At 50.3% G+C, this 57,001-nt stretch overlaps 1 protein-coding gene across 1 annotated transcript; it reads right to left on the reverse strand.

Moving 5' to 3' along the window:
* Positions 1-22,154: 22,154 nt before the first annotated feature.
* Positions 22,155-25,845, reverse strand: LOC130465176 (probable E3 ubiquitin ligase complex SCF subunit sconB). The gene is given in 7 exon segments (XM_056834119.1): positions 22,155-22,411; positions 24,562-24,643; positions 24,732-24,929; positions 25,014-25,065; positions 25,067-25,362; positions 25,531-25,638; positions 25,735-25,845. Coding segments are annotated over 7 exon segments (948 nt in total). The 3' UTR covers positions 22,155-22,310.
* Between the last annotated feature and the right edge of the window lie 31,156 nt (positions 25,846-57,001).

Below are 57,001 nucleotides of genomic sequence, written 5' to 3' on the forward strand. Positions count from 1 at the left end.
TGGCCCAAGCAAGGCAAGGCATGACCCAAGAAAGGTAAGCAAGGGCACGTCATGGCCCAAGCAAGGCAAGGCATGACCCAAGAAAGGTAAGCAAGGGTACGACATGGCCAAGCAAGGTAAGCATGACTCAAGAAAGGTAAGCAAGGGCACGACATGGCCCAAGCAAGGCAAACATGACCCAAGAAAGGTAAGCAAGGGCACGACATGCCCAAGCAAGACAAGCATGACCCAAGAAAGGTAAGCAGGCACGACATGGCCCAAGCACCGGCAAGGCATGACCAAGAAGGTAAGCAAGGGCACGACATGGCCCAAACAAGGTAAGCATGACCCAAGAAAGGTACAAGCAGGGCACGACATGGCCCAAGCAAGGCAAGGCATGACCCAAGAAAGGTAAGCAAGGGCACGACATGGCCCAAGCAAGGCAAGCGCATGACCCAAGAAAGGTAAGCAAGGGCACGACATGGCCCAAGCAAGGCAAGGCATGCCCCAAGAAAGGTAAGCAAGGGCACGACATGGCCCAAGCAAGGTAAGGCATGACCCAAGCAAGGTAAGGCATGACCCAAGCAAGGTAAGCATGACCCAAGCAAGGTAAGCATGACCCAAGAAAGGTAAGCAAGGGCACGACATGGCCCAAGCAAGGTAAGCATGACCCAAGAAAGGTAAGCAAGGGCACGACATGGCCCAAACAAGGTAAGCAAGACCCAAGAAAGGTAAGCAAGGGCAGGACATGGCCCAAGCAAGGCAAGGCATGACCCAAGAAAGGTAAGCAAGGCACGACATGGCCCAAGCAAGGTAAGCAAGGGCACGACATGGCCCAAGCAAGGCAAGGCATGACCCAAGAAAGGTAAGCACAAGGGCACGACATTCCCAAGCAAGGCAAGCATGACCCAAGAAAGGTAAGCAAGGGCACGACATGGCCCAAGCAAGGCAAGGCATGACCCAAGAAAGGTAAGCAAGGGCACGACATGGCCCAAGCAAGGCAAGGCATGACCCAAGAAAGGTAAGCAAGGGCACGACATGGCCCAAGCAAGGGAAGCATGACCCAGAAAGGTAAGCAAGGGCACGGACATGGCCCAAGCAAGGCAAGGCATGACCCAAGAAAGTTAAGCAAGGGCACGACATGGCCCAAGCAAGGTAAGCATGACCCAAGAAAGTTAAGCAAGGGCACGACATGGCCCAAGCAAGGCAAGGCATGACCCAAGAAAGGTAAGCAAGGGCACGACATGGCCCAAGCAAGGTAAGCATGACCCAAGAAAGGCAAGCAAGGGCACGACTTGGCCCAAGCAAGGCAAGGCATGACCCAAGAAAGGTAAGCAAGGGCACGACATGGCCCAAGCAAGGGAAGGCATGACCCAAGAAAGGTAAGCAAGGGCACGACATGGCCCCAAGCAAGGCAAGGCATGACCCAAGAAAGGTAAGCAAGGGCACGACATGGCCCAAGCAAGGTAGGCATACCCAAGCAAGGTAAGGCATGACCCAAGCAAGGTAAGCATGACCCAAGCAAGGTAGGCAGGCATGACCCAAGAAAGGTAAGCAAGGGCACGACATGGCCCAAGCAAGGTAAGCATGACCCAAGAAAGGTAAGCAAGGGCACGACATGGCCCAAACAAGGTAAGCAAGACCCAAGAAAGGTAAGCAAGGGCAGGACATGGCCCAAGCAAGGCAAGGCATGACCCAAGAAAGGTAAGCAAGGGCACGACATGGCCCAAGCAAGGTAAGCAAGGGCACGACATGGCCCAAGCAAGGCAAGGCATGACCCAAGAAAGGTAAGCAAGGGCACGACATGTCCCAAGCAAGGCAAGGCATGACCCAAGAAAGGTAAGCAAGGGCACGACATGGCCCAAGCAAGGCAAGGCATGACCCAAGAAAGGTAAGCAAGGGCACGACATGGCCCAAGCAAGGCAAGGCATGACCCAAGAAAGGTAAGCAAGGGCACGACATGGCCCAAGCAAGGGAAGCATGACCCAAGAAAGGTAAGCAAGGGCACGACATGGCCCAAGCAAGGCAAGGCATGACCCAAGAAAGGTAAGCAAGGGCACGACATGGCCCAAGCAAGGTAAGCATGACCCAAGAAAGGTAAGCAAGGGCACGACATGGCCCAAGCAAGGCAAGGCATGACCCAAGAAAGGTAAGCAAGGGCACGACATGGCCCAAGCAAGGTAAGCATGACCCAAGAAAGGCAAGCAAGGGCACGACTTGGCCCAAGCAAGGCAAGGCATGACCCAAGAAAGGTAAGCAAGGGCACGACATGGCCCAAGCAAGGGAAGCATGACCCAAGAAAGGTAAGCAAGGGCACGACATGGCCCAAGCAAGGCAAGGCATGACCCAAGAAAGGTAAGCAAGGGCACGACATGGCCCAAGCAAGGTAAGCATGACCCAAGAAAGGCAAGCAAGGGCACGACTTGGCCCAAGCAAGGCAAGGCATGACCCAAGAAAGGTAAGCAAGGGCACGACATGGCCCAAGCAAGGCAAGGCATGACCCAAGAAAGATAAGCAAGGGCACGACATGGCCCAAGCAAAGGAAGCATGAGCCAAGAAAGGTAAGCAAGGGCACGACATGGCCCAAGCAAGGCAAGGCATGACCCAAGAAAGGCAAGCAAGGGCACGACATGGCCCAAGCAAGGCAAGGCATGACCCAAGAAAGGTAAGCAAGGGCACGACATGGCCCAAGCAAGGCAAGGCATGACCCAAGATAGGTAAGCAAGGGCACGACATGGCCAAGCAAGGCAAGGCATGACCAAGAAAGGTAAGCAAGGGCACGACATGGCCCAAACAAGGTAAGCATGACCCAAGAAAGGTAAGCAAGGGCACGACATGGCCCAAGCAAGGCAAGGCATGACCCAAGAAAGGTAAGCAAGGGCACGACATGGCCCAAGCAAGGCAAGGCATGACCCAAGATAGGTAAGCAAGGGCACGACATGGCCAAGCAAGGCAAGGCATGACCAAGAAAGGTAAGCAAGGGCACGACATGGCCCAAACAAGGTAAGCATGACCCAAGAAAGGTAAGCAAGGGCACGACATGGCCCAAGCAAGGCAAGGCATGACCCAAGAAAGGTAAGCAAGGGCACGACATGTCCCAAGCAAAGCAAGGCATGACCCAAGAAAGGTAAGCAAGGGCACGACATGGCCCAAGCAAGGCAAGGCATGACCCAAGAAAGGTAAGCAAGGGTACGACATGGCCCAAGCAAGGTAAGCATGACTCAAGAAAGGTAAGCAAGGGCACGACATGGCCCAAGCAAGGCAAACATGACCCAAGAAAGGTAAGCAAGGGCACGACATGGCCCAAGCAAGACAAGCATGACCGAAGAAAGGTAAGCAAGGGCACGACATGGCCCAAGCAAGGCAAGGCATGACCAAGAAAGGTAAGCAAGGGCACGACATGGCCCAAACAAGGTAAGCATGACCCAAGAAAGGTAAGCAAGGGCACGACATGGCCCAAGCAAGGCAAGGCATGACCCAAGAAAGGTAAGCAAGGGCACGACATGGCCCAAGCAAGGCAAGGCATGACCCAAGAAAGGTAAGCAAGGGCACGACATGGCCCAAGCAAGGCAAGGCATGACCCAAGAAAGGTAAGCAAGGGCACGACATGGCCCAAGCAAGGTAAGGCATGACGGAGTATTTCGGGGGATGACGGTTGTGGAATTGGCCTACGACACGGCCATAGTACCGACTTGACCTTGAGTTTTCGTTGTTCAGAAAAAAAAATCCAACGATGCATTGAGGGAATTTTTCGGCTCCGTAAAGTCGGGGGATGACGGTGGTGGATTTGGCCCGCAATACGGCTAACGTCCCGACTTGACCTCGTTTTTTCGTATGCCGCAATGGTCCCGCGGTCGTCTCTCGGATGGGTTAGCGGAGGGGAGTTTGGGACTTGTCGACCGGATGCGGTCTGTTCTTGCGGGCAGCGGACCGAGCAGCCCACGAGCGCGGACTAAAATCTAGTTGACGTCATCCTTCGAACAAACCTCGTAGGTATTGTAGGGGAGCTTGGGAATCCATGATCGGATGCGGTGTGTTCTAGTGTGCGGGCAACGGACCAAGAAGCACACAAGAGCATACTAAATCTCGTCGTCGTTCCTTCGAGCAAACCTGGAACGGGTACTATAGTCGAGGGGAGCTTGGGCCTCGATGACCGGATTCGAACTGTTCTTGTGTGCGGGCAGAGGACCAAGCAGCACACTAGAGAGCGGACTAAATCTCGTCGTCGATCTTTGAACAAACCTCTTGTCCCTTTTGGCTTTAGTGTGCTAATGTTTCCGAAACTCGATGCGGACCGTTCCCGGATGCGGGCGATATCAAGCGGCATGTGGGTGCAGTCCAATTCTAGTCGACGTTGTGTTAGCTAACCTTAGCCAGTGTTGTCCCGCCTCGATTTGTTTGTTTCTTTCACGTCAAACGGTGCTAGTCGGGGGACATCTAGCCCATCCTTGCGGCCACTTTGTGGTCGTGGGATGCAAGCTCGTTGTTTCTTGGCCAAGCGGTACGCTACGCGTGTGAGTGGTGTTTGGTTTTTTTAGCTGGCGGGCTCCGTGAACCGCACGCCGATAAACCTCTTCAGTGTTTGCTCCAAGTGCTATACAGGCCTTGGGCGAGTGATGGTTTTCTGTGTTGCATTCCTAACGATCGCATTGACATGGACCAAGGGCATGGCATCCATAAGCACGCAAGGGAAAGGCATGGCCCAAGGCACAACAATCGGACCCAAGGCATGGCCCAAGGCAAAACGATCGGACCACATGCACAATAATGACCACTATGAATGAATTTTCCCGAAAACTTTCCAAAAATAGCAACCCGGGACCACACGGGCACCCCCCGAGGTCCCAAAATAAAAAATTTCAACACCAATGTTTTCTATATATATTTATATGTCTTTTCCTATTTTTTCGGATTTTTTGGGATTTTTTTGAATTTTTTGGGATTTTCCCCGTTTTTACCCCTAAAATAGCAACCCGGGACCACACGGGCACCCCCCTAGGTCCAAAAATAAAAAATTTCAACACCAATAATTTTTTGGGTTTTTTTTGAATTTTTTGGGATTTTTTGGGATTTTTTTGAGATTTTTTTGAATTTTTCCCTTATTTTTCCCGTTTTTACCCCTATTTTCCCTATTTTCGGAAAACAAAAATAATTTTTTTGAAAAAAAAAAATCATGAAAATTAAGCTTAATGCCCATATAAGGTTTTCCAACAAAAAAAACGGGGCATTATTATGACAAAAACTCAAGTTTTGAGCCATTATTATGTTACTGTCACTTGGGTGTTCACTAGGAAAATTTAGCTAATTCAAAATAAACCTCTATAGGGGGAGGGTGAGAGTGGAAGGATGGATGGTCAAGGTTGGCTTAAAACTCTCTTGTGGGCACCGTTGGGCACCGTTGGGCATGGTCGGCCCCCCTACGACACCACACATGCCCATGACATTAGACGGATTGAAAATTTTGGATCATTCGACGGATTTGACGCATAATTTTTTGTCCGAGACCCGATTTGACGCGAAAAAATATTTTTTTGAAAAAAAAAAAAAAAAATCAAAAAAATTCTAAAAAAATTCAAAAAAAATATTTTAAAAAATTTTTTTTTGAAAAAAAATTTGTTGGCTCTAAGCAAGGGCACGACATGGCCCAAGCAAGGCAAGGTATGACCCAAGAAAGGCAAGCAAGGGCACGACATGGCCCAAGCAAAGCAATGCATGACCCAAGAAAGGCAAGCAAGGGCACGACATGGCCCAAGCAAGGCAATCCATGACCCAAGAAAGGCAAGCAAGGGCACGACATGGCCCAAGCAAGGCAAGACATGACCCAAGAAAGGCAAGCAAGGGCACGACATGGCCCAAGCAAGGCAAAGCATGACCCAAGAAAGGCAAGCAAGGGCACGACATGGCCCAAGAAAGGCAAGCAAGGGCACGACATAGCCCAAGCAAAGCAAGGCATGACCAAAGAAAGGCAAGCAAGGGCACGACATGGCCTAAGCAAGGCAAGGCATGACCCAAGAAAGCCAAGCAAGGGCACGACATGACCCAAGCAAGGCAAGGCATGACCCAAGAAAGCCAAGCAAGGGCACGACATGGCCCAAGCAAGGCAAGGCATGACCCAAGAAAGGTAAGCAAGGGCACGACATGGCCCAAGCAAGGCAAGGCATGACCCAAGAAAGGTAAGCAAGGGCACGACATGGCCCAAGCAAGGTAAGCATGACCCAAGAAAGGCAAGCAAGGGCACGACTTGGCCCAAGCAAGGCAAGGCATGACCCAAGAAAGGCAAGCAAGGGCACGGCATGGCCCAAGCAGGCAAGGCATGACCCAAGAAAGGTAAGCAAGGGCACGACATGGCCCAAGCAAGGTAAGCATGACCCAAGAAAGGTAAGCAAGGGCACGACATGGCCCAAGCAAGGCAAGGCATGACCCAAGAAAGGCAAGCAAGGGCACGACATGGCCCAAGCAAGGCAAGGCATGACCCAACAAAACGTAAGCAAGGGCACGACATGGCCCAAGCAAGGGAAGCATGACCCAAGAAAGGTAAGCAAGGGCACGACATGGCCCAAGCAAGGCAAGGCATGACCCAAGAAAGCTACGCAAGGGCACGACATGGCCCAAGCAAGGTAAGCATGACCCAAGAAAGGCAAGCAAGGGCACGACTTGGCCCAAGCAAGGCAAGGCATGACCCAAGAAAGGAAAGCAAGGGCACGACATGGCCCAAGCAAGGCAAGGCATGACCCAAGAAAGGTAAGCAAGGGCACGACATGGCCCAAGCAAGGCAAGGCATGACCCAAGAAAGGTAAGCAAGGGCACGACATGGCCCAAGCAAGGGAAGCATGACCCAAGAAAGGTAAGCAAGGGCACGACATGGCCCAAGCAAGGCAAGGCATGACCCAAGAAAGGTAAGCAAGGGCACGACATGGCCCAAGCAAGGTAAGCATGACCCAAAAAAGGTAAGCAAGGGCACGACATGGCCCAAGCAAGGCAAGGCATGACCCAAGAAAGGTAAGCAAGGGCACGACATGGCCCAAGCAAGGTAAGCATGACCCAAGAAAGGCAAGCAAGGGCACGACTTGGCCCAAGCAAGGCAAGGCATGACCCAAGAAAGGTAAGCAAAGGCACGACATGGCCCAAGCAAGGGAAGCATGACCCAAGAAAGGTAAGCAAGGGCACGACATGGCCCAAGCAAGGCAAGGCATGACCCAAGAAAGGTAAGCAAGGGCACGACATGGCCCAAGCAAGGTAAGCATGACCCAAGAAAGGCAAGCAAGGGCACGACTTGGCCCAAGCAAGGCAAGGCATGACCCAAGAAAGGTAAGCAAGGGCACGACATGGCACAAGCAAGGCAAGGCATGACCCAAGAAAGATAAGCAAGGGCACGACATGGCCCAAGCAAAGGAAGCATGACCCAAGAAAGGTAAGCAAGGGCACGACATGGCCCAAGCAAGGCAAGGCATGACCCAAGAAAGGCAAGCAAGGGCACGACATGGCCCAAGCAAGGCAAGGCATGACCCAAGAAAGGTAAGCAAGGGCACGACATGGCCCAAGCAAGGCAAGGCATGACCCAAGATAGGTAAGCAAGGGCACGACATGGCCAAGCAAGGCAAGGCATGACCAAGAAAGGTAAGCAAGGGCACGACATGGCCCAAACAAGGTAAGCATGACCCAAGAAAGGTAAGCAAGGGCACGACATGGCCCAAGCAAGGCAAGGCATGACCCAAGAAAGGTAAGCAAGGGCACGACATGTCCCAAGCAAAGCAAGGCATGACCCAAGAAAGGTAAGCAAGGGCACGACATGGCCCAAGCAAGGCAAGGCATGACCCAAGAAAGGTAAGCAAGGGTACGACATGGCCCAAGCAAGGTAAGCATGACTCAAGAAAGGTAAGCAAGGGCACGACATGGCCCAAGCAAGGCAAACATGACCCAAGAAAGGTAAGCAAGGGCACGACATGGCCCAAGCAAGACAAGCATGACCCAAGAAAGGTAAGCAAGGGCACGACATGGCCCAAGCAAGGCAAGGCATGACCAAGAAAGGTAAGCAAGGGCACGACATGGCCCAAACAAGGTAAGCATGACCCAAGAAAGGTAAGCAAGGGCACGACATGGCCCAAGCAAGGCAAGGCATGACCCAAGAAAGGTAAGCAAGGGCACGACATGGCCCAAGCAAGGCAAGGCATGACCCAAGAAAGGTAAGCAAGGGCACGACATGGCCCAAGCAAGGCAAGGCATGACCCAAGAAAGGTAAGCAAGGGCACGACATGGCCCAAGCAAGGTAAGGCATGACCCAAGCAAGGTAAGGCATGACCCAAGCAAGGTAAGCATGACCCAAGCAAGGTAAGGCATGACCCAAGAAAGGTAAGCAAGGGCACGACATGGCCCAAGCAAGGTAAGCATGACCCAAGAAGGTAAGCAAGGGCACGACATGGCCCAAACAAGGTAAGCAAGACCCAAGAAAGGTAAGCAAGGGCACGGACATGGCCCAAGCAAGGCAAACATGACCCAAGAAAGGTAAGCAAGGGCACGACATGGCCCAAGCAAGACAAGCATGACCCAAGAAAGGTAAGCAAGGGCACGACATGGCCCAAGCAAGGCAAGGCATGACCCAAGAAAGGTAAGCAAGGGCACGACATGGCCCAAGCAAGGCAAGGCATGACCCAAGAAAGGTAAGCAAGGGCACGACATGGCCCAAGCAAGGCAAGGCATGACCCAAGAAAGGTAAGCAAGGGCACGACATGGCCCAAGCAAGGCAAGGCATGACCCAAGAAAGGTAAGCAAGGGCACGACATGGCCCAAGCAAGGCAAGGCATGACCCAAGAAAGGTAAGCAAGGGCACGACATGGCCCAAGCAAGGAAGCATGACCCAAGAAAGGTAAGCAAGGGCACGACATGGCCCAAGCAAGGTAAGGCATGACCCAAGAAAGGCAAGCAAGGGCACGACATGGCCCAAGCAAGGCAAGGCATGACCCAAGAAAGGTAAGCAAGGGCACGACATGGCCCAAGCAAGGCAAGGCATGACCCAAGATAGGTAAGCAAGGGCACGACATGGCCAAGCAAGGCAAGGCATGACCAAGAAAGGTAAGCAAGGGCACGACATGGCCCAAACAAGGTAAGCATGACCCAAGAAAGGTAAGCAAGGGCACGACATGGCCCAAGCAAGGCAAGGCATGACCCAAGAAAGGTAAGCAAGGGCACGACATGGCCCAAGCAAGGCAAAGCATGACCCAAGAAAGGCAAGCAAGGGCACGACTTGGCCCAAGCAAGGCAAGGCATGACCCAAGAAAGGTAAGCAAGGGCACGTCATGGCCCAAGCAAGGCAAGGCATGACCCAAGAAAGGTAAGCAAGGGTACGACATGGCCCAAGCAAGGTAAGCATGACTCAAGAAAGGTAAGCAAGGGCACGACATGGCCCAAGCAAGGCAAACATGACCCAAGAAAGGTAAGCAAGGGCACGACATGGCCCAAGCAAGACAAGCATGACCCAAGAAAGGTAAGCAAGGGCACGACATGGCCCAAGCAAGGCAAGGCATGACCAAGAAAGGTAAGCAAGGGCACGACATGGCCCAAACAAGGTAAGCATGACCCAAGAAAGGTAAGCAAGGGCACGACATGGCCCAAGCAAGGCAAGGCATGACCCAAGAAAGGTAAGCAAGGGCACGACATGGCCCAAGCAAGGCAAGGCATGACCCAAGAAAGGTAAGCAAGGGCACGACATGGCCCAAGCAAGGCAAGGCATGACCCAAGAAAGGTAAGCAAGGGCACGACATGGCCCAAGCAAGGTAAGGCATGACCCAAGCAAGGTAAGGCATGACCCAAGCAAGGTAAGCATGACCCAAGCAAGGTAAGGCATGACCCAAGAAAGGTAAGCAAGGGCACGACATGGCCCAAGCAAGGTAAGCATGACCCAAGAAAGGTAAGCAAGGGCACGACATGGCCCAAACAAGGTAAGCAAGACCCAAGAAAGGTAAGCAAGGGCAGGACATGGCCCAAGCAAGGCAAGGCATGACCCAAGAAAGGTAAGCAAGGGCACGACATGGCCCAAGCAAGGTAAGCAAGGGCACGACATGGCCCAAGCAAGGCAAGGCATGACCCAAGAAAGGTAAGCAAGGGCACGACATGTCCCAAGCAAGGCAAGGCATGACCCAAGAAAGGTAAGCAAGGGCACGACATGGCCCAAGCAAGGCAAGGCATGACCCAAGAAAGGTAAGCAAGGGCACGACATGGCCCAAGCAAGGCAAGGCATGACCCAAGAAAGGTAAGCAAGGGCACGACATGGCCCAAGCAAGGGAAGCATGACCCAAGAAAGGTAAGCAAGGGCACGACATGGCCCAAGCAAGGCAAGGCATGACCCAAGAAAGGTAAGCAAGGGCACGACATGGCCCAAGCAAGGTAAGCATGACCCAAGAAAGGTAAGCAAGGGCACGACATGGCCCAAGCAAGGCAAGGCATGACCCAAGAAAGGTAAGCAAGGGCACGACATGGCCCAAGCAAGGTAAGCATGACCCAAGAAAGGCAAGCAAGGGCACGACTTGGCCCAAGCAAGGCAAGGCATGACCCAAGAAAGGTAAGCAAGGGCACGACATGGCCCAAGCAAGGGAAGGCATGACCCAAGAAAGGTAAGCAAGGGCACGACATGGCCCAAGCAAGGCAAGGCATGACCCAAGAAAGGTAAGCAAGGGCACGACATGGCCCAAGCAAGGTAAGGCATGACCCAAGCAAGGTAAGGCATGACCCAAGCAAGGTAAGCATGACCCAAGCAAGGTAAGGCATGACCCAAGAAAGGTAAGCAAGGGCACGACATGGCCCAAGCAAGGTAAGCATGACCCAAGAAAGGTAAGCAAGGGCACGACATGGCCCAAACAAGGTAAGCAAGACCCAAGAAAGGTAAGCAAGGGCAGGACATGGCCCAAGCAAGGCAAGGCATGACCCAAGAAAGGTAAGCAAGGGCACGACATGGCCCAAGCAAGGTAAGCAAGGGCACGACATGGCCCAAGCAAGGCAAGGCATGACCCAAGAAAGGTAAGCAAGGGCACGACATGTCCCAAGCAAGGCAAGGCATGACCCAAGAAAGGTAAGCAAGGGCACGACATGGCCCAAGCAAGGCAAGGCATGACCCAAGAAAGGTAAGCAAGGGCACGACATGGCCCAAGCAAGGCAAGGCATGACCCAAGAAAGGTAAGCAAGGGCACGACATGGCCCAAGCAAGGGAAGCATGACCCAAGAAAGGTAAGCAAGGGCACGACATGGCCCAAGCAAGGCAAGGCATGACCCAAGAAAGGTAAGCAAGGACACGACATGGCCCAAGCAAGGTAAGCATGACCCAAGAAAGGTAAGCAAGGGCACGACATGGCCCAAGCAAGGCAAGGCATGACCCAAGAAAGGTAAGCAAGGGCACGACATGGCCCAAGCAAGGTAAGCATGACCCAAGAAAGGCAAGCAAGGGCACGACTTGGCCCAAGCAAGGCAAGGCATGACCCAAGAAAGGTAAGCAAGGGCACGACATGGCCCAAGCAAGGGAAGCATGACCCAAGAAAGGTAAGCAAGGGCACGACATGGCCCAAGCAAGGCAAGGCATGACCCAAGAAAGGTAAGCAAGGGCACGACATGGCCCAAGCAAGGTAAGCATGACCCAAGAAAGGCAAGCAAGGGCACGACTTGGCCCAAGCAAGGCAAGGCATGACCCAAGAAAGGTAAGCAAGGGCACGACATGGCCCAAGCAAGGCAAGGCATGACCCAAGAAAGATAAGCAAGGGCACGACATGGCCCAAGCAAAGGAAGCATGAGCCAAGAAAGGTAAGCAAGGGCACGACATGGCCCAAGCAAGGCAAGGCATGACCCAAGAAAGGCAAGCAAGGGCACGACATGGCCCAAGCAAGGCAAGGCATGACCCAAGAAAGGTAAGCAAGGGCACGACATGGCCCAAGCAAGGCAAGGCATGACCCAAGATAGGTAAGCAAGGGCACGACATGGCCAAGCAAGGCAAGGCATGACCAAGAAAGGTAAGCAAGGGCACGACATGGCCCAAACAAGGTAAGCATGACCCAAGAAAGGTAAGCAAGGGCACGACATGGCCCAAGCAAGGCAAGGCATGACCCAAGAAAGGTAAGCAAGGGCACGACATGGCCCAAGCAAGGCAAGGCATGACCCAAGATAGGTAAGCAAGGGCACGACATGGCCAAGCAAGGCAAGGCATGACCAAGAAAGGTAAGCAAGGGCACGACATGGCCCAAACAAGGTAAGCATGACCCAAGAAAGGTAAGCAAGGGCACGACATGGCCCAAGCAAGGCAAGGCATGACCCAAGAAAGGTAAGCAAGGGCACGACATGTCCCAAGCAAAGCAAGGCATGACCCAAGAAAGGTAAGCAAGGGCACGACATGGCCCAAGCAAGGCAAGGCATGACCCAAGAAAGGTAAGCAAGGGTACGACATGGCCCAAGCAAGGTAAGCATGACTCAAGAAAGGTAAGCAAGGGCACGACATGGCCCAAGCAAGGCAAACATGACCCAAGAAAGGTAAGCAAGGGCACGACATGGCCCAAGCAAGACAAGCATGACCGAAGAAAGGTAAGCAAGGGCACGACATGGCCCAAGCAAGGCAAGGCATGACCAAGAAAGGTAAGCAAGGGCACGACATGGCCCAAACAAGGTAAGCATGACCCAAGAAAGGTAAGCAAGGGCACGACATGGCCCAAGCAAGGCAAGGCATGACCCAAGAAAGGTAAGCAAGGGCACGACATGGCCCAAGCAAGGCAAGGCATGACCCAAGAAAGGTAAGCAAGGGCACGACATGGCCCAAGCAAGGCAAGGCATGACCCAAGAAAGGTAAGCAAGGGCACGACATGGCCCAAGCAAGGTAAGGCATGACGGAGTATTTCGGGGGATGACGGTTGTGGAATTGGCCTACGACACGGCCATAGTACCGACTTGACCTTGAGTTTTCGTTGTTCAGAAAAAAAAATCCAACGATGCATTGAGGGAATTTTTCGGCTCCGTAAAGTCGGGGGATGACGGTGGTGGATTTGGCCCGCAATACGGCTAACGTCCCGACTTGACCTCGTTTTTTCGTATGCCGCAATGGTCCCGCGGTCGTCTCTCGGATGGGTTAGCGGAGGGGAGTTTGGGACTTGTCGACCGGATGCGGTCTGTTCTTGCGGGCAGCGGACCGAGCAGCCCACGAGCGCGGACTAAAATCTAGTTGACGTCATCCTTCGAACAAACCTCGTAGGTATTGTAGGGGAGCTTGGGAATCCATGATCGGATGCGGTGTGTTCTAGTGTGCGGGCAACGGACCAAGAAGCACACAAGAGCATACTAAATCTCGTCGTCGTTCCTTCGAGCAAACCTGGAACGGGTACTATAGTCGAGGGGAGCTTGGGCCTCGATGACCGGATTCGAACTGTTCTTGTGTGCGGGCAGAGGACCAAGCAGCACACTAGAGAGCGGACTAAATCTCGTCGTCGATCTTTGAACAAACCTCTTGTCCCTTTTGGCTTTAGTGTGCTAATGTTTCCGAAACTCGATGCGGACCGTTCCCGGATGCGGGCGATATCAAGCGGCATGTGGGTGCAGTCCAATTCTAGTCGACGTTGTGTTAGCTAACCTTAGCCAGTGTTGTCCCGCCTCGATTTGTTTGTTTCTTTCACGTCAAACGGTGCTAGTCGGGGGACATCTAGCCCATCCTTGCGGCCACTTTGTGGTCGTGGGATGCAAGCTCGTTGTTTCTTGGCCAAGCGGTACGCTACGCGTGTGAGTGGTGTTTGGTTTTTTTAGCTGGCGGGCTCCGTGAACCGCACGCCGATAAACCTCTTCAGTGTTTGCTCCAAGTGCTATACAGGCCTTGGGCGAGTGATGGTTTTCTGTGTTGCATTCCTAACGATCGCATTGACATGGACCAAGGGCATGGCATCCATAAGCACGCAAGGGAAAGGCATGGCCCAAGGCACAACAATCGGACCCAAGGCATGGCCCAAGGCAAAACGATCGGACCACATGCACAATAATGACCACTATGAATGAATTTTCCCGAAAACTTTCCAAAAATAGCAACCCGGGACCACACGGGCACCCCCCGAGGTCCCAAAATAAAAAATTTCAACACCAATGTTTTCTATATATATTTATATGTCTTTTCCTATTTTTTCGGATTTTTTGGGATTTTTTTGAATTTTTTGGGATTTTCCCCGTTTTTACCCCTAAAATAGCAACCCGGGACCACACGGGCACCCCCCTAGGTCCAAAAATAAAAAATTTCAACACCAATAATTTTTTGGGTTTTTTTTGAATTTTTTGGGATTTTTTGGGATTTTTTTGAGATTTTTTTGAATTTTTCCCTTATTTTTCCCGTTTTTACCCCTATTTTCCCTATTTTCGGAAAACAAAAATAATTTTTTTGAAAAAAAAAAATCATGAAAATTAAGCTTAATGCCCATATAAGGTTTTCCAACAAAAAAAACGGGGCATTATTATGACAAAAACTCAAGTTTTGAGCCATTATTATGTTACTGTCACTTGGGTGTTCACTAGGAAAATTTAGCTAATTCAAAATAAACCTCTATAGGGGGAGGGTGAGAGTGGAAGGATGGATGGTCAAGGTTGGCTTAAAACTCTCTTGTGGGCACCGTTGGGCACCGTTGGGCATGGTCGGCCCCCCTACGACACCACACATGCCCATGACATTAGACGGATTGAAAATTTTGGATCATTCGACGGATTTGACGCATAATTTTTTGTCCGAGACCCGATTTGACGCGAAAAAATATTTTTTTGAAAAAAAAAAAAAAAAATCAAAAAAATTCTAAAAAAATTCAAAAAAAATATTTTAAAAAATTTTTTTTTGAAATAAAATTTGTTGGCTCTAAGCAAGGGCACGACATGGCCCAAGCAAGGCAAGGTATGACCCAAGAAAGGCAAGCAAGGGCACGACATGGCCCAAGCAAAGCAATGCATGACCCAAGAAAGGCAAGCAAGGGCACGACATGGCCCAAGCAAGGCAATCCATGACCCAAGAAAGGCAAGCAAGGGCACGACATGGCCCAAGCAAGGCAAGACATGACCCAAGAAAGGCAAGCAAGGGCACGACATGGCCCAAGCAAGGCAAAGCATGACCCAAGAAAGGCAAGCAAGGGCACGACATGGCCCAAGAAAGGCAAGCAAGGGCACGACATAGCCCAAGCAAAGCAAGGCATGACCAAAGAAAGGCAAGCAAGGGCACGACATGGCCTAAGCAAGGCAAGGCATGACCCAAGAAAGCCAAGCAAGGGCACGACATGACCCAAGCAAGGCAAGGCATGACCCAAGAAAGCCAAGCAAGGGCACGACATGGCCCAAGCAAGGCAAGGCATGACCCAAGAAAGGTAAGCAAGGGCACGACATGGCCCAAGCAAGGCAAGGCATGACCCAAGAAAGGTAAGCAAGGGCACGACATGGCCCAAGCAAGGTAAGCATGACCCAAGAAAGGCAAGCAAGGGCACGACTTGGCCCAAGCAAGGCAAGGCATGACCCAAGAAAGGCAAGCAAGGGCACGGCATGGCCCAAGCAGGCAAGGCATGACCCAAGAAAGGTAAGCAAGGGCACGACATGGCCCAAGCAAGGTAAGCATGACCCAAGAAAGGTAAGCAAGGGCACGACATGGCCCAAGCAAGGCAAGGCATGACCCAAGAAAGGCAAGCAAGGGCACGACATGGCCCAAGCAAGGCAAGGCATGACCCAACAAAACGTAAGCAAGGGCACGACATGGCCCAAGCAAGGGAAGCATGACCCAAGAAAGGTAAGCAAGGGCACGACATGGCCCAAGCAAGGCAAGGCATGACCCAAGAAAGCTACGCAAGGGCACGACATGGCCCAAGCAAGGTAAGCATGACCCAAGAAAGGCAAGCAAGGGCACGACTTGGCCCAAGCAAGGCAAGGCATGACCCAAGAAAGGAAAGCAAGGGCACGACATGGCCCAAGCAAGGCAAGGCATGACCCAAGAAAGGTAAGCAAGGGCACGACATGGCCCAAGCAAGGCAAGGCATGACCCAAGAAAGGTAAGCAAGGGCACGACATGGCCCAAGCAAGGGAAGCATGACCCAAGAAAGGTAAGCAAGGGCACGACATGGCCCAAGCAAGGCAAGGCATGACCCAAGAAAGGTAAGCAAGGGCACGACATGGCCCAAGCAAGGTAAGCATGACCCAAAAAAGGTAAGCAAGGGCACGACATGGCCCAAGCAAGGCAAGGCATGACCCAAGAAAGGTAAGCAAGGGCACGACATGGCCCAAGCAAGGTAAGCATGACCCAAGAAAGGCAAGCAAGGGCACGACTTGGCCCAAGCAAGGCAAGGCATGACCCAAGAAAGGTAAGCAAAGGCACGACATGGCCCAAGCAAGGGAAGCATGACCCAAGAAAGGTAAGCAAGGGCACGACATGGCCCAAGCAAGGCAAGGCATGACCCAAGAAAGGTAAGCAAGGGCACGACATGGCCCAAGCAAGGTAAGCATGACCCAAGAAAGGCAAGCAAGGGCACGACTTGGCCCAAGCAAGGCAAGGCATGACCCAAGAAAGGTAAGCAAGGGCACGACATGGCACAAGCAAGGCAAGGCATGACCCAAGAAAGATAAGCAAGGGCACGACATGGCCCAAGCAAAGGAAGCATGACCCAAGAAAGGTAAGCAAGGGCACGACATGGCCCAAGCAAGGCAAGGCATGACCCAAGAAAGGCAAGCAAGGGCACGACATGGCCCAAGCAAGGCAAGGCATGACCCAAGAAAGGTAAGCAAGGGCACGACATGGCCCAAGCAAGGCAAGGCATGACCCAAGATAGGTAAGCAAGGGCACGACATGGCCAAGCAAGGCAAGGCATGACCAAGAAAGGTAAGCAAGGGCACGACATGGCCCAAACAAGGTAAGCATGACCCAAGAAAGGTAAGCAAGGGCACGACATGGCCCAAGCAAGGCAAGGCATGACCCAAGAAAGGTAAGCAAGGGCACGACATGTCCCAAGCAAAGCAAGGCATGACCCAAGAAAGGTAAGCAAGGGCACGACATGGCCCAAGCAAGGCAAGGAATGACCCAAGAAAGGTAAGCAAGGGTACGACATGGCCCAAGCAAGGTAAGCATGACTCAAGAAAGGTAAGCAAGGGCACGACATGGCCCAAGCAAGGCAAACATGACCCAAGAAAGGTAAGCAAGGGCACGACATGGCCCAAGCAAGACAAGCATGACCCAAGAAAGGTAAGCAAGGGCACGACATGGCCCAAGCAAGGCAAGGCATGACCAAGAAAGGTAAGCAAGGGCACGACATGGCCCAAACAAGGTAAGCATGACCCAAGAAAGGTAAGCAAGGGCACGACATGGCCCAAGCAAGGCAAGGCATGACCCAAGAAAGGTAAGCAAGGGCACGACATGGCCCAAGCAAGGCAAGGCATGACCCAAGAAAGGTAAGCAAGGGCACGACATGGCCCAAGCAAGGCAAGGCATGACCCAAGAAAGGTAAGCAAGGGCACGACATGGCCCAAGCAAGGTAAGGCATGACCCAAGCAAGGTAAGGCATGACCCAAGCAAGGTAAGCATGACCCAAGCAAGGTAAGGCATGACCCAAGAAAGGTAAGCAAGGGCACGACATGGCCCAAGCAAGGTAAGCATGACCCAAGAAAGGTAAGCAAGGGCACGACATGGCCCAAACAAGGTAAGCAAGACCCAAGAAAGGTAAGCAAGGGCACGACATGGCCCAAGCAAGGCAAACATGACCCAAGAAAGGTAAGCAAGGGCACGACATGGCCCAAGCAAGACAAGCATGACCCAAGAAAGGTAAGCAAGGGCACGACATGGCCCAAGCAAGGCAAGGCATGACCAAGAAAGGTAAGCAAGGGCACGACATGGCCCAAACAAGGTAAGCATGACCCAAGAAAGGTAAGCAAGGGCACGACATGGCCCAAGCAAGGCAAGGCATGACCCAAGAAAGGTAAGCAAGGGCACGACATGGCCCAAGCAAGGCAAGGCATGACCCAAGAAAGGTAAGCAAGGGCACGACATGGCCCAAGCAAGGCAAGGCATGACCCAAGAAAGGTAAGCAAGGGCACGACATGGCCCAAGCAAGGTAAGGCATGACCCAAGAAAGGCAAGCAAGGGCACGACATGGCCCAAGCAAGGCAAGGCATGACCCAAGAAAGGTAAGCAAGGGCACGACATGGCCCAAGCAAGGCAAGGCATGACCCAAGATAGGTAAGCAAGGGCACGACATGGCCAAGCAAGGCAAGGCATGACCAAGAAAGGTAAGCAAGGGCACGACATGGCCCAAACAAGGTAAGCATGACCCAAGAAAGGTAAGCAAGGGCACGACATGGCCCAAGCAAGGCAAGGCATGACCCAAGAAAGGTAAGCAAGGGCACGACATGGCCCAAGCAAGGCAAGGCATGACCCAAGATAGGTAAGCAAGGGCACGACATGGCCAAGCAAGGCAAGGCATGACCAAGAAAGGTAAGCAAGGGCACGACATGGCCCAAACAAGGTAAGCATGACCCAAGAAAGGTAAGCAAGGGCACGACATGGCCCAAGCAAGGCAAGGCATGACCCAAGAAAGGTAAGCAAGGGCACGACATGTCCCAAGCAAAGCAAGGCATGACCCAAGAAAGGTAAGCAAGGGCACGACATGGCCCAAGCAAGGCAAGGCATGACCCAAGAAAGGTAAGCAAGGGTACGACATGGCCCAAGCAAGGTAAGCATGACTCAAGAAAGGTAAGCAAGGGCACGACATGGCCCAAGCAAGGCAAACATGACCCAAGAAAGGTAAGCAAGGGCACGACATGGCCCAAGCAAGACAAGCATGACCCAAGAAAGGTAAGCAAGGGCACGACATGGCCCAAGCAAGGCAAGGCATGACCAAGAAAGGTAAGCAAGGGCACGACATGGCCCAAACAAGGTAAGCATGACCCAAGAAAGGTAAGCAAGGGCACGACATGGCCCAAGCAAGGCAAGGCATGACCCAAGAAAGGTAAGCAAGGGCACGACATGGCCCAAGCAAGGCAAGGCATGACCCAAGAAAGGTAAGCAAGGGCACGACATGGCCCAAGCAAGGCAAGGCATGACCCAAGAAAGGTAAGCAAGGGCACGACATGGCCCAAGCAAGGTAAGGCATGACGGAGTATTTCGGGGGATGACGGTTGTGGAATTGGCCTACGACACGGCCATAGTACCGACTTGACCTTGAGTTTTCGTTGTTCAGAAAAAAAAATCCAACGATGCATTGAGGGAATTTTTCGGCTCCGTAAAGTCGGGGGATGACGGTGGTGGATTTGGCCCGCAATACGGCTAACGTCCCGACTTGACCTCGTTTTTTCGTATGCCGCAATGGTCCCGCGGTCGTCTCTCGGATGGGTTAGCGGAGGGGAGTTTGGGACTTGTCGACCGGATGCGGTCTGTTCTTGCGGGCAGCGGACCGAGCAGCCCACGAGCGCGGACTAAAATCTAGTTGACGTCATCCTTCGAACAAACCTCGTAGGTATTGTAGGGGAGCTTGGGAATCCATGATCGGATACGGTGTGTTCTAGTGTGCGGGCGACGGACCAAGAAGCACACAAGAGCATACTAAATCTCGTCGTCGTTCCTTCGAGCAAACCTGGAACGGGTACTATAGTCGAGGGGAGCTTGGGCCTCGATGACCGGATTCGAACTGTTCTTGTGTGCGGGCAGAGGACCAAGCAGCACACTAGAGAGCGGACTAAATCTCGTCGTCGATCTTTGAACAAACCTCTTGTCCCTTTTGGCTTTAGTGTGCTAATGTTTCCGAAACTCGATGCGGACCGTTCCCGGATGCGGGCGATATCAAGCGGCATGTGGGTGCAGTCCAATTCTAGTCGACGTTGTGTTAGCTAACCTTAGCCAGTGTTGTCCCGCCTCGATTTGTTTGTTTCTTTCACGTCAAACGGTGCTAGTCGGGGGACATCTAGCCCATCCTTGCGGCCACTTTGTGGTCGTGGGATGCAAGCTCGTTGTTTCTTGGCCAAGCGGTACGCTACGCGTGTGAGTGGTGTTTGGTTTTTTTAGCTGGCGGGCTCCGTGAACCGCACGCCGATAAACCTCTTCAGTGTTTGCTCCAAGTGCTATACAGGCCTTGGGCGAGTGATGGTTTTCTGTGTTGCATTCCTAACGATCGCATTGACATGGACCAAGGGCATGGCATCCATAAGCACGCAAGGGAAAGGCATGGCCCAAGGCACAACAATCGGACCCAAGGCATGGCCCAAGGCAAAACGATCGGACCACATGCACATTGCTCCGACTATAAGCAGACGATACGAATAATGAGATGGTTCCGACCATGGGAAAGTCTCAAAAGATGGGTTAAACCATTCAAGACTTAAATGTAGCCTCCAATGCCCCCAAAAGATTGCTATTTTCATAATATGAATTCAACCACATGGTTGGTTGGTTCTCCTATCCTATTTCCCCAAAATTCCCGTTTTATTCAACAAAAATAATAAATGATACATGTTTGGTTTGGTTTGGTTTGGTTTGTAAACTATATATATAAGTTTTGTAAATAATAGTAATACATGTTAGGTTTGGTATTGTTTGTGCATGAACAACAAACACATCATGAATGAATTTTCCCGAAAACTTTCCTAAAATAGCAACCCGGGAACACCCAAAATAAAAATTTCCAACACCAATATTTTATATATATTTTTAGATGTCTTTTCTTATTTTTTTGGGATTTTTTGGGATTTTTTTGAATTTTCCCCTTATTTTCCCCGTTTTTACCCCTAAAATAGAAACCCGAGACCACACGGGGCACCCCTCGAGGTCCCAAAATAAAAATTCCTAACACCAATATTTTTTATATATTTTTAGATGTCTTTTCCTATTTTTTGGGATTTCTTTGAATTTTCCCCGTTTTTACCCCTATTTTCCCCATTTCCGGGAAAAAAAAAAATTTGCAAAAAAAAATTCACCAAAATTAAGCTTAATGCCCATGTAAGGTTTTCCAACAAAAAAAAAACGGGGCATTATTATCACAAAAACTCAAGTTTTGAGCCATTATTAAAGTTTTACGAATAATTCACAAAATGAAAAAAAAAATCCATTAGACAAGGATTGAAACCCATATCTGAGGGAGATAGCGTACTTAAGGTATCAACCTCATCATTACCACCAGACCAACTCTGAACTCAATTGCTCAATAGGTAATACATTAATATCTATATTATTAAAGAAGAGTGGTGGGAGAATGTGAGGTCTTCAAAACCCCAATCCCCGACTCTCAAATACCGTTATTTAAGGAAATGTAATAAATTTTTTGAGTTGAACAACCATAAAATCATACTATACCATTAATTCAGCAAAGTCACTTACCAGTAGCTATAAAATATGTTACGTCATTATTAGAGCATGATAATTTATATATCTTAGACATCTAACAACAATTTAATTATCTAACATTGAGAGAACGTATTTATCATATAAATGTTTACTTCCTTGGTTAAGTTCGTAACTACTTGATGTTTATTGTCATTTCCATTATACATAGTACTTTGTAATTGTTTTTATCTAATGCAATGCATTCTTTTAATAACATTGTAATCTTATAGACGTCTCGTGCATTAGCACGACCACAAACTAGTATATACATAAACCTAGTTTCAATTACACAATGACCACTATGCCCCTACACTAGTAGAAAAAACCCTTGTTGCAGCGGGCTTTTAGACCCCTGTTGCAGCGTACATCGTATGCTGCAACTGGGGGGCCTGCAACAAGTATTGACTTGTTGCAGCGTACAATGTACGCTGCGAAAAGTACTTTTTTGCAGCGTACATTTGCATGTACGCTGCAACAAGTGTGTAAAATTAGGCAAAAATTAAGACTTGTTGCAGCGTACAAAATGATGTACGCTGCAACAGACTGGTTTGTTGCAGCGGGCTTTTATTTGTACGCTGCAACAAACCAGTCTGTTGCAGCGTACATCATTTTGTTCGCTGCAACAAACCAGTCTGTTGCAGCGTACATCATTTTGTACGCTGCAACAAGTCTTGATTTTTGCCTAATTTTACACACTTGTTGCAGCGAACAAGTATATGCCCCCTGCAACAAAGCTGTGCTTTTGGCGGGAAAATTTTAGTTTTATTTATCTATACCTAGGGTGTCTTGCACCAAATATAGGAACCTGTCAACAACAATAAATAAAATATCGTAACCTGTAGAACAAATATAAAAAATAATAACTGGTGTTTTGTATACATATATATATATCCCAAAACCAAAGTGCACGTACTACATTCAAATATACGTTCCAATTTCAATGTACGCATACATTTTAATGTAAACGATTGTTCTATAACAACTAAACCACCTCGATCAAGCGCGCTCAAGCCAATAGTAAATACTTGCGGGTAAAACACTTAGCCGGTTGCTCACGAACCACATCAATTTCCTCACTAGTATAGGCGCATTCCTCGGAGTGTAGACCTTTACAAAAACAGAAATTTCAACTAAGCATTAGATTAAATTCAAATTAAATATCACACTTTAACATTCAAGCAACTAATAACAATGTCCTAATAGTCTTGGAAACTTAAAGCTAAGCATATTAATCATGTAAAAGGTATAAAATGAATTCTTAGGTTATGTAGCTCAAATTTGGGAGCGAAAATGTCATTTTAGCCTAAATAAAACCTATAACGACCCAATGAGCCTTAAATGTGCGTAAATAGATTGGAATGAGTCTTAGAAAGTTAAAACTATGCATATTAAACATGTAAAAAGTTTAAAATGAGTCATTAGGTTCTTTAGTTCAAAGTTGGGAGCGAAAATGTCAATCCAGCCTAAATAAGACCTATAACGACCCAATGAACCTTAAATGTGCATAAATAGATTGGAACGAGTCTTGGAAACTTAAAGCTAAGTATATTAATCATTTAAAAGGTTTAAAATGAGTCCTTAGGTTCTTTATTTCAAATTTGGGAGAGAAAATGCTCATTTTAGCCTAAATATGGCCAATAACGACCAAACAAACCTTAAATGTGCATAAATAGATTGGAATAAGTCTTGGAAACTTCAAACTAAGCATATTAATCATGTAAAGGGTTTAAAATGAGTCTTTAGGTTCTTTAGTTCAAGATTAGGAGCGAAAATGTCTCATTTTAGCCTAAATATGACCTATAACGACCAAACAAGTCTCAAATGTGCATAATAGATCGGATTGATTTTTGAAAAGTTAAAAATAATCATATGAATCATGTAATAAGTTTGAAATTATTTTTTAGGTTTGTTAGTTCAAAGTTGGGAGCGAAAATGTCATATTAGCCTAAATATGACCTATAATGGCCAAACAAGTCTCAAATGTGCATAAATAGATTGGATTGAGTCTTGGAAATTTAAAACTAATCATATGAATCATGTAGTAAGTTCGAAATGAGTTCTTAGGTTCGTTAGTTCAAAGTTGGGAGCTTGGGAGCTAAAATGCCTCATTTTAGCCTAAACATGACCTATAACGACCAAACAAGTCTCAAATGTTCATAAATCGATTGGATTGAGTCTTGGAAACTTAAAAAAATCATATTAATCATGTAATAAGTTGGAAGTGAGTCCTTAGGTTCGTTAGTTCAAAGTTGTGAACGAAAACGTCATTTTAGCCTAAATATGACCTATAATGGCCAAACAAGTCTCAAACGTGCATAAATAGATTGGATTGAATCTTGGAAACATAAAAATAATCATATTAATCATGTAATAAGTTAACTCTATATATGTCATTTTAGCTCTATATATGACCTATAACAACCCAACGAACCTTAAATGTGCATAAATAGGTTCGAATGAGATTTAGAAACTTAAAACTATGCATATTAGTCATGTAACAAGAATCAAATGAGTCCTTAGGTTCTTTAGTTCAAAGTTGGGAGCGAAAATGTCATTTTAGCTCTATATATGACCTATAACGACCCAACGAGCCATAAATGTGCATAAATAGGTTCGAATGAGTTTTAGAAACTTAAAACTATGCATATTAGTCATGTAATAAGAATCAAATGAGTCCTTAGGTTCTTTAGTTCAAAGTTGGGAGCGAAAATGTCATTTTAGCTCTATATATGACCTATAACGACCCAACGAGCCATAAATGTGCATAAATAGGTTCGAATGAGTTTTAGAAACTTAAAACTATGCATATTAGTCATGTAATAAGAATCAAATGAGTCCTTAGGTTCTTTAGTTCAAAGTTGGGAGCGAAAATGTCATTTTAGCTCAATATATGACCTATAACGACCCAACCATGCCACCTATTCCCTTGACACGCCGGATTTACTGTTTTCCCGGCGGATTTTGGTTGTTTAGGTAGTCAAATTTCAGATTTGTCGCTGGAGTGAGACTTAGTGAGAGAGGTGAGATCTTAGAGATAGGTTACCCATACAATATTTTATATCAAATTGCATTCACTTTATCTCTGTTGTTGAATGTAACGTATTTAAACAAATTCAGTTTTTGAGTGGCAACTTCCATAAACTTTACCATAATTCCATCCCAAGATGACAGTTATAAACTTGTAATGAGATGCTACTATAAGTTCCCATTTTGCACGCATCACTTTTACTACAGTTTACCAAGAGAAAAGATCTTACCTCCTATGACATCTAAGGGTGTAACTCTTGCTTCATGTCCTGACAATGTCCTGATAAGCTTGAAGTCTCGAGATGACCATACCTGATGAAATAGGGCAAAATGATACAAAACACTCCTTGTAACTTAACAAAACAGACTACTGAGAGTAATTGAGTGCCAAGTCTCATACCTTAACAGTTGTATCATATGAAGCAGTGACCAAATAATATCCCTCCTGAGGCTCAAATTTGACCTGTGAAATAAGCTTTGAATGGGCAGGAATTATGTACAATGACTTTTTCTTTCTCAAGTCCCAAATCCGACAAGTGTTATCCTCAGAACCAGTGGCCAAATGATAGCCATTAGGAGAGAAATCAACTCCATAAACCTGAGAGGAAAAAGAAAAAACCTGAGTCAACAATCAGGGTTAGCATCACAAAAATAAATGTTAATGACTAGAGAAGAAATTTACAGGTTTGATGTGGCCTTCCAAAGCAAGAATACTTCTCAGATGGATGGAAGGCAATACGAGCTAGGCGGTCTAAATGACCTTCAAATGTTCTCAATAAAGTGCCATCTGTGTTCCACAACTTTGCAGTACGATCAGCTGAGGCAGTTGCTACATTGTCACTTACAGGAGAAAATGCAACATATACTCCATATCTTGGCAACCCCACTAACAGAGCTAAAGAAACAAAACAAGCAATAAACAGACCATTAGTACTCCCCTTCAAAAATGACAAACCAGTCTCATAATTTAGGGCAATGGCCCCGCAATCATGGCTAATTGAATGCACAGTTAAGCACCATGCTCTCCATATCTTGACAGATACAACAGATTAGTCAGCTCAATTGTCGATCTAACTCTCATAATTTATAAATCAAGTTGGACAAATCAACATACACGAATCTCATAATAGCATAACAGGAGACATAATCAGAAGATGGATCTAGTGTTGCTGGACTCAAAACACTCAATCCACCCCCACCCCCGCCCCGGCCCCGGCCAGAACAAAAACAAAAAAGACAAAGACAAAAACAAAGGAAATACACTGCATATCGTGTGCACATGAAGAAGTAAACAAACCACCAATCAGCTACCAAGCTCATCATACAACAAAACAGTAATCAAGAAATGCCAAAACAAACAAAAAATTGGTTGAATGAGATGTACTTACCTACCAAAATCTCACAGCTGGTTTCCCATATGAGGACTTTATACAGAACTTTTTTACATTCTGAGGTACTGACTTGATTGTTGTACGAACACGTCCGGATACATTATCCCCAAACTTTGGTTTCATTGAAGTGATCCATTCTCCATGATTTGTTTTAAACTCATACCTGATAGAGATTTTAGCAAGTCAGAATAATATACAAGAATCAAACCCCCACAAGTCCATAGATTCCAGTTAATAAAAGTTAAATCTATAGCAGCTAGACCGTCGAATAAGCAAACATCAGTATGCAATTTCATTGTAATTCAAAATAAAAAATACAAATTCCTTTCTCCTAAGAAGCCTGCGGGCATTAACAATCAGTATTACTTAAACACCTAAGTACCTAATCAAGTCCACATTTCAAGCTAGGACATAAAACATTATCGAGCTATAAGCTAACTTCGAAGGGAAGGCTCAAGGCTCAACAACAATAGATAATCTAGAATGGAAAAAGGCTAAATAAAGTTTGACAAAATGCTCAACCTAAAACAGGTAGAAGCAGCATTCGCTGCAGTTGCGTACCATTCTTCTCAAAAATGGATAACGCCAAATAAAAATTGGAATTTTCAACATACAGGTCTACCAGGAAATAGCAGCTTCAATCTTCCCCCATGAACAACTTGCCACAAAAAAAAAAATTAATATAAATGAACAAACCCTAATTCTGAAAACGAAAATCAAGAGGGAAAGGGAAGAAAGTTACTTGCAGCGGCGAGGATTGACGGAGAAGAGGGTTCGCGAGCAACAATATCACTTGGAACCACCGGCCGAGGAAAGTAGCTTCGTTTTTCGAGCAAGGATGGACTTCATTGGTGGTTTTTCGAGCAGGGAAGGTGGTTTTTTGAGAAAGGGACCACCGGTGAGGAGGCGAGGAAACAGACCCTTGCTGGAGTACCACCGGCAACGGGAGAGACCCAGAGGCGACGGTGACTGGCGAGAACCACCAGCGACGGGCGAGATGCAGGGAACGCTGAGGGAAGAAGAAGGGAGTGGGCGCGTTTGAGATGAAATATTTGGTCTGAATTAACTTTGAAGCCGAAGAAAATTACTAACATGTTATTGCAGGGGGCTTTTACACGTATGCTGCAAAATAAAGGGGTTATTGCAGGGGGCTTTTACTTTGTACGCTGCAAAAAACTCTTTTGCAGAGGGCAATTAATTTGTACGCTGCAACAACCCTTTAAAGGGTTTGACCCACGTTGACCTACTGGTTGTTGAAGCGTATTAATACATGTACGCTGCAACAAGGGGGCTGCAACAGGGGTTTTTTCTACTAGTGCTAGAACTCACAATCTCCCACTTAGAGGAATTTTTTTGGAATTCTAATTTCACAAACCCCCTACAGAGTAGGGAGTTTGCGTTGCATAGATCTCCAAAAAATACGCGATTTCAAAAAAAAATTCGCCCCGATCGGACGACCGGAGACCAAGTTACGACCGTAGCATGACCCAAGAAAGGTAAGCAAGGGCACGACATGGCCCAAGCAAGACAAGCATGACCCAAGAAAGGTAAGCAAGGGCACGACATGGCCCAAGCAAGGCAAGGCATGACCAAGAAAGGTAAGCAAGGGCACGACATGGCCCAAACAAGGTAAGCATGACCCAAGAAAGGTAAGCAAGGGCACGACATGGCCCAAGCAAGGCAAGGCATGACCCAAGAAAGGTAAGCAAGGGCACGACATGGCCCAAGCAAGGCAAGGCATGACCCAAGAAAGGTAAGCAAGGGCACGACATGGCCCAAGCAAGGCAAGGCATGACCCAAGAAAGGTAAGCAAGGGCACGACATGGCCCAAGCAAGGTAAGGCATGACGGAGTATTTCGGGGGATGACGGTTGTGGAATTGGCCTACGACACGGCCATAGTACCGACTTGACCTTGAGTTTTCGTTGTTCAGAAAAAAAAAATCCAACGATGCATTGAGGGAATTTTTCGGCTCCGTAAAGTCGGGGGATGACGGTGGTGGATTTGGCCCGCAATACGGCTAACGTCCCGACTTGACCTCGTTTTTTCGTATGCCGCAATGGTCCCGCGGTCGTCTCTCGGATGGGTTAGCGGAGGGGAGTTTGGGACTTGTCGACCGGATGCGGTCTGTTCTTGCGGGCAGCGGACCGAGCAGCCCACGAGCGCGGACTAAAATCTAGTTGACGTCATCCTTCGAACAAACCTCGTAGGTATTGTAGGGGAGCTTGGGAATCCATGATCGGATGCGGTGTGTTCTAGTGTGCGGGCAACGGACCAAGAAGCACACAAGAGCATACTAAATCTCGTCGTCGTTCCTTCGAGCAAACCTGGAACGGGTACTATAGTCGAGGGGAGCTTGGGCCTCGATGACCGGATTCGAACTGTTCTTGTGTGCGGGCAGAGGACCAAGCAGCACACTAGAGAGCGGACTAAATCTCGTCGTCGATCTTTGAACAAACCTCTTGTCCCTTTTGGCTTTAGTGTGCTAATGTTTCCGAAACTCGATGCGGACCGTTCCCGGATGCGGGCGATATCAAGCGGCATGTGGGTGCAGTCCAATTCTAGTCGACGTTGTGTTAGCTAACCTTAGCCAGTGTTGTCCCGCCTCGATTTGTTTGTTTCTTTCACGTCAAACGGTGCTAGTCGGGGGACATCTAGCCCATCCTTGCGGCCACTTTGTGGTCGTGGGATGCAAGCTCGTTGTTTCTTGGCCAAGCGGTACGCTACGCGTGTGAGTGGTGTTTGGTTTTTTTAGCTGGCGGGCTCCGTGAACCGCACGCCGATAAACCTCTTCAGTGTTTGCTCCAAGTGCTATACAGGCCTTGGGCGAGTGATGGTTTTCTGTGTTGCATTCCTAACGATCGCATTGACATGGACCAAGGGCATGGCATCCATAAGCACGCAAGGGAAAGGCATGGCCCAAGGCACAACAATCGGACCCAAGGCATGGCCCAAGGCAAAACGATCGGACCACATGCACAATAATGACCACTATGAATGAATTTTCCCGAAAACTTTCCAAAAATAGCAACCCGGGACCACACGGGCACCCCCCGAGGTCCCAAAATAAAAAATTTCAACACCAATGTTTTCTATATATATTTATATGTCTTTTCCTATTTTTTCGGATTTTTTGGGATTTTTTTGAATTTTTTGGGATTTTCCCCGTTTTTACCCCTAAAATAGCAACCCGGGACCACACGGGCACCCCCCTAGGTCCAAAAATAAAAAATTTCAACACCAATAATTTTTTGGGATTTTTTTGAATTTTTTGGGATTTTTTGGGATTTTTTTGAGATTTTTTTGAATTTTTCCCTTATTTTTCCCGTTTTTACCCCTATTTTCCCTATTTTCGGAAAACAAAAATAATTTTTTTGAAAAAAAAAAATCATGAAAATTAAGCTTAATGCCCATATAAGGTTTTCCAACAAAAAAAACGGGGCATTATTATGACAAAAACTCAAGTTTTGAGCCATTATTATGTTACTGTCACTTGGGTGTTCACTAGGAAAATTTAGCTAATTCAAAATAAACCTCTATAGGGGGAGGGTGAGAGTGGAAGGATGGATGGTCAAGGTTGGCTTAAAACTCTCTTGTGGGCACCGTTGGGCACCGTTGGGCATGGTCGGCCCCCCTACGACACCACACATGCCCATGACATTAGACGGATTGAAAATTTTGGATCATTCGACGGATTTGACGCATAATTTTTTGTCCGAGACCCGATTTGACGCGAAAAAATATTTTTTTGAAAAAAAAAAAAAAAAAAATCAAAAAAATTCTAAAAAAATTCAAAAAAAATATTTTAAAAAATTTTTTTTGAAAAAAAATTTGTTGGCTCTAAGCAAGGGCACGACATGGCCCAAGCAAGGCAAGGTATGACCCAAGAAAGGCAAGCAAGGGCACGACATGGCCCAAGCAAAGCAATGCATGACCCAAGAAAGGCAAGCAAGGGCACGACATGGCCCAAGCAAGGCAATCCATGACCCAAGAAAGGCAAGCAAGGGCACGACATGGCCCAAGCAAGGCAAGACATGACCCAAGAAAGGCAAGCAAGGGCACGACATGGCCCAAGCAAGGCAAAGCATGACCCAAGAAAGGCAAGCAAGGGCACGACATGGCCCAAGAAAGGCAAGCAAGGGCACGACATGGCCCAAGCAAAGCAAGGCATGACCAAAGAAAGGCAAGCAAGGGCACGACATGGCCTAAGCAAGGCAAGGCATGACCCAAGAAAGCCAAGCAAGGGCACGACATGACCCAAGCAAGGCAAGGCATGACCCAAGAAAGCCAAGCAAGGGCACGACATGGCCCAAGCAAGGCAAGGCATGACCCAAGAAAGGTAAGCAAGGGCACGACATGGCCCAAGCAAGGCAAGGCATGACCCAAGAAAGGTAAGCAAGGGCACGACATGGCCCAAGCAAGGTAAGCATGACCCAAGAAAGGCAAGCAAGGGCACGACTTGGCCCAAGCAAGGCAAGGCATGACCCAAGAAAGGCAAGCAAGGGCACGGCATGGCCCAAGCAGGCAAGGCATGACCCAAGAAAGGTAAGCAAGGGCACGACATGGCCCAAGCAAGGTAAGCATGACCCAAGAAAGGTAAGCAAGGGCACGACATGGCCCAAGCAAGGCAAGGCATGACCCAAGAAAGGCAAGCAAGGGCACGACATGGCCCAAGCAAGGCAAGGCATGACCCAACAAAACGTAAGCAAGGGCACGACATGGCCCAAGCAAGGGAAGCATGACCCAAGAAAGGTAAGCAAGGGCACGACATGGCCCAAGCAAGGCAAGGCATGACCCAAGAAAGCTACGCAAGGGCACGACATGGCCCAAGCAAGGTAAGCATGACCCAAGAAAGGCAAGCAAGGGCACGACTTGGCCCAAGCAAGGCAAGGCATGACCCAAGAAAGGAAAGCAAGGGCACGACATGGCCCAAGCAAGGCAAGGCATGACCCAAGAAAGGTAAGCAAGGGCACGACATGGCCCAAGCAAGGCAAGGCATGACCCAAGAAAGGTAAGCAAGGGCACGACATGGCCCAAGCAAGGGAAGCATGACCCAAGAAAGGTAAGCAAGGGCACGACATGGCCCAAGCAAGGCAAGGCATGACCCAAGAAAGGTAAGCAAGGGCACGACATGGCCCAAGCAAGGTAAGCATGACCCAAAAAAGGTAAGCAAGGGCACGACATGGCCCAAGCAAGGCAAGGCATGACCCAAGAAAGGTAAGCAAGGGCACGACATGGCCCAAGCAAGGTAAGCATGACCCAAGAAAGGCAAGCAAGGGCACGACTTGGCCCAAGCAAGGCAAGGCATGACCCAAGAAAGGTAAGCAAAGGCACGACATGGCCCAAGCAAGGGAAGCATGACCCAAGAAAGGTAAGCAAGGGCACGACATGGCCCAAGCAAGGCAAGGCATGACCCAAGAAAGGTAAGCAAGGGCACGACATGGCCCAAGCAAGGTAAGCATGACCCAAGAAAGGCAAGCAAGGGCACGACTTGGCCCAAGCAAGGCAAGGCATGACCCAAGAAAGGTAAGCAAGGGCACGACATGGCACAAGCAAGGCAAGGCATGACCCAAGAAAGATAAGCAAGGGCACGACATGGCCCAAGCAAAGGAAGCATGACCCAAGAAAGGTAAGCAAGGGCACGACATGGCCCAAGCAAGGCAAGGCATGACCCAAGAAAGGCAAGCAAGGGCACGACATGGCCCAAGCAAGGCAAGGCATGACCCAAGAAAGGTAAGCAAGGGCACGACATGGCCCAAGCAAGGCAAGGCATGACCCAAGATAGGTAAGCAAGGGCACGACATGGCCAAGCAAGGCAAGGCATGACCAAGAAAGGTAAGCAAGGGCACGACATGGCCCAAACAAGGTAAGCATGACCCAAGAAAGGTAAGCAAGGGCACGACATGGCCCAAGCAAGGCAAGGCATGACCCAAGAAAGGTAAGCAAGGGCACGACATGTCCCAAGCAAAGCAAGGCATGACCCAAGAAAGGTAAGCAAGGGCACGACATGGCCCAAGCAAGGCAAGGCATGACCCAAGAAAGGTAAGCAAGGGTACGACATGGCCCAAGCAAGGTAAGCATGACTCAAGAAAGGTAAGCAAGGGCACGACATGGCCCAAGCAAGGCAAACATGACCCAAGAAAGGTAAGCAAGGGCACGACATGGCCCAAGCAAGACAAGCATGACCCAAGAAAGGTAAGCAAGGGCACGACATGGCCCAAGCAAGGCAAGGCATGACCAAGAAAGGTAAGCAAGGGCACGACATGGCCCAAACAAGGTAAGCATGACCCAAGAAAGGTAAGCAAGGGCACGACATGGCCCAAGCAAGGCAAGGCATGACCCAAGAAAGGTAAGCAAGGGCACGACATGGCCCAAGCAAGGCAAGGCATGACCCAAGAAAGGTAAGCAAGGGCACGACATGGCCCAAGCAAGGCAAGGCATGACCCAAGAAAGGTAAGCAAGGGCACGACATGGCCCAAGCAAGGTAAGGCATGACCCAAGCAAGGTAAGGCATGACCCAAGCAAGGTAAGCATGACCCAAGCAAGGTAAGGCATGACCCAAGAAAGGTAAGCAAGGGCACGACATGGCCCAAGCAAGGTAAGCATGACCCAAGAAAGGTAAGCAAGGGCACGACATGGCCCAAACAAGGTAAGCAAGACCCAAGAAAGGTAAGCAAGGGCAGGACATGGCCCAAGCAAGGCAAGGCATGACCCAAGAAAGGTAAGCAAGGGCACGACATGGCCCAAGCAAGGTAAGCAAGGGCACGACATGGCCCAAGCAAGGCAAGGCATGACCCAAGAAAGGTAAGCAAGGGCACGACATGTCCCAAGCAAGGCAAGGCATGACCCAAGAAAGGTAAGCAAGGGCACGACATGGCCCAAGCAAGGCAAGGCATGACCCAAGAAAGGTAAGCAAGGGCACGACATGGCCCAAGCAAGGCAAGGCATGACCCAAGAAAGGTAAGCAAGGGCACGACATGGCCCAAGCAAGGGAAGCATGACCCAAGAAAGGTAAGCAAGGGCACGACATGGCCCAAGCAAGGCAAGGCATGACCCAAGAAAGGTAAGCAAGGGCACGACATGGCCCAAGCAAGGTAAGCATGACCCAAGAAAGGTAAGCAAGGGCACGACATGGCCCAAGCAAGGCAAGGCATGACCCAAGAAAGGTAAGCAAGGGCACGACATGGCCCAAGCAAGGTAAGCATGACCCAAGAAAGGCAAGCAAGGGCACGACTTGGCCCAAGCAAGGCAAGGCATGACCCAAGAAAGGTAAGCAAGGGCACGACATGGCCCAAGCAAGGGAAGCATGACCCAAGAAAGGTAAGCAAGGGCACGACATGGCCCAAGCAAGGCAAGGCATGACCCAAGAAAGGTAAGCAAGGGCACGACATGGCCCAAGCAAGGTAAGCATGACCCAAGAAAGGCAAGCAAGGGCACGACTTGGCCCAAGCAAGGCAAGGCATGACCCAAGAAAGGTAAGCAAGGGCACGACATGGCCCAAGCAAGGCAAGGCATGACCCAAGAAAGATAAGCAAGGGCACGACATGGCCCAAGCAAAGGAAGCATGAGCCAAGAAAGGTAAGCAAGGGCACGACATGGCCCAAGCAAGGCAAGGCATGACCCAAGAAAGGCAAGCAAGGGCACGACATGGCCCAAGCAAGGCAAGGCATGACCCAAGAAAGGTAAGCAAGGGCACGACATGGCCCAAGCAAGGCAAGGCATGACCCAAGATAGGTAAGCAAGGGCACGACATGGCCAAGCAAGGCAAGGCATGACCAAGAAAGGTAAGCAAGGGCACGACATGGCCCAAACAAGGTAAGCATGACCCAAGAAAGGTAAGCAAGGGCACGACATGGCCCAAGCAAGGCAAGGCATGACCCAAGAAAGGTAAGCAAGGGCACGACATGGCCCAAGCAAGGCAAGGCATGACCCAAGATAGGTAAGCAAGGGCACGACATGGCCAAGCAAGGCAAGGCATGACCAAGAAAGGTAAGCAAGGGCACGACATGGCCCAAACAAGGTAAGCATGACCCAAGAAAGGTAAGCAAGGGCACGACATGGCCCAAGCAAGGCAAGGCATGACCCAAGAAAGGTAAGCAAGGGCACGACATGTCCCAAGCAAAGCAAGGCATGACCCAAGAAAGGTAAGCAAGGGCACGACATGGCCCAAGCAAGGCAAGGCATGACCCAAGAAAGGTAAGCAAGGGTACGACATGGCCCAAGCAAGGTAAGCATGACTCAAGAAAGGTAAGCAAGGGCACGACATGGCCCAAGCAAGGCAAACATGACCCAAGAAAGGTAAGCAAGGGCACGACATGGCCCAAGCAAGACAAGCATGACCCAAGAAAGGTAAGCAAGGGCACGACATGGCCCAAGCAAGGCAAGGCATGACCAAGAAAGGTAAGCAAGGGCACGACATGGCCCAAACAAGGTAAGCATGACCCAAGAAAGGTAAGCAAGGGCACGACATGGCCCAAGCAAGGCAAGGCATGACCCAAGAAAGGTAAGCAAGGGCACGACATGGCCCAAGCAAGGCAAGGCATGACCCAAGAAAGGTAAGCAAGGGCACGACATGGCCCAAGCAAGGCAAGGCATGACCCAAGAAAGGTAAGCAAGGGCACGACATGGCCCAAGCAAGGTAAGGCATGACGGAGTATTTCGGGGGATGACGGTTGTGGAATTGGCCTACGACACGGCCATAGTACCGACTTGACCTTGAGTTTTCGTTGTTCAGAAAAAAAAATCCAACGATGCATTGAGGGAATTTTTCGGCTCCGTAAAGTCGGGGGATGACGGTGGTGGATTTGGCCCGCAATACGGCTAACGTCCCGACTTGACCTCGTTTTTTCGTATGCCGCAATGGTCCCGCGGTCGTCTCTCGGATGGGTTAGCGGAGGGGAGTTTGGGACTTGTCGACCGGATGCGGTCTGTTCTTGCGGGCAGCGGACCGAGCAGCCCACGAGCGCGGACTAAAATCTAGTTGACGTCATCCTTCGAACAAACCTCGTAGGTATTGTAGGGGAGCTTGGGAATCCATGATCGGATGCGGTGTGTTCTAGTGTGCGGGCAACGGACCAAGAAGCACACAAGAGCATACTAAATCTCGTCGTCGTTCCTTCGAGCAAACCTGGAACGGGTACTATAGTCGAGGGGAGCTTGGGCCTCGATGACCGGATTCGAACTGTTCTTGTGTGCGGGCAGAGGACCAAGCAGCACACTAGAGAGCGGACTAAATCTCGTCGTCGATCTTTGAACAAACCTCTTGTCCCTTTTGGCTTTAGTGTGCTAATGTTTCCGAAACTCGATGCGGACCGTTCCCGGATGCGGGCGATATCAAGCGGCATGTGGGTGCAGTCCAATTCTAGTCGACGTTGTGTTAGCTAACCTTAGCCAGTGTTGTCCCGCCTCGATTTGTTTGTTTCTTTCACGTCAAACGGTGCTAGTCGGGGGACATCTAGCCCATCCTTGCGGCCACTTTGTGGTCGTGGGATGCAAGCTCGTTGTTTCTTGGCCAAGCGGTACGCTACGCGTGTGAGTGGTGTTTGGTTTTTTTAGCTGGCGGGCTCCGTGAACCGCACGCCGATAAACCTCTTCAGTGTTTGCTCCAAGTGCTATACAGGCCTTGGGCGAGTGATGGTTTTCTGTGTTGCATTCCTAACGATCGCATTGACATGGACCAAGGGCATGGCATCCATAAGCACGCAAGGGAAAGGCATGGCCCAAGGCACAACAATCGGACCCAAGGCATGGCCCAAGGCAAAACGATCGGACCACATGCACAATAATGACCACTATGAATGAATTTTCCCGAAAACTTTCCAAAAATAGCAACCCGGGACCACACGGGCACCCCCCGAGGTCCCAAAATAAAAAATTTCAACACCAATGTTTTCTATATATATTTATATGTCTTTTCCTATTTTTTCGGATTTTTTGGGATTTTTTTGAATTTTTTGGGATTTTCCCCGTTTTTACCCCTAAAATAGCAACCCGGGACCACACGGGCACCCCCCTAGGTCCAAAAATAAAAAATTTCAACACCAATAATTTTTTGGGATTTTTTTGAATTTTTTGGGATTTTTTGGGATTTTTTTGAGATTTTTTTGAATTTTTCCCTTATTTTTCCCGTTTTTACCCCTATTTTCCCTATTTTCGGAAAACAAAAATAATTTTTTTGAAAAAAAAAAATCATGAAAATTAAGCTTAATGCCCATATAAGGTTTTCCAACAAAAAAAACGGGGCATTATTATGACAAAAACTCAAGTTTTGAGCCATTATTATGTTACTGTCACTTGGGTGTTCACTAGGAAAATTTAGCTAATTCAAAATAAACCTCTATAGGGGGAGGGTGAGAGTGGAAGGATGGATGGTCAAGGTTGGCTTAAAACTCTCTTGTGGGCACCGTTGGGCACCGTTGGGCATGGTCGGCCCCCCTACGACACCACACATGCCCATGACATTAGACGGATTGAAAATTTTGGATCATTCGACGGATTTGACGCATAATTTTTTGTCCGAGACCCGATTTGACGCGAAAAAATATTTTTTTGAAAAAAAAAAAAAAAAAATCAAAAAAATTCTAAAAAAATTCAAAAAAAATATTTTAAAAAATTTTTTTTTGAAAAAAAATTTGTTGGCTCTAAGCAAGGGCACGACATGGCCCAAGCAAGGCAAGGTATGACCCAAGAAAGGCAAGCAAGGGCACGACATGGCCCAAGCAAAGCAATGCATGACCCAAGAAAGGCAAGCAAGGGCACGACATGGCCCAAGCAAGGCAATCCATGACCCAAGAAAGGCAAGCAAGGGCACGACATGGCCCAAGCAAGGCAAGACATGACCCAAGAAAGGCAAGCAAGGGCACGACATGGCCCAAGCAAGGCAAAGCATGACCCAAGAAAGGCAAGCAAGGGCACGACATGGCCCAAGAAAGGCAAGCAAGGGCACGACATGGCCCAAGCAAAGCAAGGCATGACCAAAGAAAGGCAAGCAAGGGCACGACATGGCCTAAGCAAGGCAAGGCATGACCCAAGAAAGCCAAGCAAGGGCACGACATGACCCAAGCAAGGCAAGGCATGACCCAAGAAAGCCAAGCAAGGGCACGACATGGCCCAAGCAAGGCAAGGCATGACCCAAGAAAGGTAAGCAAGGGCACGACATGGCCCAAGCAAGGCAAGGCATGACCCAAGAAAGGTAAGCAAGGGCACGACATGGCCCAAGCAAGGTAAGCATGACCCAAGAAAGGCAAGCAAGGGCACGACTTGGCCCAAGCAAGGCAAGGCATGACCCAAGAAAGGCAAGCAAGGGCACGGCATGGCCCAAGCAGGCAAGGCATGACCCAAGAAAGGTAAGCAAGGGCACGACATGGCCCAAGCAAGGTAAGCATGACCCAAGAAAGGTAAGCAAGGGCACGACATGGCCCAAGCAAGGCAAGGCATGACCCAAGAAAGGCAAGCAAGGGCACGACATGGCCCAAGCAAGGCAAGGCATGACCCAACAAAACGTAAGCAAGGGCACGACATGGCCCAAGCAAGGGAAGCATGACCCAAGAAAGGTAAGCAAGGGCACGACATGGCCCAAGCAAGGCAAGGCATGACCCAAGAAAGCTACGCAAGGGCACGACATGGCCCAAGCAAGGTAAGCATGACCCAAGAAAGGCAAGCAAGGGCACGACTTGGCCCAAGCAAGGCAAGGCATGACCCAAGAAAGGAAAGCAAGGGCACGACATGGCCCAAGCAAGGCAAGGCATGACCCAAGAAAGGTAAGCAAGGGCACGACATGGCCCAAGCAAGGCAAGGCATGACCCAAGAAAGGTAAGCAAGGGCACGACATGGCCCAAGCAAGGGAAGCATGACCCAAGAAAGGTAAGCAAGGGCACGACATGGCCCAAGCAAGGCAAGGCATGACCCAAGAAAGGTAAGCAAGGGCACGACATGGCCCAAGCAAGGTAAGCATGACCCAAAAAAGGTAAGCAAGGGCACGACATGGCCCAAGCAAGGCAAGGCATGACCCAAGAAAGGTAAGCAAGGGCACGACATGGCCCAAGCAAGGTAAGCATGACCCAAGAAAGGCAAGCAAGGGCACGACTTGGCCCAAGCAAGGCAAGGCATGACCCAAGAAAGGTAAGCAAAGGCACGACATGGCCCAAGCAAGGGAAGCATGACCCAAGAAAGGTAAGCAAGGGCACGACATGGCCCAAGCAAGGCAAGGCATGACCCAAGAAAGGTAAGCAAGGGCACGACATGGCCCAAGCAAGGTAAGCATGACCCAAGAAAGGCAAGCAAGGGCACGACTTGGCCCAAGCAAGGCAAGGCATGACCCAAGAAAGGTAAGCAAGGGCACGACATGGCACAAGCAAGGCAAGGCATGACCCAAGAAAGATAAGCAAGGGCACGACATGGCCCAAGCAAAGGAAGCATGACCCAAGAAAGGTAAGCAAGGGCACGACATGGCCCAAGCAAGGCAAGGCATGACCCAAGAAAGGCAAGCAAGGGCACGACATGGCCCAAGCAAGGCAAGGCATGACCCAAGAAAGGTAAGCAAGGGCACGACATGGCCCAAGCAAGGCAAGGCATGACCCAAGATAGGTAAGCAAGGGCACGACATGGCCAAGCAAGGCAAGGCATGACCAAGAAAGGTAAGCAAGGGCACGACATGGCCCAAACAAGGTAAGCATGACCCAAGAAAGGTAAGCAAGGGCACGACATGGCCCAAGCAAGGCAAGGCATGACCCAAGAAAGGTAAGCAAGGGCACGACATGTCCCAAGCAAAGCAAGGCATGACCCAAGAAAGGTAAGCAAGGGCACGACATGGCCCAAGCAAGGCAAGGCATGACCCAAGAAAGGTAAGCAAGGGTACGACATGGCCCAAGCAAGGTAAGCATGACTCAAGAAAGGTAAGCAAGGGCACGACATGGCCCAAGCAAGGCAAACATGACCCAAGAAAGGTAAGCAAGGGCACGACATGGCCCAAGCAAGACAAGCATGACCCAAGAAAGGTAAGCAAGGGCACGACATGGCCCAAGCAAGGCAAGGCATGACCAAGAAAGGTAAGCAAGGGCACGACATGGCCCAAACAAGGTAAGCATGACCCAAGAAAGGTAAGCAAGGGCACGACATGGCCCAAGCAAGGCAAGGCATGACCCAAGAAAGGTAAGCAAGGGCACGACATGGCCCAAGCAAGGCAAGGCATGACCCAAGAAAGGTAAGCAAGGGCACGACATGGCCCAAGCAAGGCAAGGCATGACCCAAGAAAGGTAAGCAAGGGCACGACATGGCCCAAGCAAGGTAAGGCATGACCCAAGCAAGGTAAGGCATGACCCAAGCAAGGTAAGCATGACCCAAGCAAGGTAAGGCATGACCCAAGAAAGGTAAGCAAGGGCACGACATGGCCCAAGCAAGGTAAGCATGACCCAAGAAAGGTAAGCAAGGGCACGACATGGCCCAAACAAGGTAAGCAAGACCCAAGAAAGGTAAGCAAGGGCAGGACATGGCCCAAGCAAGGCAAGGCATGACCCAAGAAAGGTAAGCAAGGGCACGACATGGCCCAAGCAAGGTAAGCAAGGGCACGACATGGCCCAAGCAAGGCAAGGCATGACCCAAGAAAGGTAAGCAAGGGCACGACATGTCCCAAGCAAGGCAAGGCATGACCCAAGAAAGGTAAGCAAGGGCACGACATGGCCCAAGCAAGGCAAGGCATGACCCAAGAAAGGTAAGCAAGGGCACGACATGGCCCAAGCAAGGCAAGGCATGACCCAAGAAAGGTAAGCAAGGGCACGACATGGCCCAAGCAAGGGAAGCATGACCCAAGAAAGGTAAGCAAGGGCACGACATGGCCCAAGCAAGGCAAGGCATGACCCAAGAAAGGTAAGCAAGGGCACGACATGGCCCAAGCAAGGTAAGCATGACCCAAGAAAGGTAAGCAAGGGCACGACATGGCCCAAGCAAGGCAAGGCATGACCCAAGAAAGGTAAGCAAGGGCACGACATGGCCCAAGCAAGGTAAGCATGACCCAAGAAAGGCAAGCAAGGGCACGACTTGGCCCAAGCAAGGCAAGGCATGACCCAAGAAAGGTAAGCAAGGGCACGACATGGCCCAAGCAAGGGAAGCATGACCCAAGAAAGGTAAGCAAGGGCACGACATGGCCCAAGCAAGGCAAGGCATGACCCAAGAAAGGTAAGCAAGGGCACGACATGGCCCAAGCAAGGTAAGCATGACCCAAGAAAGGCAAGCAAGGGCACGACTTGGCCCAAGCAAGGCAAGGCATGACCCAAGAAAGGTAAGCAAGGGCACGACATGGCCCAAGCAAGGCAAGGCATGACCCAAGAAAGATAAGCAAGGGCACGACATGGCCCAAGCAAAGGAAGCATGAGCCAAGAAAGGTAAGCAAGGGCACGACATGGCCCAAGCAAGGCAAGGCATGACCCAAGAAAGGCAAGCAAGGGCACGACATGGCCCAAGCAAGGCAAGGCATGACCCAAGAAAGGTAAGCAAGGGCACGACATGGCCCAAGCAAGGCAAGGCATGACCCAAGATAGGTAAGCAAGGGCACGACATGGCCAAGCAAGGCAAGGCATGACCAAGAAAGGTAAGCAAGGGCACGACATGGCCCAAACAAGGTAAGCATGACCCAAGAAAGGTAAGCAAGGGCACGACATGGCCCAAGCAAGGCAAGGCATGACCCAAGAAAGGTAAGCAAGGGCACGACATGGCCCAAGCAAGGCAAGGCATGACCCAAGATAGGTAAGCAAGGGCACGACATGGCCAAGCAAGGCAAGGCATGACCAAGAAAGGTAAGCAAGGGCACGACATGGCCCAAACAAGGTAAGCATGACCCAAGAAAGGTAAGCAAGGGCACGACATGGCCCAAGCAAGGCAAGGCATGACCCAAGAAAGGTAAGCAAGGGCACGACATGTCCCAAGCAAAGCAAGGCATGACCCAAGAAAGGTAAGCAAGGGCACGACATGGCCCAAGCAAGGCAAGGCATGACCCAAGAAAGGTAAGCAAGGGTACGACATGGCCCAAGCAAGGTAAGCATGACTCAAGAAAGGTAAGCAAGGGCACGACATGGCCCAAGCAAGGCAAACATGACCCAAGAAAGGTAAGCAAGGGCACGACATGGCCCAAGCAAGACAAGCATGACCCAAGAAAGGTAAGCAAGGGCACGACATGGCCCAAGCAAGGCAAGGCATGACCAAGAAAGGTAAGCAAGGGCACGACATGGCCCAAACAAGGTAAGCATGACCCAAGAAAGGTAAGCAAGGGCACGACATGGCCCAAGCAAGGCAAGGCATGACCCAAGAAAGGTAAGCAAGGGCACGACATGGCCCAAGCAAGGCAAGGCATGACCCAAGAAAGGTAAGCAAGGGCACGACATGGCCCAAGCAAGGCAAGGCATGACCCAAGAAAGGTAAGCAAGGGCACGACATGGCCCAAGCAAGGTAAGGCATGACGGAGTATTTCGGGGGATGACGGTTGTGGAATTGGCCTACGACACGGCCATAGTACCGACTTGACCTTGAGTTTTCGTTGTTCAGAAAAAAAAATCCAACGATGCATTGAGGGAATTTTTCGGCTCCGTAAAGTCGGGGGATGACGGTGGTGGATTTGGCCCGCAATACGGCTAACGTCCCGACTTGACCTCGTTTTTTCGTATGCCGCAATGGTCCCGCGGTCGTCTCTCGGATGGGTTAGCGGAGGGGAGTTTGGGACTTGTCGACCGGATGCGGTCTGTTCTTGCGGGCAGCGGACCGAGCAGCCCACGAGCGCGGACTAAAATCTAGTTGACGTCATCCTTCGAACAAACCTCGTAGGTATTGTAGGGGAGCTTGGGAATCCATGATCGGATGCGGTGTGTTCTAGTGTGCGGGCAACGGACCAAGAAGCACACAAGAGCATACTAAATCTCGTCGTCGTTCCTTCGAGCAAACCTGGAACGGGTACTATAGTCGAGGGGAGCTTGGGCCTCGATGACCGGATTCGAACTGTTCTTGTGTGCGGGCAGAGGACCAAGCAGCACACTAGAGAGCGGACTAAATCTCGTCGTCGATCTTTGAACAAACCTCTTGTCCCTTTTGGCTTTAGTGTGCTAATGTTTCCGAAACTCGATGCGGACCGTTCCCGGATGCGGGCGATATCAAGCGGCATGTGGGTGCAGTCCAATTCTAGTCGACGTTGTGTTAGCTAACCTTAGCCAGTGTTGTCCCGCCTCGATTTGTTTGTTTCTTTCACGTCAAACGGTGCTAGTCGGGGGACATCTAGCCCATCCTTGCGGCCACTTTGTGGTCGTGGGATGCAAGCTCGTTGTTTCTTGGCCAAGCGGTACGCTACGCGTGTGAGTGGTGTTTGGTTTTTTTAGCTGGCGGGCTCCGTGAACCGCACGCCGATAAACCTCTTCAGTGTTTGCTCCAAGTGCTATACAGGCCTTGGGCGAGTGATGGTTTTCTGTGTTGCATTCCTAACGATCGCATTGACATGGACCAAGGGCATGGCATCCATAAGCACGCAAGGGAAAGGCATGGCCCAAGGCACAACAATCGGACCCAAGGCATGGCCCAAGGCAAAACGATCGGACCACATGCACAATAATGACCACTATGAATGAATTTTCCCGAAAACTTTCCAAAAATAGCAACCCGGGACCACACGGGCACCCCCCGAGGTCCCAAAATAAAAAATTTCAACACCAATGTTTTCTATATATATTTATATGTCTTTTCCTATTTTTTCGGATTTTTTGGGATTTTTTTGAATTTTTTGGGATTTTCCCCGTTTTTACCCCTAAAATAGCAACCCGGGACCACACGGGCACCCCCCTAGGTCCAAAAATAAAAAATTTCAACACCAATAATTTTTTGGGATTTTTTTGAATTTTTTGGGATTTTTTGGGATTTTTTTGAGATTTTTTTGAATTTTTCCCTTATTTTTCCCGTTTTTACCCCTATTTTCCCTATTTTCGGAAAACAAAAATAATTTTTTTGAAAAAAAAAAATCATGAAAATTAAGCTTAATGCCCATATAAGGTTTTCCAACAAAAAAAACGGGGCATTATTATGACAAAAACTCAAGTTTTGAGCCATTATTATGTTACTGTCACTTGGGTGTTCACTAGGAAAATTTAGCTAATTCAAAATAAACCTCTATAGGGGGAGGGTGAGAGTGGAAGGATGGATGGTCAAGGTTGGCTTAAAACTCTCTTGTGGGCACCGTTGGGCACCGTTGGGCATGGTCGGCCCCCCTACGACACCACACATGCCCATGACATTAGACGGATTGAAAATTTTGGATCATTCGACGGATTTGACGCATAATTTTTTGTCCGAGACCCGATTTGACGCGAAAAAATATTTTTTTGAAAAAAAAAAAAAAAAATCAAAAAAATTCTAAAAAAATTCAAAAAAAATATTTTAAAAAATTTTTTTTTGAAAAAAAATTTGTTGGCTCTAAGCAAGGGCACGACATGGCCCAAGCAAGGCAAGGTATGACCCAAGAAAGGCAAGCAAGGGCACGACATGGCCCAAGCAAAGCAATGCATGACCCAAGAAAGGCAAGCAAGGGCACGACATGGCCCAAGCAAGGCAATCCATGACCCAAGAAAGGCAAGCAAGGGCACGACATGGCCCAAGCAAGGCAAGACATGACCCAAGAAAGGCAAGCAAGGGCACGACATGGCCCAAGCAAGGCAAAGCATGACCCAAGAAAGGCAAGCAAGGGCACGACATGGCCCAAGAAAGGCAAGCAAGGGCACGACATGGCCCAAGCAAAGCAAGGCATGACCAAAGAAAGGCAAGCAAGGGCACGACATGGCCTAAGCAAGGCAAGGCATGACCCAAGAAAGCCAAGCAAGGGCACGACATGACCCAAGCAAGGCAAGGCATGACCCAAGAAAGCCAAGCAAGGGCACGACATGGCCCAAGCAAGGCAAGGCATGACCCAAGAAAGGTAAGCAAGGGCACGACATGGCCCAAGCAAGGCAAGGCATGACCCAAGAAAGGTAAGCAAGGGCACGACATGGCCCAAGCAAGGTAAGCATGACCCAAGAAAGGCAAGCAAGGGCACGACTTGGCCCAAGCAAGGCAAGGCATGACCCAAGAAAGGCAAGCAAGGGCACGGCATGGCCCAAGCAGGCAAGGCATGACCCAAGAAAGGTAAGCAAGGGCACGACATGGCCCAAGCAAGGTAAGCATGACCCAAGAAAGGTAAGCAAGGGCACGACATGGCCCAAGCAAGGCAAGGCATGACCCAAGAAAGGCAAGCAAGGGCACGACATGGCCCAAGCAAGGCAAGGCATGACCCAACAAAACGTAAGCAAGGGCACGACATGGCCCAAGCAAGGGAAGCATGACCCAAGAAAGGTAAGCAAGGGCACGACATGGCCCAAGCAAGGCAAGGCATGACCCAAGAAAGCTACGCAAGGGCACGACATGGCCCAAGCAAGGTAAGCATGACCCAAGAAAGGCAAGCAAGGGCACGACTTGGCCCAAGCAAGGCAAGGCATGACCCAAGAAAGGAAAGCAAGGGCACGACATGGCCCAAGCAAGGCAAGGCATGACCCAAGAAAGGTAAGCAAGGGCACGACATGGCCCAAGCAAGGCAAGGCATGACCCAAGAAAGGTAAGCAAGGGCACGACATGGCCCAAGCAAGGGAAGCATGACCCAAGAAAGGTAAGCAAGGGCACGACATGGCCCAAGCAAGGCAAGGCATGACCCAAGAAAGGTAAGCAAGGGCACGACATGGCCCAAGCAAGGTAAGCATGACCCAAAAAAGGTAAGCAAGGGCACGACATGGCCCAAGCAAGGCAAGGCATGACCCAAGAAAGGTAAGCAAGGGCACGACATGGCCCAAGCAAGGTAAGCATGACCCAAGAAAGGCAAGCAAGGGCACGACTTGGCCCAAGCAAGGCAAGGCATGACCCAAGAAAGGTAAGCAAAGGCACGACATGGCCCAAGCAAGGGAAGCATGACCCAAGAAAGGTAAGCAAGGGCACGACATGGCCCAAGCAAGGCAAGGCATGACCCAAGAAAGGTAAGCAAGGGCACGACATGGCCCAAGCAAGGTAAGCATGACCCAAGAAAGGCAAGCAAGGGCACGACTTGGCCCAAGCAAGGCAAGGCATGACCCAAGAAAGGTAAGCAAGGGCACGACATGGCACAAGCAAGGCAAGGCATGACCCAAGAAAGATAAGCAAGGGCACGACATGGCCCAAGCAAAGGAAGCATGACCCAAGAAAGGTAAGCAAGGGCACGACATGGCCCAAGCAAGGCAAGGCATGACCCAAGAAAGGCAAGCAAGGGCACGACATGGCCCAAGCAAGGCAAGGCATGACCCAAGAAAGGTAAGCAAGGGCACGACATGGCCCAAGCAAGGCAAGGCATGACCCAAGATAGGTAAGCAAGGGCACGACATGGCCAAGCAAGGCAAGGCATGACCAAGAAAGGTAAGCAAGGGCACGACATGGCCCAAACAAGGTAAGCATGACCCAAGAAAGGTAAGCAAGGGCACGACATGGCCCAAGCAAGGCAAGGCATGACCCAAGAAAGGTAAGCAAGGGCACGACATGTCCCAAGCAAAGCAAGGCATGACCCAAGAAAGGTAAGCAAGGGCACGACATGGCCCAAGCAAGGCAAGGCATGACCCAAGAAAGGTAAGCAAGGGTACGACATGGCCCAAGCAAGGTAAGCATGACTCAAGAAAGGTAAGCAAGGGCACGACATGGCCCAAGCAAGGCAAACATGACCCAAGAAAGGTAAGCAAGGGCACGACATGGCCCAAGCAAGACAAGCATGACCCAAGAAAGGTAAGCAAGGGCACGACATGGCCCAAGCAAGGCAAGGCATGACCAAGAAAGGTAAGCAAGGGCACGACATGGCCCAAACAAGGTAAGCATGACCCAAGAAAGGTAAGCAAGGGCACGACATGGCCCAAGCAAGGCAAGGCATGACCCAAGAAAGGTAAGCAAGGGCACGACATGGCCCAAGCAAGGCAAGGCATGACCCAAGAAAGGTAAGCAAGGGCACGACATGGCCCAAGCAAGGCAAGGCATGACCCAAGAAAGGTAAGCAAGGGCACGACATGGCCCAAGCAAGGTAAGGCATGACCCAAGCAAGGTAAGGCATGACCCAAGCAAGGTAAGCATGACCCAAGCAAGGTAAGGCATGACCCAAGAAAGGTAAGCAAGGGCACGACATGGCCCAAGCAAGGTAAGCATGACCCAAGAAAGGTAAGCAAGGGCACGACATGGCCCAAACAAGGTAAGCAAGACCCAAGAAAGGTAAGCAAGGGCAGGACATGGCCCAAGCAAGGCAAGGCATGACCCAAGAAAGGTAAGCAAGGGCACGACATGGCCCAAGCAAGGTAAGCAAGGGCACGACATGGCCCAAGCAAGGCAAGGCATGACCCAAGAAAGGTAAGCAAGGGCACGACATGTCCCAAGCAAGGCAAGGCATGACCCAAGAAAGGTAAGCAAGGGCACGACATGGCCCAAGCAAGGCAAGGCATGACCCAAGAAAGGTAAGCAAGGGCACGACATGGCCCAAGCAAGGCAAGGCATGACCCAAGAAAGGTAAGCAAGGGCACGACATGGCCCAAGCAAGGGAAGCATGACCCAAGAAAGGTAAGCAAGGGCACGACATGGCCCAAGCAAGGCAAGGCATGACCCAAGAAAGGTAAGCAAGGGCACGACATGGCCCAAGCAAGGTAAGCATGACCCAAGAAAGGTAAGCAAGGGCACGACATGGCCCAAGCAAGGCAAGGCATGACCCAAGAAAGGTAAGCAAGGGCACGACATGGCCCAAGCAAGGTAAGCATGACCCAAGAAAGGCAAGCAAGGGCACGACTTGGCCCAAGCAAGGCAAGGCATGACCCAAGAAAGGTAAGCAAGGGCACGACATGGCCCAAGCAAGGGAAGGCATGACCCAAGAAAGGTAAGCAAGGGCACGACATGGCCCAAGCAAGGCAAGGCATGACCCAAGAAAGGTAAGCAAGGGCACGACATGGCCCAAGCAAGGTAAGGCATGACCCAAGAAAGGTAAGCAAGGGCACGACATGGCCCAAGCAAGGTAAGGCATGACCCAAGAAAGGTAAGCAAGGGCACGACATGGCCCAAGCAAGGCAAGGCATGACCCAAGAAAGGTAAGCAAGGGCACGACATGGCCCAAGCAAGGCAAGCATGACCCAAGAAAGGTAAGCAAGGGCACGACATGGCCCAAGCAAGGCAAGGCATGACCCAAGAAAGGTAAGCAAGGGCACGACATGGCCCAAAGCAAGGCAAGGCATGACCCAAGAATAGGTAAGCAAGGCAGGCATGGCCCAAGCAAGGTCGCAAGGCCGAATGCCAAGAAGCAAGGCATGACCAAGAAGGTAAGCAGGGCACGACATGGCCCAAGCAAGGCAAGGCATGACCCAAGAAAGGTAAGCAAGGGCACGACATGGCCCAAGCAAGGCAAGGCATGACCCAAGAAAGGTAAGCAAGGGCACGACATGGCCCAAGCAAGGCAAGGCATGACCCAAGAAAGGTAAGCAAGGGCACGACATGGCCCAAGCAAGGCAAGGCAGACCCAAGAAGGTAAGCAAGGGCACGACATGGCCCAAGCAAGGGAAGCATGACCCAAGAAAGGTAAGCAGGGCACGACATGGCCCAAGCAAGGCAAGGCATGACCCAAGAAAGGTAAGCAAGGGCACGACATGGCCCAAGCAAGGTAAGCATGACCCAAGAAAGGTAAGCAGGGCACGACATGGCCCAAGCAAGGCAAGGCATGACCCAAGAAAGGTAAGCAAGGGCACGACATGGCCCAAGCAAGGTAAGCATGACCCAAGAAAGGTAAGCAAGGGCACGACATGGCCCAAGCAAGGCAAGGCATGACCCAAGAAAGGTAAGCAAGGGCACGACATGGCCCAAGCAAGGCAAGGCATGACCCAAGAAAGGTAAGCAAGGGCACGACATGGCCCAAGCAAGGGAAGGCATGACCCAAGAAAGGTAAGCAAGGGCACGACATGGCCCAAGCAAGGTCAAGGCATGACCCAAGAAAGGTAAGCAAGGGCACGACATGGCCCAAGCAAGGTAAGCATGACCCAAGAAAGGTAAGCAAGGGCACGACATGGCCCAAGCAAGGCAAGGCATGACCCAGAGAAGGTAAGCAAGGGCACGACATGGCCCAAGCAAGGAAGCATGACCAAGAAAGGTAAGCAAGGGCACGACATGGCCCAAGCAAGGCAAGCATGACCCAAGAAAGGTAAGCAAGGGCACGACATGGCCCAAGCAAGGCAAGGCATGACCCAAGAAAGGTAAGCAAGGGCACGACATGGCCCAAGCAAGGCAAGGCATGACCCAAGAAAGGTAAGCAAGGGCACGACATGGCCCAAGCAAGGCAAGGCATGACCCAAGAAAGGTAAGCAAGGGCACGACATGGCCCAAGCAAGGCAAGGCATGACCCAAGAAAGGTAAGCAAGGGCACGACATGGCCCAAGCAAGGCAAGCATGACCCAAGAAAGGTAAGCAAGGGCACGACATGGCCCAAGCAAGGCAAGGCATGACCCAAGAAAGGTAAGCAAGGGCACGACATGGCCCAAGCAAGGAAGGCATGACCCAAGAAAGGTAAGCAAGGGCACGACATGGCCCAAGCAAGGCAAGGCATGACCCAAGAAAGGTAAGCAAGGGCACGACATGGCCCAAGCAAGGTAAGCATGACCCAAGAAAGGTAAGCAAGGGCACGACATGGCCCAAGCAAGGCAAGGCATGACCCAAGAAAGGTAAGCAAGGGCACGACATGGCCCAAGCAAGGTAAGCATGACCCAAGAAAGGTAAGCAAGGGCACGACATGGCCCAAGCAAGGCAAGGCATGACCCAAGAAAGGTAAGCAAGGGCACGACATGGCCCAAGCAAGGCAAGCATGACCCAAGAAAGGTAAGCAAGGGCACGACATGGCCCAAGCAAGGCAAGGCATGACCCAAGAAAGGTAAGCAAGGGCACGACATGGCCCAAGCAAGGCAAGGCATGACCCAAGAAAGGTAAGCAAGGGCACGACATGGCCCAAGCAAGGGAAGCATGACCCAAGAAAGGTAAGCAAGGGCACGACATGGCCCAAGCAAGGCAAGGCATGACCCAAGAAAGGTAAGCAAGGGCACGACATGGCCCAAGCAAGGTAAGCATGACCCAAGAAAGGTAAGCAAGGGCACGACATGGCCCAAGCAAGGCAAGGCATGACCCAAGAAAGGTAAGCAAGGGCACGACATGGCCCAAGCAAGGTAAGCATGACCCAAGAAAGGCAAGCAAGGGCACGACTTGGCCCAAGCAAGGCAAGGCATGACCCAAGAAAGGTAAGCAAGGGCACGACATGGCCCAAGCAAGGGAAGCATGACCCAAGAAAGGTAAGCAAGGGCACGACATGGCCCAAGCAAGGCAAGCATGACCCAAGAAAGGTAAGCAAGGGCACGACATGGCCCAAGCAAGGTAAGCATGACCCAAGAAAGGCAAGCAAGGGCACGACTTGGCCCAAGCAAGGCAAGGCATGACCCAAGAAAGGTAAGCAAGGGCACGACATGGCCCAAGCAAGGCAAGGCATGACCCAAGAAAGATAAGCAAGGGCACGACATGGCCCAAGCAAAGGAAGCATGAGCCAAGAAAGGTAAGCAAGGGCACGACATGGCCCAAGCAAGGCAAGGCATGACCCAAGAAAGGCAAGCAAGGGCACGACATGGCCCAAGCAAGGCAAGGCATGACCCAAGAAAGGTAAGCAAGGGCACGACATGGCCCAAGCAAGGCAAGGCATGACCCAAGATAGGTAAGCAAGGGCACGACATGGCCAAGCAAGGCAAGGCATGACCAAGAAAGGTAAGCAAGGGCACGACATGGCCCAAACAAGGTAAGCATGACCCAAGAAAGGTAAGCAAGGGCACGACATGGCCCAAGCAAGGCAAGGCATGACCCAAGAAAGGTAAGCAAGGGCACGACATGGCCCAAGCAAGGCAAGGCATGACCCAAGATAGGTAAGCAAGGGCACGACATGGCCAAGCAAGGCAAGGCATGACCAAGAAAGGTAAGCAAGGGCACGACATGGCCCAAACAAGGTAAGCATGACCCAAGAAAGGTAAGCAAGGGCACGACATGGCCCAAGCAAGGCAAGGCATGACCCAAGAAAGGTAAGCAAGGGCACGACATGTCCCAAGCAAAGCAAGGCATGACCCAAGAAAGGTAAGCAAGGGCACGACATGGCCCAAGCAAGGCAAGGCATGACCCAAGAAAGGTAAGCAAGGGTACGACATGGCCCAAGCAAGGTAAGCATGACTCAAGAAAGGTAAGCAAGGGCACGACATGGCCCAAGCAAGGCAAACATGACCCAAGAAAGGTAAGCAAGGGCACGACATGGCCCAAGCAAGACAAGCATGACCCAAGAAAGGTAAGCAAGGGCACGACATGGCCCAAGCAAGGCAAGGCATGACCAAGAAAGGTAAGCAAGGGCACGACATGGCCCAAACAAGGTAAGCATGACCCAAGAAAGGTAAGCAAGGGCACGACATGGCCCAAGCAAGGCAAGGCATGACCCAAGAAAGGTAAGCAAGGGCACGACATGGCCCAAGCAAGGCAAGGCATGACCCAAGAAAGGTAAGCAAGGGCACGACATGGCCCAAGCAAGGCAAGGCATGACCCAAGAAAGGTAAGCAAGGGCACGACATGGCCCAAGCAAGGTAAGGCATGACGGAGTATTTCGGGGGATGACGGTTGTGGAATTGGCCTACGACACGGCCATAGTACCGACTTGACCTTGAGTTTTCGTTGTTCAGAAAAAAAAATCCAACGATGCATTGAGGGAATTTTTCGGCTCCGTAAAGTCGGGGGATGACGGTGGTGGATTTGGCCCGCAATACGGCTAACGTCCCGACTTGACCTCGTTTTTTCGTATGCCGCAATGGTCCCGCGGTCGTCTCTCGGATGGGTTAGCGGAGGGGAGTTTGGGACTTGTCGACCGGATGCGGTCTGTTCTTGCGGGCAGCGGACCGAGCAGCCCACGAGCGCGGACTAAAATCTAGTTGACGTCATCCTTCGAACAAACCTCGTAGGTATTGTAGGGGAGCTTGGGAATCCATGATCGGATGCGGTGTGTTCTAGTGTGCGGGCAACGGACCAAGAAGCACACAAGAGCATACTAAATCTCGTCGTCGTTCCTTCGAGCAAACCTGGAACGGGTACTATAGTCGAGGGGAGCTTGGGCCTCGATGACCGGATTCGAACTGTTCTTGTGTGCGGGCAGAGGACCAAGCAGCACACTAGAGAGCGGACTAAATCTCGTCGTCGATCTTTGAACAAACCTCTTGTCCCTTTTGGCTTTAGTGTGCTAATGTTTCCGAAACTCGATGCGGACCGTTCCCGGATGCGGGCGATATCAAGCGGCATGTGGGTGCAGTCCAATTCTAGTCGACGTTGTGTTAGCTAACCTTAGCCAGTGTTGTCCCGCCTCGATTTGTTTGTTTCTTTCACGTCAAACGGTGCTAGTCGGGGGACATCTAGCCCATCCTTGCGGCCACTTTGTGGTCGTGGGATGCAAGCTCGTTGTTTCTTGGCCAAGCGGTACGCTACGCGTGTGAGTGGTGTTTGGTTTTTTTAGCTGGCGGGCTCCGTGAACCGCACGCCGATAAACCTCTTCAGTGTTTGCTCCAAGTGCTATACAGGCCTTGGGCGAGTGATGGTTTTCTGTGTTGCATTCCTAACGATCGCATTGACATGGACCAAGGGCATGGCATCCATAAGCACGCAAGGGAAAGGCATGGCCCAAGGCACAACAATCGGACCCAAGGCATGGCCCAAGGCAAAACGATCGGACCACATGCACAATAATGACCACTATGAATGAATTTTCCCGAAAACTTTCCAAAAATAGCAACCCGGGACCACACGGGCACCCCCCGAGGTCCCAAAATAAAAAATTTCAACACCAATGTTTTCTATATATATTTATATGTCTTTTCCTATTTTTTCGGATTTTTTGGGATTTTTTTGAATTTTTTGGGATTTTCCCCGTTTTTACCCCTAAAATAGCAACCCGGGACCACACGGGCACCCCCCTAGGTCCAAAAATAAAAAATTTCAACACCAATAATTTTTTGGGATTTTTTTGAATTTTTTGGGATTTTTTGGGATTTTTTTGAGATTTTTTTGAATTTTTCCCTTATTTTTCCCGTTTTTACCCCTATTTTCCCTATTTTCGGAAAACAAAAATAATTTTTTTGAAAAAAAAAAATCATGAAAATTAAGCTTAATGCCCATATAAGGTTTTCCAACAAAAAAAACGGGGCATTATTATGACAAAAACTCAAGTTTTGAGCCATTATTATGTTACTGTCACTTGGGTGTTCACTAGGAAAATTTAGCTAATTCAAAATAAACCTCTATAGGGGGAGGGTGAGAGTGGAAGGATGGATGGTCAAGGTTGGCTTAAAACTCTCTTGTGGGCACCGTTGGGCACCGTTGGGCATGGTCGGCCCCCCTACGACACCACACATGCCCATGACATTAGACGGATTGAAAATTTTGGATCATTCGACGGATTTGACGCATAATTTTTGTCCGAGACCCGATTTGACGCGAAAAAATATTTTTTTGAAAAAAAAAAAAAAAAATCAAAAAAATTCTAAAAAAATTCAAAAAAAATATTTTAAAAAATTTTTTTTGAAAAAAAATTTGTTGGCTCTAAGCAAGGGCACGACATGGCCCAAGCAAGGCAAGGTATGACCCAAGAAAGGCAAGCAAGGGCACGACATGGCCCAAGCAAAGCAATGCATGACCCAAGAAAGGCAAGCAAGGGCACGACATGGCCCAAGCAAGGCAATCCATGACCCAAGAAAGGCAAGCAAGGGCACGACATGGCCCAAGCAAGGCAAGACATGACCCAAGAAAGGCAAGCAAGGGCACGACATGGCCCAAGCAAGGCAAAGCATGACCCAAGAAAGGCAAGCAAGGGCACGACATGGCCCAAGAAAGGCAAGCAAGGGCACGACATGGCCCAAGCAAAGCAAGGCATGACCAAAGAAAGGCAAGCAAGGGCACGACATGGCCTAAGCAAGGCAAGGCATGACCCAAGAAAGCCAAGCAAGGGCACGACATGACCCAAGCAAGGCAAGGCATGACCCAAGAAAGCCAAGCAAGGGCACGACATGGCCCAAGCAAGGCAAGGCATGACCCAAGAAAGGTAAGCAAGGGCACGACATGGCCCAAGCAAGGCAAGGCATGACCCAAGAAAGGTAAGCAAGGGCACGACATGGCCCAAGCAAGGTAAGCATGACCCAAGAAAGGCAAGCAAGGGCACGACTTGGCCCAAGCAAGGCAAGGCATGACCCAAGAAAGGCAAGCAAGGGCACGGCATGGCCCAAGCAGGCAAGGCATGACCCAAGAAAGGTAAGCAAGGGCACGACATGGCCCAAGCAAGGTAAGCATGACCCAAGAAAGGTAAGCAAGGGCACGACATGGCCCAAGCAAGGCAAGGCATGACCCAAGAAAGGCAAGCAAGGGCACGACATGGCCCAAGCAAGGCAAGGCATGACCCAACAAAACGTAAGCAAGGGCACGACATGGCCCAAGCAAGGGAAGCATGACCCAAGAAAGGTAAGCAAGGGCACGACATGGCCCAAGCAAGGCAAGGCATGACCCAAGAAAGCTACGCAAGGGCACGACATGGCCCAAGCAAGGTAAGCATGACCCAAGAAAGGCAAGCAAGGGCACGACTTGGCCCAAGCAAGGCAAGGCATGACCCAAGAAAGGAAAGCAAGGGCACGACATGGCCCAAGCAAGGCAAGGCATGACCCAAGAAAGGTAAGCAAGGGCACGACATGGCCCAAGCAAGGCAAGGCATGACCCAAGAAAGGTAAGCAAGGGCACGACATGGCCCAAGCAAGGGAAGCATGACCCAAGAAAGGTAAGCAAGGGCACGACATGGCCCAAGCAAGGCAAGGCATGACCCAAGAAAGGTAAGCAAGGGCACGACATGGCCCAAGCAAGGTAAGCATGACCCAAAAAAGGTAAGCAAGGGCACGACATGGCCCAAGCAAGGCAAGGCATGACCCAAGAAAGGTAAGCAAGGGCACGACATGGCCCAAGCAAGGTAAGCATGACCCAAGAAAGGCAAGCAAGGGCACGACTTGGCCCAAGCAAGGCAAGGCATGACCCAAGAAAGGTAAGCAAAGGCACGACATGGCCCAAGCAAGGGAAGCATGACCCAAGAAAGGTAAGCAAGGGCACGACATGGCCCAAGCAAGGCAAGGCATGACCCAAGAAAGGTAAGCAAGGGCACGACATGGCCCAAGCAAGGTAAGCATGACCCAAGAAAGGCAAGCAAGGGCACGACTTGGCCCAAGCAAGGCAAGGCATGACCCAAGAAAGGTAAGCAAGGGCACGACATGGCACAAGCAAGGCAAGGCATGACCCAAGAAAGATAAGCAAGGGCACGACATGGCCCAAGCAAAGGAAGCATGACCCAAGAAAGGTAAGCAAGGGCACGACATGGCCCAAGCAAGGCAAGGCATGACCCAAGAAAGGCAAGCAAGGGCACGACATGGCCCAAGCAAGGCAAGGCATGACCCAAGAAAGGTAAGCAAGGGCACGACATGGCCCAAGCAAGGCAAGGCATGACCCAAGATAGGTAAGCAAGGGCACGACATGGCCAAGCAAGGCAAGGCATGACCAAGAAAGGTAAGCAAGGGCACGACATGGCCCAAACAAGGTAAGCATGACCCAAGAAAGGTAAGCAAGGGCACGACATGGCCCAAGCAAGGCAAGGCATGACCCAAGAAAGGTAAGCAAGGGCACGACATGTCCCAAGCAAAGCAAGGCATGACCCAAGAAAGGTAAGCAAGGGCACGACATGGCCCAAGCAAGGCAAGGCATGACCCAAGAAAGGTAAGCAAGGGTACGACATGGCCCAAGCAAGGTAAGCATGACTCAAGAAAGGTAAGCAAGGGCACGACATGGCCCAAGCAAGGCAAACATGACCCAAGAAAGGTAAGCAAGGGCACGACATGGCCCAAGCAAGACAAGCATGACCCAAGAAAGGTAAGCAAGGGCACGACATGGCCCAAGCAAGGCAAGGCATGACCAAGAAAGGTAAGCAAGGGCACGACATGGCCCAAACAAGGTAAGCATGACCCAAGAAAGGTAAGCAAGGGCACGACATGGCCCAAGCAAGGCAAGGCATGACCCAAGAAAGGTAAGCAAGGGCACGACATGGCCCAAGCAAGGCAAGGCATGACCCAAGAAAGGTAAGCAAGGGCACGACATGGCCCAAGCAAGGCAAGGCATGACCCAAGAAAGGTAAGCAAGGGCACGACATGGCCCAAGCAAGGTAAGGCATGACCCAAGCAAGGTAAGGCATGACCCAAGCAAGGTAAGCATGACCCAAGCAAGGTAAGGCATGACCCAAGAAAGGTAAGCAAGGGCACGACATGGCCCAAGCAAGGTAAGCATGACCCAAGAAAGGTAAGCAAGGGCACGACATGGCCCAAACAAGGTAAGCAAGACCCAAGAAAGGTAAGCAAGGGCAGGACATGGCCCAAGCAAGGCAAGGCATGACCCAAGAAAGGTAAGCAAGGGCACGACATGGCCCAAGCAAGGTAAGCAAGGGCACGGACATGGCCAAGCAAGGCAAGGCATGACCCAAGAAAGGTAAGCAAGGGCACGACATGTCCCAAGCAAGGCAAGGCATGACCCAAGAAAGGTAAGCAAGGGCACGACATGGCCCAAGCAAGGCAGGCATGACCCAAGAAAGGTAGCAAGGGCACGACATGGCCCAAGCAAGGCAAGGCATGACCAAGAAAGGTAAGCAAGGGGCACGACATGGCCCAAGCAAGGGAAGCATGACCCAAGAAAGGTAAGCAAGGGCACGACATGGCCCAAGCAAGGCAAGGCATGACCCAAGAAAGGTAAGCAAGGGCACGACATGGCCCAAGCAAGGTAAGCATGACCCAAGAAAGGTAAGCAAGGGCACGACATGGCCCAAGCAAGGCAAGGCATGACCCAAGAAAGGTAAGCAAGGGCACGACATGGCCCAAGCAAGGTAAGCATGACCCAGAAAGGCAAGCAAGGGCACGACTTGGCCCAAGCAAGGCAAGGCATGACCCAAGAAAGGTAAGCAAGTGGCACGACATGGACCCAAAGTCAAGGGAAAGGCCATGACCCCAAGAAAGGTAACGCAAGGGCCACGACATTTCCCAAGCAAGCAAGGCATGAACCAGAAAGGTAAGCAAAGGGCACGACATGGCCCAAGCAAGGTGGCATGACCCAAGCCAAGTAAGGCATGACCCAAGCAAAGTAAGCATGACCCAAGCAAGGTAAGGCATGACCAAGCAAAAGGTAAGCAATGGCACGCATGGCCCAAGCAAGGTAAGGCATGACCCAAGCAAGGTAAGCAAGGGCACGACTGGCCCAAGCAGGCAAGGTGACCCAAGAAAGGTAAGCAAGGGCACGACATGGCCCAAGCAAGGCAAGGCATGCCCAGAAAGGTAAGCAGGGCACGACATGGGCCAAGCAAGGCAAGCATGACCAAGAAAGGTAAGCAAGGGCACGACATGGCCAAGCAGGCAAGGCATGACCCAAGAAGGTAAGCAAGGGCACGACATGGCCAAGCAAGGCAAGCATGACCAAGAAAGGTAAGCAAGGGCACGACATGGCCCAAGCAAGGCAAAGGCATGACCCAAGAAGGTACCAAGGGCACGACATGGCCCAGCAAGGCAAGGCATGACCCAAGAAAGGTAAGCAAGGGCACGACATGGCCCAAGCAAGGAGCATGACCCAAGAAAGGTAAGCAAGGGCACGACATGGCCCAAGCAAGCAGGCATGCCCCAAAAAGGTAAGCAGGGCACGACATGGCCCAAGCAAGGTAACATGACCCAAGAAAGGTAGCAAGGGCACGACATGGCCCAAGCAGGCAAGCATGACCCAAGAAAGGTAAGCAAGGGCACGACATGGCCCAAGCAGGTAAGCATGACCCAGAAAGGCAAGCAAGGCACGACTTGGCCCAGCAAGGCAGGCATGACCCAAGAAAGGTAAGCAAGGGCACGACATGGCCCAAGCAAGAAGCATGACCCAAGAAGGTAAGAACGGGCACGACATGGCCCAAGCAAGGCAAGGCATGACCCAAGAAAGGTAAGCAAGGGCACGACATGGCCCAAGCAAGTAAGCATGACCCAGAAAGGCAGCAAGGGCACGACTTGGCCCAACAGGCAAGGCATGACCAAGAAAGGTACAAGGGCACGACATGGCCCCAAGCAGGCAGGCATGACCCAAGAAGATAAGCAAGGGCA

Source organism: Spinacia oleracea, unplaced genomic scaffold (assembly GCF_020520425.1).
Source record: "Spinacia oleracea cultivar Varoflay unplaced genomic scaffold, BTI_SOV_V1 SOVchr0_081, whole genome shotgun sequence".
Taxonomy (NCBI): Eukaryota; Viridiplantae; Streptophyta; class Magnoliopsida; order Caryophyllales; family Amaranthaceae; genus Spinacia; species Spinacia oleracea.